This window comes from Etheostoma spectabile, chromosome 2 (genome assembly GCF_008692095.1).
Source record: "Etheostoma spectabile isolate EspeVRDwgs_2016 chromosome 2, UIUC_Espe_1.0, whole genome shotgun sequence".
In the NCBI taxonomy this organism is placed as follows: Eukaryota; Metazoa; Chordata; class Actinopteri; order Perciformes; family Percidae; genus Etheostoma; species Etheostoma spectabile.
In genome coordinates, this window is record NC_045734.1 from 392,622 (window position 1) to 461,393 (window position 68,772).

General features: G+C 43.3%; 2 protein-coding genes across 2 annotated transcripts in view; one reads left to right on the forward strand and one right to left on the reverse strand.

The window, feature by feature from the left end:
• LOC116694790 (DNA polymerase delta subunit 4) overlaps nt 1–3,407 on the reverse strand; it is a 6,815-nt gene extending 3,408 nt beyond the window's left edge. The window contains exons 1-3 of the mRNA XM_032524680.1: nt 3,267–3,407; nt 456–571; nt 1–31 (exon numbers count right to left, since the gene is read on the reverse strand). The exon at nt 1–31 is cut by the window's left edge and continues 53 nt beyond it. Of these exons, the coding sequence (XP_032380571.1) occupies nt 1–31; nt 456–561 (137 nt within the window). The 5' untranslated portion in view covers nt 562–571; nt 3,267–3,407. The remainder of the gene's footprint in view (nt 32–455; nt 572–3,266) is intronic.
• Nucleotides 3,408–21,360: 17,953 nt separating this feature from the next.
• Nucleotides 21,361–45,882, forward strand: p2rx3b (purinergic receptor P2X, ligand-gated ion channel, 3b). The gene is made up of 12 exons (XM_032524550.1): nt 21,361–21,885; nt 28,615–28,750; nt 28,840–28,911; nt 30,044–30,113; nt 30,280–30,373; nt 35,322–35,399; nt 35,519–35,660; nt 35,965–36,101; nt 38,489–38,582; nt 43,157–43,222; nt 43,560–43,637; nt 45,250–45,882. Exons 1-12 carry the CDS (start codon nt 21,764–21,766, stop codon nt 45,373–45,375), a joined length of 1,215 nt encoding a protein of 404 aa, XP_032380441.1. The 5' UTR covers nt 21,361–21,763; the 3' UTR covers nt 45,376–45,882.
• The last annotated feature ends 22,890 nt before the right edge of the window (nt 45,883–68,772 follow it).

The following is a 68,772-nucleotide window of genomic DNA, read 5'->3' on the forward strand; positions in this document are numbered from 1 at the left end:
TCCTCCTCTCGGACCGTTTCAGTTTCAACCTCTGATGAAGAGAATTCCAGTCACTATTGTATGTCACAGAACTCTAACGCTGCTCTAACATTAATAATATTCAGCTAAAAAAACCTACAAAATATCTAATGACCAATCATTTTCAACTTCAAGGAAAGTAAACACTGCTTTAGTAATAATATAAATTGGTGACATTGTAAATTTTACACAAACATAGTATGTTTATGTATCAGTAGAAAGATACCTTTTAAAAGCTATCTGGAACTGAATGTAACACAGTTAAAATATTAAAATCAAAAATGTGAAAATGAAAAATATATTTTTACAAACTGATGCCAGATGCCGATTAAAATCCTAATTTCATTGCTTGTGTTTCAAAGTGATATGTCACAGAGTAGAATGGATGTCTGTCTCACAGAGGGGAGATCAGAAACCAACACTGTGCAGCTCTTCACCGTGCTGTGGCGGAGGAGGAGAGGAAGGCCTCTTCTCTCGTTTCACCCTCCTTGCTTTCTTCACCACCTTGAATGAATCAGTTATCAGTCCGCGCTTGGTTGTCATGGTGACTGATCTAAAACAAATCCAATAATAATAATTTTATTCTGAGAAGATGTTAACAATTTTGAATAGGAAAATATGCACAGCCCAAAGACAGCCATACCACCCTTGTTTCTCTGGTAATAGCTGGCAATGTTCAGAGTTTGATTCACACGTAACAGTGCAAAGATAATTCAATTAATCAATTAGTTTAAATTATATATTATTATTATTTAATTATATATATTATATATAACTAATCGGTTTGAGTCAGGTTTTTATGAAAAAAAGAAAACTTTATCTAATGTCAGCTTGTTAATTGTGAATATTTCCTATTTACTTCACTCCTCTGTGACAGTAAACAGGATGTCTTTGAGTTTGACAAAACAAGACACTTGAGGACATCAACTTGGGCTTTGGGAAACGCTGGTCAAACTTTTTCACCTTTTTCTGATTTTATAGACCAAACAACTAATTCCTTCATCAAAAAATAATCTAGGATCAATCAACAATGAAAAGAATTGTTAGTTGCAGCCCCAGAGAGGACAATGTAATAAATTAGGATTATTTTCTTCCAAATTGTAAGAAGTAGCCTATTTGCAGCTCTAATGGGAGTAGTTTTGCTAAAGGCTTGATTTACAATGAACTACTGCACAGGGTAAACCAACCTACATCCTGGTAATGCATGAAGACTACCTGGAATTAGTCTTCAAAATAAACTAATTTCATTCTACATTTAGAAGCATATTGAGCAAGCTGTTGCTGCATCATTATGGTCACCAGACCTGTTCTATTTTAATTTGCATAGCAGTAGGTACTAGTCAGTTATTAAGTTTTAATAATAAGTAATTAGTAAGCAATAATTAAGTGAGAACATTTTGCCCATGCATTGCTTAATTAGCTGTCATTTGCTTGAAAACATTCACATTAACCTCTTATGTTGATCATGTTTGGGCCATGTACAGTATTTTGTCTGGGCAAATTCTATACTACTTCTGGTTTCAATCTAGAAAAAAAATCATTAATGTTACCTTTGTCAGTTTTTGGTTATTATACAATTACAGGTCTGGTAGCAGGTCGAGGTGCTATGGCTACTGTAAAAGTATCAAAACACTCAATCCACAGAGAAGAAATGTACGTGTTTTTTGAACATTGAAGTATGTAAACACGTTCTGTTAGAAACCCAAAATACAAGTATGAACCTGAAAACTAGCATAATATGGCACCTTTAAGTACACACACACACACACCTGGCCCCAAATCTGCACTCTCATAAGGTCCCACCAAATTCAACTCAGAAATCTGGTTAATTATTATGAATGTTTACAATGTATGAAATGCTCCTCGGCCTGCCGATCGGATAATTTACTATAATGTATACTGCCGTGTGAACCTTCCGATTGCCTCTACTGCCACACATTTACTTGGGTAAAGTTAGAAAGACATTCACAGATTCAAACTACCGGGATCAATTACTCTCTAGCAAAATGTTGTTAAATCACAAACCCATCTTTCCTACCGTAGTAAGGTTAACAACTCATTTTCATGGTTTGGAGAAATAACATTGGTCTGTACGAGCAACCGGTGGAGAGGTGAATTTTGTTTGCCAAAACCATTTAATAGTTGTTATAGACAATTAGAAGTATGGTTATTTTTGAAAAGAAACTGCTGTAGTACAACAAGCTGGGGGCCTTCTATGTTCTGTGGCTCTTTTAGAGACCTGAATCATCATTTCTATGACACCTTTTAAATGGTTTTGGCAAACAAAATACACCAAAATTAGAAATATGGTTATTTTTGATAAATAACTGCTGTAGTAGTCAACAACCAGCAGGGGCCTTCTATGTGTCTAGCTCTTTTAGAGCCCTGAATCATCATTTATATGACATTAAATGGTTTTGGCAAACAAAATTCACCAAATATAGAAATATGTTGTTGTTTTTTAAATAACTGCTGTAGTACAACCAGCAGGGGGCCTTCTATGTGTCTAGCTCTTTTAGAGCCCCGAATCATCATTTATATGACACCTATTAAATGGTTTTGGCAAACAAAATTCACCAAATATAGAAATATGTTGTTGTTGTTTTTTAAATAACTGCTGTAGTAGTCAACAACCAGCAGGGGGCCTTCTATGTGTCTAGCCCTTTTAGAGCCCTGAATCATCATTTATATGACACCTATTAAATGGTTTTGGCAAACAAAATTCACCAAAATTAGAACTTTTATGTTAATTAATGTCTCTTTTCGGTGTTTTAATCTGTAGACTCGTCTCGCTGCCGTCTCAGACCAGTCAGACCAGATTGAAGGACGGTTCGTTTGGATGGAAATGAGTTTGTAGCTCGTTGTTAACCTTACTACGGTAGGAAAGATGAGTCCTTTGTGATTTAACAACAATTCGCTATAGAGTAATTGATCCCGGAAGTTCGAATCTGTGAATATCTTTCTAAATTTCCTGAAGTCACGCACTTCTTCTTCCACAAAATCCTGCACGTCTTTGGTTGGAAGAACGCGTAGAGTTATTACAGCTTTACAATCATCCAACGTTACCAATAACGTGTAAAACAGACAAAGGAGCCACGGTTTGTCAAACGTTAGGTTACTTATCGATAATCCAAGCTGCAGGAAACAATCAGATGTCTCAATAAACTGACGTTACGTCAATAATAAAGGCGTGTTTCAGCGTGCGCAATTTCAAGGTTTCTGCGATTGTGCAGATCTATTGATCTTACCTGGTTATTCAAACTATAAAATCAGATGTAAAGCCCTGTTCAAAATGTAAGTTTTCTCTTCATTCAGTCTTCTGCAAAACCAGCCGACCAAAACAATGACGCGCCCTTCTTCTGTCTCGACGGTCCACTCGAGACCATTGGGGCCCTTTGCTGCCGCCTGTCGGTTCTTACCTAATTACACTCTCTGTTCAGCATATGGGATCCCTGGTACGCAGCAGATCACCAAAGTACATTTAAACAAAATCACTATTTCTTAACACAGAGGCACACTTGGTAGCACCTTAACTTCCTTAGAGGTGTTTCGTTCATTTGTAGATATGTGTTTGGTCAAAAGTACAATAAGACTAATAAATATACAATAACAATGGTAAAAATACTATTCAACAATAAATACTTTGCAGGATAAATAACACCATGGGAGAGATGCTTAACATACACAGTATAACCAGAATACATTCAGGTATAAGTGCTACAACTATACACAGTATAGCCAGAATACATACAGGTATAAGTGCTACAACTATACACAGTATAGCCAGAATACATACAGGTATAAGTGCTACAACTATGCACAGTATAGCCAGAATACATACAGGTATAAGTGCTACAACTATACACAGTATAGCCAGAATACATACAGGTATAAGTGCTACAACTATACACAGTATAGCCAGAATACATTCAGGTATATGTGCTACAACTATGCACAGTATAGCCAGAATACATACAGGTATAAGTGCTACAACTATACACAGTATAACCAGAATACATTCAGGTATAAGTGCTACAACTATACACAGTATAGCCAGAATACATACAGGTATAAGTGCTACAACTATACACAGTATAGCCAGAATACATACAGGTATAAGTGCTACAACTATGCACAGTATAGCCAGAATACATACAGGTATAAGTGCTACAACTATACACAGTATAGCCAGAATACATACAGGTATAAGTGCTACAACTATACACAGTATAGCCAGAATACATTCAGGTATATGTGCTACAACTATGCACAGTATAGCCAGAATACATACAGGTATAAGTGCTACAACTATACACAGTATAACCAGAATACATTCAGGTATATGTGCTACAACTATGCACAGTATAGCCAGAATACATTCAGGTATATGTGCTACAACTATACACAGTATAGCCAGAATACATACAGGTATAAGTACTACAACTATGCACAGTATAGCCAGAATACATACAGGTATAAGTGCTACAACTATACACAGTATAGCCAGAATACATACAGGTATAAGTACTACAACTATGCACAGTATAGCCAGAATACATACAGGTATAAGTACTACAACTATGCACAGTATAGCCAGAATACATACAGGTATAAGTACTACAACTATGCACAGTATAGCCAGAATACATGTAGGTATATGTGCTACAACTATACACAGTATAGCCAGAATACATACAGGTATAGAGTATTTCTTCATTTATATATTCATTTCTAAATACCTAGACGCATTCCCAGACCTATCTCCACAGCGCTATACACTAGATGTCTATCTGATAATGCTATAGCTAAATTTATGGAAGTAATTCCAATGGCATTACATTAAATACCATGCCTTAATATAACAGAGGACTTCTATGTTAACTTTAGTCCCTCCTAAGTTAATAATTTTGTGAACAGTGCTGCGGCCTCCTTACGGACGACAATAGACCCTGTTGCTCCTCTCAAAAAGAAAGATGATAAAACAAAGAAAATGAGCACCTTTGTATACAAATCTAGGTACCGTATGATCTGGACCTGGTCCAATGTGGTCTACATGGGAAAAAGAACATGGAAATCTTTCTTTATTGCATTTTCACAAATAGAATAAAGCTTTTACAAATGTGAAACTTTGTTTTTAAGACTCTTTAGCCTCTCTGGGATAATGGAGTCCTGATTTGACAAGTCTAGGTGTAGTGGTTTTGGATCTGGAACTGGTATACTATGGTCTACATATGAAAAAAAACAGTCAAATCTCAGTCGCACTAAATGCTTGCTCTTGGAATAATTACTGGAATTGTTGGTTCTTTGTAAATGATAGAGTGTGGTCTAGACCTACTCTATCTGTAGTGTCCTGGGATAACTTTTGTTATGATTTGATACTATAAATTAAATTGAATTGAACTGAATCCAAATGAGCCTACTCAAAGAAGCGTTACACTTTGTTACTAGATATGATCATATTGTCTTTATTAACAGGTTATGTACCACAGTCATTTAAAGTAGCTGAGATAAAACTTCTTCTTAAAAACCCCACCCTCGATCCAGAGGTCTTAGCCAACTATAACCTATATATAAGCTTCCCCTCGTCGCCAAGCTCTTTTAAAAGGTTGTCATCCATCAGTTATGTGATATTTTACATACCATTACTTTATTTGAGGATTTTCAGTAATAAGTTATAGAGCATCATAGCACAGACACGGCACTGGTGACCTTCTAGACCTTCTAGACAAAGGTCTACTAATACTTGTCTTATGAGATCTTAGTGCTGCATTTGTATCCATTAACCAAAACATCTTATTATACAGACTGGAACATTTAAATGGCATTAAAGGAACTGCACTAAGCTGATTTGAGTCTTGATTATTAGATCTATCCCAGTTTATTAAAGCGCCCATATTCTGCTCATTTTCAGGTTCATAATTGTATTTTGAGGTTGTACCAGAATAGGTTTACATGGTTTCATTTTCATAAAACACCATATATTTATTGTACTGCACATTGCTGCAGATCCTGTTTTCATCCTGTATGTTTAGGTCTCTGTTTTAGCTACAGAGTGAGACATCTCACTCTATACTATCTTTGTTGGGAGTTGCACATGCTCAGTAGCTAGGTAAGATCACATAAGCTAGATAACTCTTTCTGCAACTGTGGTCAGTACAAGGGCACACTTGTGGAATACCTACAGAACAGGGACATTTTTGGACAGTTTTGCCATTGATAAAGCTTGCATGCTAGTGCTAGCATGCTAGTGTTAGCCAGCTCATCTCGGCTAGTAACACATATCTCCACAAAGGTGGACATGGCCCTCTGGATATTAAAGCAACACTAACTATTCCCGCTTCGGTGCCCCTATAGATTGGAAGCGGATCCGCTACTCGATCTGGCAAACTTGCATAGTGCAAAAATAAATGCAAAAGAGCCGTTAACCCTGTTATAAGTTGATGAACCACTGAAACGGTTTTGGAAACATTATTTCTAAAATAAAAAGTTACATAGGGTTGCTTTAACCAATGTTTGTAATTCAATAATTAGTCTGTAATTAAATACAAATTCAGTCAATAAAGTAATTTTCAGAATCAGAATCAGAAATACTTTATTAATCCCCGAAGGGAAACTCTGTGTTGCAGTTGCACAAATAGTAGAAATATCAGAGTAGAAATATAAATAAAGAAGTATAAGGAGTGTGGATATGTACGGTATTTACAGTTAAAGGAATGGTATTATACATTATTTACATAAATAACATAATTAAGGAATTGCAATGGTGAAAAGTAAAATAATAATAATTATAATTATAATAATAACAATAATTGTAGTAGTTGAGAATTGCACACATGTCAGGCCAGTGTTATTGCACAAAAACAGATAATACAGATAATATTGTCCCGTATCAACCTCTCTGAGTGTCTGTGTGTCGGACACTTAGAGGGAGGAGTTATAAAGTTTGATGGCCACAGGCAGGAATGACTTTTTGTGGTGCCCTGTGGTGCATTTTGGGAGAATGAGTCTATCACTGAAAGTGCTCCTGTGATTTATCAGCAAGCCATGGAGTGAGTGCGAGACATTGTCCAAGATGGCATGTAGTTTGGACAGCGTCCTCCTCTCTGACACCACCAACAGAGAGTCCAGATCCCCCCCCACGACATCACTGGCCTTGCGGATCAGTTTGTTGAGTCTGTTGGCGTCCGCTACCCTCAGCCTGCTGCCCCAGCATGCAACAGCAAAGAGGATAGCACTGGCCACCACAGACTCAGAAAACATCCTCAGCATTGTCCTGCAGATGTTGAAGGACCTCAGCCTCCTCAGGCCAGTTTATTGTCCAAGTGCTCTCCCAGGTATTTGTAGTCCTCCACAATGTCCACACTGACCCCCTGGATGGAAACAGGGCTCACTGCTGCCTTGGCTCTCCTTTGATCCACCACCAGCTCCTTAGTCTTTGTCATGTTGAGCTGTAGATGGTTCAGCTCACTCCATGTGACAAAGTCCCCCACCACAGCTCTGTACTCAGCCTCGTCACCCTTGCTGATACATCCAACCACAACCACACGAGTGGTCCACAAGTGTGTCCTTGTACTGACCAAAGTTGGAGAAAGAGTTATCTAGCTTATGTGATCTTACCGAGCTACTGAGCATGTGCGACTCCCAACAAAGATAGTATAGAGTGAGATGTCTCACACGACCAACTATGCAGTCATACCACCATATTCTGTATATATATATATATATATATATATATATATATACTGTATATGTATATACTGTAAGTATTGCGCATAGGTCAACATAATAGGTCAACATAATAGCACCACCATATTCTGTATATATATATATATATACTGTATATGTATATACTGTATGTATTGCGCATAGGTCAACATAATAGCAAACAGATACCATTACTATTAATGATATTCGGATCATCATTGTCTGTTATTCAGTACATATCCAGCTGTAAATCTTGCTCACAATACTTCTCTATTATATTAATAGGACAAATCTATCTGTAAAATTCTGTTTATAATAGTATTCATTCCTATATTTATTCATTACATATCCATGTCCTGCACATACTGCTATTGCACTTCTGGTTAGACCTAAACTGCATTTCGTTGCCTTGTACCTGTACCTGTGGAATGACAATAAAGTTGAATCTAATCTAATCTAATTAGGATCTTTCGATTTGAATGTCAATCAAGGACAACATAAAATGACCCATTTCCTTCTGTACCATGACCTATTAAAGGAGAATTCCTTTAATAGGTCATGGTAGCTCTGTTGTTAGTGTAGTTTAATTTAGTTTTTAGTTTTTTTAAATGCTTAGTTTATGTTTAGTCTTTATTAGTTTTACTGTTAGTTTTAGTCTTTTTTTTAGTTTTTCCTTTTTTTCTCTAAAAGACATTGACAAAGACAAAAACTAAGGACCTTTAGTCTATAATTTTATTTTATTTTAGTTAATTTTTCAAACAGACATTACAGTTTTAGTTATCTTACTTTTGTAATGCCTTTTTTTAATTTGACAACAATGTTTTTTCCCACCTAGTTTTTGTTCATTTTCGTTAAGGATTGTAACCTTGAAATGGGCAGGAGTTTAAAAGATTTGTGGATGTATTCAAAGGAGAGTATAAACCAGCTGTATTGTGTATTAGAGAAACAGGGCTTAAACCTTATTAAGACTTTGTGGTGCCAGGGTACGAAACTATTAGACAGGATCAAACTGAAAAATCAGGAGGAGCGTGTGCAACATTTGTAAGTTCTGATGTGCTGAGGTGGGAATTAAGTCTTCTCTAGAGTGTGTGGTGGTGATGGTGTAATATAGTGAATAACTACTTGGTAATCATCAACTTGCTATATGGGTAGATGACTTTAATGCACATAATCCTCTTTGGGGAAGCAGAAGAAAAGACAATAATGGGAGCACAGTGGAGGATTTTATGGACAGGTATGGGTTTATATCTGTGAAGTACAGCGGGCCAACTAGGTTTAATATTAAGACAGGGGCATGTTCTTGCATAGATTTAGCAATAGCATCCAGTCAATTGGTATGAAAATAATGGGATTCTATGGATTGGTACACAATGGATAGTGATGACGTTCCAATACTTTTAAGATTTGGGAAAACATTATTGTTTGGCAGAGCCTTTGTTAATGTTATGCTTAAAGCTGGGCTTATCTTCATGATACACTTTAAAATGTCTGTTGTGAAAAGGGTGTACATATAGTGACAGCTCTTAAAGGGAGAGTATACAGCTTCACTTCCCTTTCGTTTTCTCAGTTCTTTTTCTCTGCCTCTGTTGCATCTCTTTAGAGGACATCATCACTGTAAACAACAGCAACAGCTTACTACGACCATTATAGAATGTATGCATGCTATGTATCAGTTTATTATATGGTGTATGGGCAGCTTAAAGGTTCCACAATGGAAGACAAGTTCAAAATAACTTTCTTGCTATAGAGAGCTGAAGTGAAACCAGAAATGTTTCCGTTCTAGAATTAAGAAAATTCAAATTCACTGACATTCAAATCACACAAGAACAAAAATTACAAAAAAATCCAGCCATGAATATGCTGCTTAACAGTATCTCAGGAGTTCCTGGTTCAGCTGAATGGCAGAGCTCTCTTTAGACATGTAGAGAGAGATGTCTAAAGAGAACTTTTAAAACATGCCAGAAGAAGAAAGTGTGGTTAATATCATGGACAAGAGCAAAATCAACAGTTAAGAATGACTGATTACACCGTGCTAAAGGGTCTGGGAAATTATAGGCACAACCCAGTGAGGTTGTGTGTGTTTTTTAGTAGTATATGTGAAGTCTGTGTGCGTTATTTATGGTGCTACCCCGAACTGGTTATGTATTCCGGTAAGAGAATCGCTGCAACTTCAGTCTTCAGTTTAACAGGTTTATTAATATCCAGATCCAGTTTTGTTGTTGGCATTACACGGTTGTGTAAGGTTGTGTGTAGTGTGTGTGTGTGTGGTTTTCTGAAAACAAAAGAGACAGAACATATCCCAGTAAATATAAAATGAAACATAACGAATGCACATTATACAAATAAAGAACAATGAGCAACTTATTCTGCAATATACCTAATTGCTAGGTAACTAGTTGCTGTGAAAAACAACCAGACAATGCCGGATAGTAAGGGTAATTAACACAATCAAAGTTAGTAAGGCATACAGGTTTCATCATGTAGTTTAAACTATTGGCCACTAGATGGCGCTCTAAGACATAAATAAAACATAATAGCGGCATGTGGAGACACGCTGAAATGCGCTTCGACAAGCAAATCAGCAACACCATCGCTAATGTAGCAACTGTTTTAAAAATCCTCAGCAGGATTGTAATTAAACATATAGAACACAGTAGTAATAACAGAGTGTAATATTGTGCACTTACGTTCTCACTAACGCACACGGCAACACAACATATGATTTACACCAGTAGCGTACAACTTCAGGGACACCGTGCTCGTGTCCGCAGAAACTATGAAAGAACAATAAAATGCGCATGCGCGCAAATACGTGAGTCAAGGGTGACGTCAGCTCGTCAGTCAGCAGGGAGTTTTCTACAGCCGCCCCCGGATTCATGGGATGAATGCGCAGTAACGGGAAGGTCACTGCTGGGCAAAGGAAACGCTGGTTTCCGTCGTCGGGCATCCTTGGGAGCTCTATTAGTTTGGCGACAGGGCGTGTGTTAGAGTTTCCCTTGATGTCGATCTCTGCGGTGCGTCCCCTTACCATCGTCGCTGGGGATGACCCGGGTGATACGTCACGTTATGGTGGATCGACCACCATAACGACAGCTCTCACAGGCAGAGATGTTGTTGAATTCCGCCATTTCTGACGTAGTTGGAGACTGGGGAGATACTTGCGGGTGAATTGACCCCAGAAGTGGTCAGCAAGTATCTGGCTGTGTCGCCAGCGGCGGCGTCCTAGTAGATCACTGGAGCCATACACAGCTTGAGGCAGTGAAGCATCTCGCCGCCCCATGAGCAGGAGATTAGGGGTCACAGGATCAGGATCCGCAAGATCTGATGAAGCATAGCCTAACGGCTTAGAATTGAGTATTCCCTCAATTTCAATCAGGACGGTTGACAAGACTCCTCAGGGATGACTTGGTCTTTCAGGAGGGTTTTTGGAGAGATGCCTTTAGGATTAATTTCCCTCTCCATGTTCCACAAAGTGTGGTGCAAAGGGGGTTAAATCTGAAGGTGATGCACTGTGTTGCTAACCTTTGCCTGAGCGATGGTTCGAGTGCCTCAAACGCCCCTGAAGCTCTTTATCCCCACCACGGAAGTTGGTGCCTCTGTCGCATAAGATCTCAAAGGGTTTCCCTCTTCGTGCAACAAAACGCCGGAGAGACAAGAGAAATGAGTCGGTGTCCATACTAGGCAGTAAGTCAAGGTGAACACACCGGGTAGTGAGACACTTGAACACGATGCCCCAACGTTTCTCCTGTCGCCGTCCTATCTTGACCATGTATGGGCCAAAACAGTCAACACAGGTTGACCAGAAAGGGGGCTTGGTAAGTCGGAGTCGAGCAGTTGGGAGGTCTGCCATTTTAGGGATCACCGGCTTACTGCGCCACTTGCGACACTCCACACACTGCCGCTGGTGTTTCTTAATGGCTTGGCGGCCTCTGAGGATCCAATAGGTCCTTCTCATTTCTGCGAAGATTCGCTCCGGGCCTGCATGGAGTAAACGAGCATCATAATCTTTCACTAACAGCTGTGTAATGTGGTGATCAGGCGCAAGAACAATAGGATGAACGGCATCCTCAGGTAGATCTTCAGCTTTACGGAGACGACCTCCAACTCGGATAAGGCCCAGGGTCTGGTCGTACTCTGGTGAAAGTGGACTGAGACGACTGGTAGGCCGTACAGGGTGAGAATGTTGCAGAGCGTTGATTTCCTCTGGGAAGCCTCGCTCTGTGTCGCCTGGAAGGACTACCCCAGTGCCAGTCGGTCTGAAGCAGACTGAGGGGGGCGGGCCCGCCCATGAAGGGACTGGTGGTAGCCCGTAGCAGGTCAGACCAGGTTTTTGTACTGTGTTGGGTCAGGAGTAGATGGTCAAAGGTAGTGAGCTGGCCACAAAAATTTACTTTCCTGAGCTCACCAGCGTCTTTGATTTTGCCGTGTGGATAGCTGGCCACTGAGGGAGGATGATCATACAGGAAGTTGGGTCCTTCTTCCCGCGGGGTAGGTTGACTCAGCTGATGTAGTGATTTTCCCCGTGTGATGTCATCCGCCGGGTTCTGCTCAGAGGGGACGTACCCCCAGCTAGTAGCATCTGTGAGCTCCTATTTCACCTATACGCGTCCCAACAACACCTTATACTGAGACGAGTCTGATTGGATCCAGCTGAGCACAGTGTAGAGTCTGACCACATGTTGTCCGTTCTGACAGGTATGGTGAGCTCGGTATGTAGCAGTTTGGCCCGTTGAGCTCCTGTCAGTGCAGCACGAGCTCCAAACGAGGCATGGAGAGCTTTCCGTGGGCGGGAAACGAGATCTGGACCCTAACGAAGACACAAAGACATGTCTCCTCACCCTTTAGCACGTAGATAGGCGACGGATCCGTACGCCTTCTCTGAAGCATCACAGAAAACATGCAAGTCCACAGGGAGATATCAGGATTGATGCTGTTGGCATGTAGCACGAGGCATGTTAATGTGATCGAGGTGAGATAGCCGTTCTCCCATGATTGCCATACAAGGGGAGAAGTTCGCAGGATAGGCTCATCCAGCCTTGCTCATTCCTCCAAAGAGCCTGGATCAAAACCTTAGCTTGCGTGGTGTAGGGGATAATATATCCAAGTGGGTCATATTGAGATGCCAGTACTCTGTATACATTCCTCAGTGTGGGCTCCGTGGCTACTGCTTGGCGGTGCTTGTAACCGAGGGTGTCAGATGGGCAGTGCCACCGGAGACCTAGTGTTGACTCCTGGGGGTCTGCTCTGTCCGCAGTCAACCACAGCTCGCAGCCCTCTGACCTTGCATCTGGGGGGAGATGAGCGATGACGTCTGGTTGATTACTTGCCCACTGTCTCATATCAAAGCCACCAGCAGCGAGCAGGGCTCTCATCTTGTCAAAAAGCTGTTTTGCCTGTGATGGAGACTGAAGAGACTGTAGGCAGTTATCTACATAAAAAGCGTTGACAACGGAGTCCAGTACCTCTTGGTAGTCAGAGCTGTTGTCCTTGGCATGCCGTTGTAGTGCGTATATAGCGCAGCATGGACTGCAGGCAGTGCCGAAGGGTAGAACACGCCATTCGTAGATATCAGGGCTACGGTCGCTCTCCATATCCCGCCATAGGAAGCGGAGAAGTGGTTGATCTTCAGGAAGGAGCCTGATTTGATGGAACATCCCGCGGATGTCCCCACTTATGGCGACTGGATGCTCCCTAAACCTGAGGAGTACACCCAGTAGTAGTGGACCAAGGTTAGGTCCGGGAAGCAGGATATCATTGATGGCAGTTGCTGGTATTTGAACGAACAGTTGAATACTACTCGGGCCTTTCCGTTGTGGTGAACAATGTGGTGAGGAATGTACCATGATTCCTCAGATTGACTTGCCTCGTCACTACTGATCCTCACAACGTACCCAGCCTTCACCAGCTTGTGTATCTCCTCCTTGTAGACTCTGGCTAATTCTGGGCTGCGTGCCAAGCGCCGCTCAGTAGCCCTCAGAAGTGGCATCACTGCAGCTGGGGGAGCGTGTAACTTGGGTGCTGCTTCTTTGCGTAGAAGGGGTGTAGCGTAGCGGGCGACTCCATCTACTGTGACCCGAATGGTTTGCTTTTCCAGCGTGTTGATAGCTGCCTGGTCTTGCTTGGAACGTGCAGCTTCCTTTCCGGATCTGTATGGAAGTGTGTCGATCTGCCAAAGCCTTTCAACATGTTGATGCAGGTCTTGAGCAGGAGACAGGAATGCTGTGTGCAAGCAGGAGACTTCTCTGGTGGGGTTCTGTAGGAAGTTAGTAGGTCCCTGAATAGCCCAGCCTAACAATGTGGATATGGCCACCGGGCCACCTGGAGGTCCCATCTGCACAGGGCATACTGGAGTGATTAGATGGGGATAGTCAGAACCAATGAGGAGCATGGGCTGTACACTATTGAATCCATGTATCGGTACTCCACTCAGATGGTCATACCTCTTCTTGAGGGACTCCGCTGGACATGACTGAGCAGCGAGACTCAGCTCATCTGCAGTAAAGGCATGGTGGATGTGGTATCTCACCTGTGTGTTGGCCTGGGATGACACCTCGAATGATACAGAAGCACCTTTAAGCTTCACGACATCCTGTCGAATGGTTCTAAGAGGCAACACTTCTTCCTTCTTGGAGAGACCAAGATGTTTGGCAGCTGCTGGAAGAATAATGGTTCGTTCAGAGCCGTCATCCAGTACGGCGTGTGTATTTAGGGTCTTGTCTCCATTGTGAAGCTGAACAGGTACTACTTTCAGCAGGACACGACTAGAGTGGCTAGCCTGGCCCACATATACCATACTGGAGGTGGTGCTAACTGTGAGGATGCTCTGATTGGCTTGGAGTGCAACCTCGTGCAGGACAATGAGATGTTGCTCATTGCAGGTGGAGCATGGTTTCTTTAAGGTACATGTCTCCGGTTTGTGTCCGCGTCCACATCTCCAGCATTTGTCCTTCTCCTTTATCCAGTTAGCCTTCTCAGCTGTGTTGAGCTTAGTGAATTCAGAACAGGCACTGAGGTAGTGTTCCTGATTGGAACAGTAGGGGCAGTATGGCTTAAAACGCTCTCGCTTCTTAGAGGGGGACAGACCTGGCTTTGGATTGGCTCTGGATGTGTCATGGCTATAAGGGGGCTCAGAAGTCTCTGATCGGTTGGTGATGTAGACGTTAGCGGTCTTAGACTTCTGGGGCCTTGTTACCTTGTCCTTACGCTCTATGTGTGCAGGTTCCATCCTGGATGCTTCAGTAACTCTCCTTGATACCTGTACGGCTTGTGCTTTCTCTCCAACCACACAGCAAAGTCAGGGAGTGTGTATGTACTATCGGTGCCACTGCGGATGATCCCCTGAGATATGCAGTACTCAGCGAAGCGGTCTCTGTAGCTGACAGGCAGCTTACTAAGCAGAGTGTCTACGTGAGAACCACATCTCAGTTCGGCACTGGAGGGACCCTCCATAGTGCCTAGCAGCCCCACCAAGGTACTAACAGCTGATGAGAAGTCCTCAAAGGCCTGTGCATCACCTGGCTTGATAGGAGGGGAGTTGAGAATGGCTTTCAGCTCTCCTTGGACAAGTTGGCGTGGCTGGCCGTATCGCTGTTCTAAGGCTTGCATGGCGCTAGTGTATGGGGTTAGATCGTTCACATACCTCTTCGCCACCTGGTAAGCGTTTGGTAGTTTAAGGAGGTCCAGGAGCACCTGATACTTATAATCCTCTGATAGATGGTTGTGTGGGCCGAGCACACTGTCCAATCCTTTCTTCAGCATTATGAAGTCACTCTCCTTGCCAGTACTGAATGGGGTTAATTTCAGCTTTGGAATGCCATATGAAGAAGCGATGGCCATTTCCAGGATGTCTGGAATCGTAGGGCCTGCTGGTGCATGAGGTACAGCGGTCTGCGTCAGCAGTGGTTGCACTGATGGATGTTGCGCATATGGCGGGTAACACAACCCAGCTGGATAAGGAGGATAAGCAGGGTAGGATTGGTACTGTAGCAACGGCGGAGGAGGTTGCTGTGGATACTGAGGAGGAGCATTAGGAGGCTGGAGCGGAGGCCGGAGCATGTCGGGCTGGGCAAGCGGAGCCTGATGTAGAACAGACTGTGGCACAGACCGTTGATGCAGAACAGGATCCTGAACAGGAAGAAGCGAAGGCAGAGAGGTGTGGTGAGCAGGTGCAGCATAATCCATAGCTACCTGTGACCTGGACGTATGAGCTGGCAGGGTATAAGTGGATTGGCCTTGTCCATGTGGTCCTCCCGTCTGGGCTGGCGTGAGGTTCGGCTGCTGTGCCAAGGAACCCAACAGGGTTGCTGACTGCTGCAGAGGCTCTTTGACACCTAAGGTTGTATTCCCCAGGGGACTGTGAACTGAAGCCGACCAGTGACCAACAGGGCTGCCTAACTCTAGCCGAGGCAGGCTGGAGTACTGTTGAGGATACTGAGGGTAATGAAGTGGATAAGCTGGGCAGCTTTGCGGGTAAGGCATGTGTTTCGCACTGTCCATTGTAATCTGAAGCTTCTCCAACTGTTTACTCATGTCCTTATAACGTGATTCGAGGCGCTGAAATCGTTCCTCCTCACGGATCTGGAGGTCTTGGTCAGGCGTGGCGAGGTCAAGCTGAGCTCGTTCACTACACAGTACACTCTCCGTACCCTGAAGTTGGGATCCCTTGAATGGCGGAAGCTGTTTAGCTGGATAGCCAAGCTCGTAGTCCGCAAGGTACCCTGGGAGCTGTCTGACTCTGCTGGGATGAGATCGGACATCTGTCTCTCTGCCGTAATCCTTGGAAGTTGCCATAACGCAGCGGGGGGGTACATCCGGCTCGAAGGACCACTTGTGAAGTCTGTGTGCGTTATTTATGGTGCTACCCCGAACTGGTTATGTATTCCGGTAAGAGAATCGCGCAACTTCAGTCTTCAGTTTAAAGGGGTTTTTTTTAAAACCAGATCCAGTCTTGTTGTTGGCAAATTTCAGGTTGTGTAAGGTGTGTGTATGTGTGGTGTGTGTGTGGTTTCTGTAACATAAAGAGACAGAACATATACAGTAAATTAAAATGTACATAACGAAGCACCTATATACAAAAAAAGAACAATGACAACTTATTTTGCAATATACCTAATTGCTAGGTAAATAGTTGCTGTGCAAACAACCAGACAATGCCGGATGTAATGGTAATTAACACAATCGAAGTATAGTAAGGCATACAGTTTCATCATGTAGTTATAAACAGGCCACTAGATGGCGCTCTAAGAACATAATGAACATAATAGCGGCATGTGGATGACACGCTGAAATGCGCTTCGACAAGCAAATCAGCAACACCATCGCTAATGTAGCAAAATGTATTAATCCTCAGCAGGATTTTAATTAAAATAGAGAACACAGTAACTAACAGAGTGTAATATTTTGCCTTTCGTTCTCACAACGCACACGGCAACACAAAATATGATTTACACCAGTAGCGTACAACTTCAGGAGCAACCGTGCCGGGGTCCCCAGCAAACATGAAAAGAAAATGAACTGCGCATGCGCGCAAATACGTGAGTCCCAAGGCGTGACGTCAGCTCGTCAGTCCAGCAGGGAGTTTTCTACAGGATATTTAGGACATAAGGTGACAAGCATTTACAAACAATAGTCCCTGTAGCACTAAAAGTGTCTATGACAAGAGCAGCAGCACTGCCTGTTGTTGCTGCTTATGTTTTAAAGCAATGGCAGTTTAAGTTATTAAGACAATAATTGCAGTTGTGGATAATTGGAATAGTAATTATTCTACAAGGCTCTACCAGGACAGCTGAACTTAGCTTGCAGCTATGGCTAAACTCTTCACCACTTCAAACTATCTGGCTGTGAAAAGAAGTTACTGCATTCCTTATGTGGTTTCCCAATACATGTAAATTCCACAAAGTGGACACAGGGTCCAGATTAAAGTGCACTGGCTTGATCTTTGTGGCTAATGATTGAATAATGGGGATGTGTAGGATGAAATCTTTACAATGAATATGATGGTGATGGAAGTTAACCCAATGATGATGATGGGTGACAGGAAGACAGAGGACAATCTCTCTCTCTCATCAAAATCAATACAAATCTTCTTGACTAGTTCTGCAGACATTTTCCTTGGTATATTTCCCTTTCAACGTCTCCCTTATCCCTCGGTCCAGATAGATCCCTTACTACATAATCTAATCTGAGTGTGTGAGTGTGTGTGTGTTAACTGCTGGTAAGAAAATGCCACCTTGTCTTAGTCTTTCCTTTAAAATCAAGGGAATGATAATGAGAGACTTTTGGAAATAACAGCCACATGCCATGGTTTGATTATTTTTGTTATTTACATGGCAGTTTGATTTAATAATGAGCTTTCGATCATAAAATGCAACAGTGACAAAAAAAGGTTTCACACTGAAAAGACAAGCTGCAGATAGGAGAACAATTTAAAAGTTTGACAGCAATTATATGATTTTCAAAATCTGGTTGTTTTAACTGAAAGCGTGAATACATTATTATGAATATGTAAAACACATTCATGAACTGATTTAATGCATTAAACATGATTTAATGTTTCCCATTTTCCACAACACACAATAAATTGCCCTATCAGTCAGGTTGGTCTTAATTGATGATTTTGTTATGAACAAACAAATGAAGCGAGCAAGGAGATCAAGAGAAATGTATTTAAAGACCACAAACTTATCTCCGGTATTCAGCATTGGGTAAATAAATTGAAAGAATAATTATGCAAACTGGCAAATGCTGAGCACAAAAACAACAAAACCTTTGTAAATTAGTGAGCTTTTATTAAAAGGTGCTGAGTTAGGCTGGCTGTTGCCCCTGTTTGAAGTCGTTGTGCTAAACTAAGCTAACAATTAAGGTTTACCGCACAGGCATGAGATTACTATTAAGCTTGTCTGTCATTACCCGATGTAAGTCAAGTGCAGATGTGAGTTGCGCACAGATTTAAACGGTTCACGGCATAACGTGTCATACTAAAATTTGTGAAATGATAAAATAAACGTTCTCATTACAAACAACATAAGATGGAGAACATTTCAAAAACATTTGAGCTATTAGTGATTGTTTGATTGCTAACGTTGGTTCAAAACGCCATTCAACGAACAACCTTTGTTGTGTTTGATGCTAACTTGTAGCCAGCAGTGAACCAACTACATTAAGTAGGTCCATTTTTGCTGTGTTGACATTGCAGAAGTCGTTCGTTAATATCTTATATGCTACTTGTCGCAAAGTGACACGACTCAAATCTAACATGTCAATCTATTCTTTCAACAAAAAAATAAGGGCTACAGAATGTTGGACAGCATACAGTTAAAAGCAGTAATAATTACTATGGCTGGCATATTTTTGAGAAATAGAGACTACGTCTTGCGGTGCTATGCCATGAACTACTACAATTTCTTTTTCTAGTCACTGTTCCATTATATTTTACTGTGACTGCCATTTATCATTACACCCCTATCGCCGCCTATCAAGAGCCTGGGTCTGTCTGATGTTTCTCCTTAAAAGGGAGTTTTTCCTTGCCACTGTCACACTAAATGCTTGCTCTTGGGGGAATTACTAGAATTGTTGGGTCCTTGTAAATTATAGTGTGGTCTAGAACGACTATCTGTATCTTAAATCACAGTGAGTCACGTCAATGCCAATAAAACAGTTGCAAATATGGTTACATTTTTCAAAACTTCACGCAGAAAGTTGCCAAGGTTCAGTTTTCTATGCCCTGGTGACAGACTGAGGTCATAAGGCCACTTCCTTTCCATAGCACATTTCAGCAAAAAGGCCATTCAAAGAAAATAAAAAGGCTAAAATAGAATAAGACACAAATACAAGAATCAAAAGGTACTGGTACCAGTTAAATAGTGAGTTAACCATGATGGACCTACGCTGTTTGCACTGTTGCCATTAGCGCTGTTAGCGATCCCGTTTCCTCCACTCTCTCCCTTCCTTTGGGATCCGCTGATCAGCGGTATGAGCTCCATATGTGCACAAATATTTTAAAACTTTTTTTTTGGTATAAAAATGATCTGCCAGAGTCTATGATCAGGACTTTATCCATGGCAACAGCCTCTTAGCAACAACCTAATATCTGTTATGGTGAGGATAAAATGAGGACCCAAACGCAGAGAAGAGGGAGGCAGGCGGGAGCAGGGGCCTGTTGCACAAAAGTAGAATAAAGATATCCAGGATAAGTGAAAAAGTGCAGCTTGACTTGTGTGATCTGCTAACAGAAATAGCAGACCACAGACTGACGTGATTAACTAATAAGAATTAGTATTTAACAAAGTTGTGTACTGTAATCCATGTTTATAAATTGTGCTATTAATACATTTAAAATACTGTAGGACAACAGAGTTCCAGCTCTCACTGTCTGGGTGCTTTAAATGACAATGTTTTATTTTTATACACACTTAGTGTGTGTGCATGCGTGCGTGCGTGCGTGCAAATGTGCTGGCTTCCTGTTTATGTGTGAGTAAACCCATCTCTGTGCTCTGTTATGCCCCCCTCATTTCTTTGTCCTTCATTTTCCCCTCCTCTTTCCTATCCCTGGTAAAGGAAGAAAACAATTTTTTTTTGACCACTTCCTGGTTCTCATCCAATTGCAGTCCATTATCGACTCATCATAAGTGACTTGTGTTTAATGGAGGTATTCAGAGAGTCTAAGGTGGCATTAGATTGAAGACAGTTTTGATTGAATTAGTGTGAAATGTTATCTCCTGGATGTGGTTTGTGGTGTGTATTCGGATGTGGACACTGACACATGAAGTCTGCTTCTAGCTTTAACATAATGGATATAATGCACTTTGAATCATGAAATATGTATCACAAAATTGAGCTGCATCTGCAATGATAGCAATGGAATAATGGCTCATGTTGATTGTAATGTAACAATACATCCAGCTAACAGCTGGATTCAGCTGGGTTCACCAAAATTGGGTCAAAAAAATAAAGGTGCCTTGGGGCACAGTTATCAACCACGGGGCACAGTGTTTTCACAGGTGGGCACTACTTTGAACATTAGGCAAACTAATTAATTTAATTTAATTCAATTTTATGCTTACACTCCTGTCTTATTGTTATCTAAAGTCGATATAGTGAAACACATTATGTACTGAAAAATGTATATTTGTGATTATTATTTTGGTGGATTTTTTCATCAACCAATCTCCTTTGTAGTCAAACAATTAAATTCGGTTACTGAAAATTAATGCCCATCCTTTGACCAATCAGAATTGGTTATTTACCCAGGCCGTTGTAATTAAGTCTGTCTATTACTACCCCCCTTCCACACACACACACACACACACATGCACACAAGCACACACACCCACACACATGGTAACGTAGGCTATCACACAACCAGTAAACAAAATGAATCATTTAATCACAATTAAATGGACTTTCAATCTCTACCTGCTGAGTGTCCAGCCTTAGACTTAGAGCATGTTTTTTTTTTTTTTTATTGTTCCCAATGAGTAACACTTGCGTGTTTCACTGTTTTTTTCCCCCTTGACTGTGAACCCAGAATACTTAACCACAAACGCACTTGGTGCAATGAACAGAAAGAGGGAGGGCTATATATAATCGAGGGGTGAAACACAGAGTCAGAGATAAACAAGAAAGAGGAAAGAAGAAAGAGATAGGCAGAGTGGGTAAAGAGAGCGATACAGACAGACAAGAAAGATAAAGCTGTTTACTTGTTGGCCAGTTGGTCAACATAATACACAAAGTTACAGGAAGACAGCGTGGACTAAAGACTGGTGTCACTGAGCAACAGGGATTTCTTTACAGCTCTACCTTTTCCGTCAAGAAGAGATACAGCTCTTGGCTATCTGGATACTTCTCGTGTTAGACTCAAAACATCGATTTCTTTCTTTTTCCAACACTAAATAATAATGAAGACGTCATTTGTGGACCAAAATCTGTAATTGGAGTTCAGTTTCAGCCTTTATATTCACAATCCATACAGTTTCTTTATATTCCTATAAATTGTACCACATACACACATACATATTGTTTCATAATTACACATACTGCTAGGATGTGGTCTTGTATAAAAGACTTCTTGACCTATGAAACCACCAAGTCAGTGGTAGTGAAGAGCTGGACCATCGGCATCATCAACCGTGTCGTCCAACTCCTCATCATTACTTACTTCATTGGGTGAGTACATCCCTTCATTCTGGTGTATTTTAGGATTATGCAGTATTTACTTTGGTCTGGTTGAATGACAGAACAGCAGCTGCCAGTTACAGAAATTTTATTTTTGTATTTTTCATCTTTTATGTAACGTATAAGGCATTGATTAATGGATTAGGCATTTATTATTATATCACACTTGCCCTGATTAATTGTCATGTGTTACTATTTATGAGAAACTAATGTTAAGAACGATGATTAATTAAAAAAGAAAAAAATGTTACCCAGTCATTTGTGGGGTTTTAGGTTGTATTACAATGTCATTAAAATGATAAATTGTTGAGTTCAGGTTAGCATATATACTGTACATGCAAATTCTCCTTTTCTATAGATGTGCAAACATGTATAAATCTTCCCATCTGTCAAATATGCAATCTCTGACTATACATGTTACATTTAAGCACAAAGTATAATTTTTTTAATTGCATCTTTGTACACAACATGTGTGTTTTCTTTTGTTTTCTTTTAGCTATTTGTACTTTTTTGATATTAGTTGTGATAGTTTGGTACCAGCATTACACACGCACACAGACACAAAGAGTAAACAATGATTAGCTTTCACTTATGGTTTTATATTAATTAACATTTAATTACAAATACATTTCAAAAGCCAGCAGCTGTAATTGTACTGATTTAATAAATCCTATGGTTAGTTAGGTCAGATTTTGTGGAATGAAAAAAAAAGTTTCTACCACACAATAACAATAAAAATCTGGTTCATAAACGTGAAAACAAAACTTTATGATTCTAAATTAACCCGGAAAAACACACACACACGTACACACATGTACTTATAGTTTAATGGGATTTGTATGTATGTGTGTGAAACAACTAAACATAGACTTAGGTCTTATTCTGATCTTGTCTTTTGTCTGTTACAGTTAGGACATTTTTTTTAAACAATGTCTGAATTTAAAATTTCAGCTTAAAGTATTGTAACAGCACATCAGGAGCAAGCAGCCTTGTTATTTATCTCCCTTCCAACCATACCCCACCGATCACCTCCTCATGTAGTTCATGCTTACATGAGTTCTTGATATCAAGGTATAGCCTGCAGACCAATTCACATATGCAAGTTAGTCTGGAACCTCTCAGTTCATTTTGAATTTCCAAAGGGGTTTATCAACGGGTGTAGCCCAAACTGCCTCTAGACGTGAGTGGATAGATCTACAACCAATCAGAGCAACAAGTTTTTGCCATCAGAATCTGAAGCTAAAAGTTGCTTTTACTTATCATCACTAGACCAAATCGCAAACATGCCAAAGCTTCAATGGTGCTCCTTTTTAAAGTTATCTTCTCAAACACACCCCATGTTTGATTAACGGTTTTGTTATGTTGGTGAGTGAAGCACAACAGACAAGAGAACTGTTAATCACAGCTAGGGCTACAAATTAATTGTTAAATAGATTTATATTTTATTAGACCAGAACTGTAATCTAAAGTGAGATCCATTGTTATTTTTCACTGTATGATCTTATTACACTTTATTAGAAGTTAATTTGAAACAAATTACAACAAAACCATACAGTTATCTAAAGTGGGATCCATCATTGTTTCCCTTTGTCAGATCTTGTTAGATTTTCTTAAAAAGTAATTAGTGACACATTACAAAAAAAATGGCTAATTGGTGTACAGATTTCCATACATTAGTACACAGGTAAAATAACCACACGTGGTTGTGATGTTCTCGTTTTGAGTTTGAAATGGCCAGACGTTGGTTGAGTGATTGGTATCCTTTACTGTGATAATATGTTCAGTCAGGTCTTAAAAGCCATAGGCTACTGATAACTGACCAGTGGCAGTCTCAACATAGAGGAATAGGTGGGCGGCTGCTTGGGGCCCCCTACCAGCAGTTATAGTAGGGGCCCCCCAACCAACCTCAAAAAAAAAGCAAAGGAAAAAAAACACCTTATTATTATGAGCGCCTCAAAAATCATGGTAAATTGTATTATTATTATTCTTAACAAATATGTTGAAACGTTGAAGTAGTAATTACAATTTTCATGGTTATTTGTACTTACACATACACCCCTTACATTCACAATGAAATGGACCAGTCCGTAATACACCCCCTTCTATCACAATGAAATGGACTAGTCGTAACGTACGGCGTGAAAGTGTGACAGGACGTGTAGCTCCTATGGCGCCAATATGATGCTAACAAGCCGTCACCTGCCGTTAGCATTCCATTGACTGCCATTCATTTTGACGTCACGTTGACAGTGAATAACTTGACATCGGAAGTGTTTAAAGACTCTATTTGTCCATTGTTTATTTCTAAAGAAAAAAAAGGCTCCATTACCTTGTATCTCACGTTATGGCTCCGTAGTAGACATTTTTGTAAAAATAGGCTAACGATTGTGTCGTAACCACAATTGTTAGCCTAATAGAGGAATTACTGAACAGTACAGGAGAAGCTCGCAGGCAGTTTCAACTTACATGAGCTTTTTAGATTTAATTACTAATGTTAACTAGCATTTTAGTTAGCAGTAATTAGCCTGTGCCTATGTTATATGTTGACATAAACCGACCTCTCTGTCTCTGCTGATTGGGAATGATTGAGATTTCTCTTGGCACAGCTACCAGAAGACTTACCACTTTCAGACAGGTTGCTCACATCACATCTACGTCTTCAGCTCAGTTGGAGGCTGCTATCACCGGAAAAGTGCTTCTAATAGCCTTCACTGGTCCCCGCCCAGAGCAACGGGATCTGTTGGTCCATTTCTTTAACTAATTTCTTGTCATTTCTTTAACTCATCAGAACCTGTGGGCGCATCTTCAGTCCTCTGAGTGATGTGGCATTCATGTTGAATGGCATGTTGGCCTGTCTCATGTCGACACATACTCTTGTCCGGATCCTTCGGCTTGGGGGACTGTCTCAATGACGTCATCATCCTCAAGCCGTTTCACGATCTGCACACTACTGTTTAGCTACCTTTTCCTGCTACAAGTGAATTCCCAGGAGACAGTGCCAGCTAGCCTTCAGTGACGTTATTAGCTGTTAGCTGCCAGTGATAAGTGTGTTCAGTATGGCTTCTGTGAAAATCAGTTCCCTTAGCAGGCTTTATCCAACGTAACGTAGCTTTACGTGCATTAGAGCAGAATAGTATGGTATTGCTCCTAATAAAACCTTTTATTGTGTCCCACAATTATGGTCTTCTACAGAGCCAACATTAATTTCTGCAAATATTTGGAATTCTGCAATAAACTGAGTGATGTACTTCAGGTAAAGAAGTAATGAAATGCTATCGAACTGCACATTGAGATAATTGGCCAAGTATGGCACCAAATTATGTTGTGGAAATCACAATCATGGCTGTATCATCTGACCAAGAGGACAACACTTTAAGTGGGAGATTCCTTTTGACAACAATGGCCATGCCTTTTGTTTTTGAGCTTGCTGAGGAGGATGCAATCGAATCTATTGGCTAATCGGCTGTTATCCACCTTCAGCAGACGTGTCTCCTGTAATAATGCAATGTGAGCATTTTTCTTTCTTAGTAAGCCCAGAGTGCTGGCTCATTTATGAGGAGCATTCAGTGCGCCACAAATCCAAACTAAAAGTTAAAGATCTTCCATTACCATTAAAGCTGCGTTCTAAATGAAAGTACATGGGGATATTGCTACTGCCTTTCATTTAGTTAAATCCTAACAATACTGCATCCAAAGTTAAGTCCCTTAATACAAAATACATGTAAAACACAGAACGGGAACATATGAGATAGGCGAGAGAAAGAGATAATGGAACACTAGGCCACAAATACCTAGTTGCAACAGCGATTGGTTCCATACTAAATTAACATCAAAATAAACACATTTTTCGTCAACAGAAACAAGAAACAAAAAGCACAAAACAGCACCTTGGAAAGGCAACTCTAGCCTAGCAGTGGCCCAGTTAGGAAAGTAGGCCATATTAAGCCAGGTCGATATAGCATTCAGAAACACAGTCTCTGTAATCATATCAGACAACAGTGCGACAGAACCAGGACACATTAATGGCGGTTTTCCACTGCGTGGTATCTACTCGACTCGCCACGGCTCTACTCGCTTTTTTTGGTTTTCCATTACAAAAAAAAGTCCCTGGGACCTGCTACAGGTACTTTTTTTAGTACTACCTCAGTCGAGGTTCCAAGCGAGCCGAGGCGATACCAAAAGGTGACGTGGTTACCTGCAGACTGCTGGTTGGTCGGAGAGAATCGTCACTTATGACCGCGTTGTTAGCAAACAAGAGTGCGGAGTGTGTGAACAAACGGGACATTTCAAACAAATCTAGCCGGACACACACAGATCATCCACTCTCTGCACTATTCTCACTTTTCAACTGTTCGGGCTACTAGCTGCTTCATGTCGTTTCCAATATTGCACACTGTTACTTTAAAAAACAAGACAATATATATAACAAAAGTTTTTATTTAGCTTTTCAAAGTAGCGCATCAAACCCTCCCGTACTTCCCGGTCTTCTTTCTCTGCCCCCTGTGACAGTGTCCCCCCTGGCTCTGCTGTCCCAGATGCATCCCAGTCGTTGTCATAAGACTGTCCGTGACTTTCATACAGATTATACGAAGCCCAGTAGTCAGAACCAGAGGTTTCACCGGTCGGACATCGCCCACCAGACGTTCTGCGGCGGCGATTTTACAAAGCGTGAATGCTCTAAAACACAAACAGTCCGCATCAGTCATGTTGGTGTGTAATCATGGTTGCTAAAGTTCATGTACTTTATAGCGTATAGTAAATACTGACTGCGACGCTGAACACATGCAAATGTTAGCTAACGTTACCAGGAAACTTAACTTACCCTGTTGTGTCGGCGAACAACCGTCATGTCGACGTCTGAACTCCGTCAGAATTCCCAAACTCCCGTTTTTTTAGCGGTGATTTTGTTGCTTCCTTCAGCTTCTTTTGAAACAAAACATTTCTTCTGGCTGTGGCGAGTAGCCGACGTGCTGTTGTGAGTCGCGCTGAAAATTACATCATCACGCGTTGCTATAGTGACCAGCCACGCTCAGGCTTTACGCAATCTGCAATGGAAAACGAACATAGAATGGGCCGAGGCGAGCCGAGCCGTGCCGAGCCAAGCCGAGGCGAGCCGTTACCAGCAGTGGAAAAACGCCATAAGAGAAGAAGACTGAGCGCTTTCCGTGATCTTCAGTGTTGCCGGATAAAGCAGGAAAAAATCCAGACCCTTGACTCAAACTGGATCCATGGTTTGATAGAAGGCTTGCCGCCGCTTGACCGTGAATTTGCTTTGATCCAGGGAAAAGCAAATTTTCCGGGCAGCCCCCCCCCCCCCTCTCCAGTGATGTGATTCAATAACTGCCTTCTTGGGGTTAAAATGCCAGTTTGTGCCTTTCCTTGAGTAGCCATTTTGTGCATTGTGCTAAAAAAACAAAGAGCCTCAAATCTCGTGGTTTTTCATCTTGGATCTCACATGGCTTAGCTACCCATGTGATCTCATCGTCATCTTCCCCTCTCTCTCTCCCTCGCACTCTTCCTCACACACACCCACGCATGCACGCACACACGCACGCACGCATGCACACTTATAAATAATAAATAAAGATTTACTAATAAATGTATCTGTATTTTTAAGAGAACACCAATTTTGAGACTGTATTCACAGTTCAGTTTATTGGCCACTGATTCCAAGGTGGTGCCCCATTTGATTATTTGTCAATTTAATAAAGTTATAAACACACATATTCATAACTTTATTTGTGTTGATCAGATATCTTTGATAATTGCTAATAATTGAATTTGTACGTCTTAATTTCAAATAGGAGCTCTGCTATCTTGAATGGGGAATAAATTATTTAATTGTGGGGCTCTTCTAGTTTTTCCAAATTATATCGGACCAAATGGATCCAATTGAATTTGTACTGTCCTAATTCCCAATAGGCCTATTGTAGTACGTCTGTGGGTGGTGTTTCACAGTGGGACACTGGGCTGGTTGTCGTTTGCCTGTGAAGAGAGCACAGAGAGTAACAAGAGAGAGTAACGAGTTATTTTGCAAGGGGTTGTGACACCATTCAAAAAAAAATGAAAAAGATGATTTACGCATTTGTCTTTCGCCACGTAAGTCTATGGCATAAATGCATTTTTGGACTAGATGGCATTTGAGATTCCACTGTTTGGCCGTTGTGTTCAATTTGCTTCAAAGCCCGTCACATTTCCTGGGGGCCTGGAATAGATGCATCTGCCAGAGCAAGCAAAACATTACCTCCCAGCCAGCTGGTAGCTGCCATACAAAAATGAACATAAAAATCTTTAAACCACCAGAGCTCCTTTAAGGTCACTGCTTGTTAAGTAAAGAGCAGGCAACAGCGGTGAGCAGTTAGACAGCAGCTACAGCTTATAGCCTTCTAGCTACTTCACAGTGAATAACTCCACTAGCTCCACTGTGTTTTAGAATGAGGTCTGAGAGAGGCGACCTCACCCAGTAGAGTCTGCCCCCTGGCTGAGTCTTGGGCAGTGGCCCGGTTTGAATCTGATCTGTGGCCCTTTGCTGCATATCCCCCCCCCCCCCCCCCCCCCCCCCCCCCTCGAGTGAAGCAATGAACTACACCATTCTGTTCTTGGTCAGGAAAATGTTTAATGTTTCAGCTTGGACCTAACCTTTCAGTTTTAGCTCAATGTCACATGTTTTGTGTGTGTGTGTGTTGTGTGTGTGTGTGTGTGTGTGTGTGTGCGCTTTAGGTGGGTGTTTGTCAATGAGAAAGCCTACCAGGTGAGAGACACGGCTATTGAATCCTCAGTGATGACCAAGGTCAAAGGTTTTGGAATCTACAATGACAAGGTGATGGATGTTGCAGACTACGTCACTCCTACACAGGTATGGACGGATAGTTGGATGAATGGACAGATGGATGGATGAGTGATAGTAGGATACAATGATGGTGATGTGCCATGTGTTTTCCACAGGGAGCTTCAGTCTTCTGCATAATCACCAAAATGATCACTACAGAGAACCAAGTCCAAGGATACTGTCCTGAGGTCAGCAACTGTCACTACCATTATTGCAATACTACCGTTATAAGTGCCTCGCCATTATTAATATTTCTACCATCATTACAACTGGTTTATCAGCATTAAGGTGCATTCTGAAAAAAATATAGCCGCAAGCGGCGATTCACGGGTTCAAACCGTTTTCGGGCCGACAAAAGGTTGTAGATGTACTAGTTTCTGGTCTTAAAGACTACTCCAAGTGCTTTTACATATTACAGGCACCATTCACACACATACAATGTGGCCTCGGCTGCCACATTAGGTGCCACCTGCTTATCACACACTAATGGCGCAGCATCGGGAGCAATTAGGTGGCCCAAGGACACTTTGAGATTGGACTGCCGGGCCCAAACCAGCAATCTTCCAATTGGTAGGCGATTACTTTACCACCTGAGCCAGGAAGGCGCCCAATCACCAAAATTCAAAGCAGCAAGCAGCATTAAACAGATGCCCAATCGCAAAAGCCGCAAGCAGCGTTGAGCGGGGTTTTTCCTCCAAAATATATTCACTGGATTTTTCTCTTTAAAGTGCAGAACAAAAGACAATTTAATCCCCCTTCAAACACTGTAATACAACATTCTCGGCCTGATTACTAAATCAAATTACAAAAAAACCCCAGAAAAAAACACTAGTGTACATAAATATATACAGCCCATATACTTATACCAAGATTTATCCACTTGATGCCCATACTTTATTATGTTTTTGCTCATTTTTGCCACTAGCTCCGTGTCCGAGCAAAGAGTTTAGAGTCAGAAAAGATAGTAATCCTCCAAGTCAAACTAGTCTGTGATCAAAGATATTATAGCGGACAAGATAGCAACATTTGCAAAAACTAGCACATATCACATATCAAACAAAGCCAGAGACTCTATCATATTAAGTTTCTGTGAGCTGTAAATTTAGACACTGAGCAACATTGGCATTTAATGTGAGTAATTTTCTGCAGGCCTAATGGATGCAAATTTACTCTCTGTGAGCTCTGCTTTTGGTCTCTGATGATTCTCAACGTGTTTGTTCTTACAACGCCCCGTTTAACATTACGCATGTGTGTGTGTGTGTGTGTGTGTGTGTGTGTGTGTGTGTGTGTGTGTGTGTGTGGTGTGTGTGTATTATCCAGAGTGAGAAGAAGTATATTTGTACCCACGACAATAACTGCACAAGGCACCTTAACAAGCCAGGAAGTTATGGTGAGATATTCTCTGTTTCTTTTTCTTTTCTTATCAGATCAGTATTTGAGGAACATGTTTATATGATTATTACTATTATTATATGTATTGAATATTTGTTGAATCACCATGTTGGAACCTATATTTTTGGGTGGTTTTGCATATAAGCTTTTCTTTTCCTGCTCAGGAATTCTGACAGGGAAATGTGTTCCATTCAACTCCACTGTCAAGCTGTGTGAGATAAGAGGATGGTGTCCTGCCGAGATCGACACCATCAAGACGTAAGATGATACTGTGCATGTGATAGAGAGCTTTTTACAAGGCTTCACTGTCAGTGTTCTCTATCATATCAAGACAATTTCTCCACCCCATAAAATATTCCATATGTGTGGATGATCCCCCTGAGGTCAGGTACGTGTATACTTCTTTAAGACACACCAGCTTGCCCAGGCACGCCCAATTTCCTATAAAGCAACTGTGCTGGCGTGGAATCACTGATTGATCTCTGCCTGAGGAGTATGGTTACATGTGTGCAGACAATCTCATAGAGAAAAACAGAAAGTGTGGGTTGCAACAGTGAATCTGCTTACCTGTTGAGTTAGGAGCCTGTCTCTGAGCAGCCTCCGTGGATCATTTTTCCCTTATAAAATTAAATAAAGTAGCCTTGACAACAGTTTTGACTGTCTCTGGGAGTCCGAGGGTTCCGTTGCAGCGGCTACTTGTCCTGCGTGTCTCCCTTTACCATTGTATTGTTTGCGTCTTTATGAGCTGCTACGCCATGTATGTCAGCTATCAGACAGAAAAAGACGCTTTCGTGTTGAGCCTGTGTGTCTCTGCCTCGGCATAAAGCCCGGGATGGTCAGGTGCTGGAGGTCTTCGGCTGGAAAAAATAAGTCTGGTGAAGCTGGCCGTTGTCCCCAACATGAAAGTGAAATTAAACAAAGTTGAGAAGTTGAGACACATGCTGCAAAGCTCCCATCACTGTTCAAGATAACAGGCATAAAGTTCCACTAGTCAGAGCTGAGTGAGATTTGGGGGGCCAACCCATATTTTGCTGCGTACAAAGCAATTTCTTTGGCTCTTTTAGCATCATTACCCTTTAGGGTTTAAATTGGGATTTGTTATATGTGGGGGGATGGGGGGGCTCTCCCTAGGGGGGTCTGGGGGTATGCCCCCCCAGGAAACTTTTTTGAAAAATAAACCATTAAATGGCACTTTCTGGAGAGTTTTGTGCAAAATAAAGAAGAAATCAAATCTTACATGATGTGTGCAAAGGTTAAGGGCCTTTGCATTGTTGTAGTATCACAGGTATTAGGGCATTCAGCATTTACATTATTTACATTATTAACTTCTTATGATATATGAACTGACCCAGACAATGCGCCAAACCTAATGATTCACATGAAGAGACAGTAGCATATGTCAGCAACAGCTGAGAAGATTTGGGTCTGTGGTGAACAGTTCAAGGGGGCACGTGGTGTAGGGACCAGGGACCCAAAGTTAAATTAATGTTGAGGGATCAACTAAGACCACTGAAATTCTAAAGAATGAGAACCACTGATTTACATAAATTCTAATTCTTTAACCCTTGTGCCAAGGCTCAGTAATGTTTGGCCCTCATCCTCCGTGCCCCACTTACTGTATTTACTTTTTGGGAAAATAAAGACTATTTGTTCATTTTATGAAACATTGAATTAATTATTTACAGTTACATTTAGAGATGCACCGAGGTTAGAGAAGCACAATAGTGGCCCAATGTTGCAGTATCGTACGTATAGTATAGTATAGCTCAGATGTGTTTCATCAGATTTCTGCTCATGTCTACAACTTTGTGCACATTCAAAATATAACTCCTCCCATCTCTGTTGTCCGAGATTTGGAGAGTTGTAATATAGTCTGCTGTGCATGTCATTGCTCCGCTGATAAGGTGGATCTCACTCAGACCGTCTGACAGACACAGAGGCCCATTTGGGTCTCTGGTCTCTGACAAAGTTTAGAGGTGGCCGTACGCTGCTCATTATCGGAGGACTACACGGATGCAGCGCGTCTCTGTCCACAACAGAGCGAGTCCGCTAAAATGAACTGAAGTTGCTACACTACCAGCCTCACTGCTCACCTCTATTATTACAGAGAGAGTGGTCACGAAGCGACGGACGGGTCTGTGATACTCAGAGCTCATACCTGAAGCTGGGGAAATGCACCTGGGATGGATCGTGAAAAATTAATGTTTTCCAGTTTACGACATTTTGAAAATTCCACAGACAGGGAGCGCTCTTGAACTCCCTCACAGTCTCTGAAAGCACAACTAGTCAATCATAAGTGGCTCAACAGGTAGATCTATAGATAAACTCATCTATCAGAAATTTGACCGACCGGGTTGACACTTCAGCGTGAGAAATCGGGGGTGTGGCGTGTGAGCGTGTGAAACCAGTCCAATGCGTGAGAGTTGGCAGCCCTGCACTAGTTGTGTGAACAAGAAGCTATCCGTCACTCTCCTTACATTCTAACTGTGAGTGACCGGCAACAACAACAAAGTCTGTGTTGGCACTGGATTGACGGTGTACAGTGTTTCCCTCCCTTCCATTTAGAGCATCGGGTAGAATTACGTTGACAGAAAGGCAGAAGGGGTTAGTTGGTTTAGCACACAGCTTAGCTTTTCCGGGCAACACTCAAAATTGCCTAGGGAAATCCTGTATGTTAAAATACAGTATGATTTAAAAATGGCACCTACTAGAGAGGGCTGTTGCTTTATCTTTGAAAGAAAACAAGCAGATCCTACTCTTTCTGAGGGGCCCCTGTCGAAAATGTGTCACAAGCTTGAAACTGGGTCAGTGGGGGCAGTGTTTGGGGTCCTGGCAGGTTCCCTTCCTCCCTCTATCTTTAGGCTTCAAAAAGCAGCCTCCCAGTTGCAGCGGCTGTGTCCCTCTTCAGCGTATTGCAGGCGTAACCTGACGCGCCTGATGGGGCTCCTGCTGAGCACAGACATCATGTTGCCTAACAGGCGGAAGAGACACCTCTGGCAAGCTGGATTATTGCCCCTGCTCTCCTCACTTTGGTATGGAGAAAGTGGTGGATTCAGATGTAGAAGTCACATCTATGCTCTACTCTGAGGGCGGTGTTGTGTCCTGCGGACAGGACATGGCCAAAGACAGTGATTCCATTGTCAATGATTTTAACAGCTTCTCAGCAGAGTGGCCATATGTCTGGACATTAACCTTCCTGTAAACCAACGTTCCTCTCTCAATTAAAACAAAGAAAATACAAGGTTTTTTTTTGATTCTGTAAACCTTATGTGTCTCACTGCAGGCCACTCACAAATGGTATAGATCCTAGTGAGCAGCTTGCCTGTGGGCCTCTCCCTCTAATGCATGCAGTCCGCCTCTCTTTCTCCCTCAGCTCAGTGAGACCTATTGTGAAGAGGGGGTGAGCAGGGACGGAGCTCTTGTCCTGCCAGCAGCCTCTGCTTATGCCTGCTGCTGTGTACAGGAGATTTTTGGACAGTGGCCTTTCCAGGCTGTAAAGAGGTGTGGATCACTGAACCTCGGCCAACACTGTGGCATGAGACCAAGAGGCCTCAGGCCCTGACTTAAAGCTGTGCAAGGGCGTAGTAAGCTGCACAGTAAGCCGCGTGATGACCAGCATATTAGGCGCCAGCGGATTAGTCCTATTCTGGATCTCAAGGGGCTCAAGCAAGTACCTTATCCCCCTGGGACGCAAGATTGGTGTACCTCAGAAACCTGCACTCCCAGATACCTCTTTTCCAGTTCCAGACACACTCTCAGGTTGACTTATGACTTTGCCTTCACCTCATGAGATTGAGGACATCCAGATTGTTACGCTCACCCTCCTCTACTTGAGAACTGTTCACCGTACTATTGTTGGTCTTGTTGAGGCACAGAGCCTTCTGCTGGTGGCTGACGGAGTGTGGCCTCCCGTCATTTCTGCTGACCCAGCTGGAGGCGGGAAAGTCGGTTCCAATACTGCAAGGAATTGGCAGTGGTCTAGGCAGTGTGTGTTTGTGCTTCGACACTGCGTGAGCATGACTTCTCCCTGATTTCCTGGTTTCTCAGAGGCTCCCTAAGACTGGGAGTCATAAGTCCAGTCTTTTAGTCTCTTTGGGTTTGACCATGATCCTTGGAGCACTTCTGCATCCTTCATGATCAGAAGTTGCTCTCCAATCACATTGGGTTACTCTGGCATACCTTTGCCTGAAGAGTAGACAAGGTCCTGCCTTTTCAAAAATAGCAGTTAAGGCTACAGGTTCTTGCAGGATGGGGCCGGTTTATCCTTTACCCCAATCCAGCATTCCTGAAAAAGGTTTTCCACTCAAAGGCTTCCACTCACTCTCCTCTCCTGAAGAGGCTTGGATGGTAGAGTGGCCCTCGGAAAGACTGTCCAGTGGTTCATTCTGCTTCCAGTCATCTGGGCATATATTTGCCAAAGCCATGGCTGTCCCACTGGGTTGTTGGCGCTATTGAACAGGCATATACATATTTGGATGTCCCATCCTGCATCCTGTCTTGCACCTTCCCATACATACATATCCCTTACATATGGAATATGTAACGGTGGAGATATAGTCTTGATACGACAGAGAAAGCTTGGTTACGTTGTAACCTTGGTTTTCTGAGTGAAAAAACTTTCTCTCCAGCTGTAGGCAACTCAGAGACGGTTCCGCTCAAACTATCAGTGATAGTACACCAGCACAGAAAATAGCATAGGGTGTGGCCAGGCAAGCCGGTGTGTCTTAAAGAAGTGTCCACGTAACTGACCTCAGTGGGATCATCCCTGTACACATGGAATATTTAATGTTGGAGAAATAGTCTCTGTACACAGATAACCAAGGTTACAACGTAACCGAGCGTTCTGTCCTGCTATGCTTATAAACATGAAGAGAGAACGGGGTTATCCTGATAGCAAAGTCATGATGTGCCGTTACATTCAGACATTCACTAGGTTGGGGTAGTGCACTCTTTAAAGGTAGTCTAACATCTAGTCATATATACTGTACTGTATCTATGCAGTTAGTTTGGGTTTAGTTTGTCCAGCTATTGAGATATCTGGTTTCTGCCTCCACCCCAGTACAGTGGATGTGAACAAAAGTGTGTCCCTTAGTAGACACTGAGCCTTGTTTCACATTTTCTCTTTTCAAAGAGAAAACGTTGTTTGTGAAGCTTGAGAAAATAATGTTTACAGTTTAAACTTTTTTTTCTTTCACCTCTCTTTCAGTATACCAATGAGGGAAGTGGAGAATTTCACAATTTTCATTAAGAATAGCATCCGCTTTCCAACCTTCAACTACACCAAGTATGACAATAATGATTTATGATTAAATAGGATGATGTTCATGATGACAATGACGACAATGACGACAATGACACTGATGTATGACATGTTCAAATGATGACATGTCTTTATGTGTGCAGAGGGAACTTCCCTACTACCATCTCTGAAGATTACATAAAAAAATGTAATTTTGACATGGTCAACAACACCTACTGCCCTATCTTTAGAGTGGGAGATGTGGTCCGCTACGCACAGCAGAACTTCACTAAACTGGCAGACAAGGTAGAGTTAAGAGATGTTTTTACAGTTAAGTCAGAGTCAAGGCAGATGATTTTCTGGTCTCTTAGTGCTGATCATTACAATTACATCATTTTCATTGATTTTCCCTTCAAACAGTGTTTTTTTTACATAATTAAAATCTAGGATTCCTGTCCATGGGCTAGACAAAGCATTGAACCAGGCAGCGCATTATTTCTTCCATATTAGGCAGTGCAGATTAGTTGTAAATAAATGTAATTACTAGGAGACAGTGCTGAGCACAAACACACTCATCCGTATCTCTCTCTTATTTTAAAAATTCTGTCAGGGAGGAGTGATCGGAATAAAGATCGGCTGGATATGTGATCTGGACAAATCAGATGACCAGTGCAACCCCTCGTACTCATTCACCCGACTCGATGCAATGTCACAGAAGAGCGATGTCTCACCGGGCTACAATTTCAGGTACTAAGCGACCTGTTGTTGTTTTTTTACATCTAGAAAACTTTGCTTTTGCTTCAATGTAAAGTGCATTACAAATAAAATCAATCCTTAGATATATTTACAATCCAGAGGGGATGATTCTAAATATTATTATATTATTATTATTTTAGTGCCAACATGCCTTTTCCTCTAGCAACAAAATGAGACAAGAACTTCCACTTTTACACCAGAAAAATAAAAACCTAAAGGCAGATTACCATGGATTTTACTTTTGAGGATGTACCCTGACCATGTTGAACACTCTTTGATATCAACAACACATGCATTAGTTTGTTGTGGATATTTATGGCTCACTTAAGTATCTAAGCTGCCTATTTGTAGAGTTCCTACTGTAAGAACAGATTTTTTATTTTCAAGTTACCACAGGGAACTTTTATTTTGTGTTGATTTTAGCAATCCCTCAGGACAAAAGAGGTAGTGTTTCCATCTTGATCAGCGGCTGTCACTCCCTGATGTAAATTGAGTGCAGATTTGCAACAAGGGAAGATATGAGTTGCGCATGCGTCACTTTGCGACATGTAGCATACAAGATGCTTCTGTAATGTCAATACAGTAAAGATGGACCTACTTAACAAAGTTCGTTCACTGCTAACGACAAGTTAGCATCAAACAACAAAGGTTGTCAGTTGAATGGCGTTTTGAGCTAACGTTAGCAACCAAACAATCATAGGTAAAATGTTTTGAAATGACTGCCAGCTTAGCTACAAGCTAGCAATCAAACACAACAAAGGCTGTCACATAAATGGCGTTTTGAGTTAGCAATCAAACAATCATAGATAGCTACAACGTTTTTGAAATAATTTCCATCTTCTGTTATTGTTTGTAATGAGAAAAGTTTATTATTTTATGGATTATTTCATTGATTTCACAAATTCCGTTTTCAATGATAAACTGAGCTTGTGCAACCCTACATCTGCACTCGACAAGAGCCGGTCTGACTCGACTCTCATCGGGTATGACATGTCAGATTACATTAGATTAGATTCAACTTTATTGTCATTACACAGGTACAGGTACAATGCAACAAAATGCAGTTTAGATCTAACCAGAAGTTCAATAGCAGTAAGTGCAGGACTTACAATGGTTCCATAATTGCAAGACATAGATAAGTACTGAATAAATATAGAAATGAATACTATTAGGTTAGGCCGTAAACCGTTGAAATCAGAGCATGCACAACTCACATCTGCACTCAACTCACATGTGGGAGTGACAGCGGGGACCAGCAGAGCGGAGAGGTGAAGCTAAGCTCCTGGCCGGAGAGGGAGCTGCTCTGGCGCAGAGCTCTCAACCTCCAGCCAGAGCTCCGACTGCAATTTGATCCATAGTTTCAAGTGAAGGACCCCTAGCTGCAGAAAATTACATACAGTGGTGTGAAAAAGTGTTTGCCCCCTTCCTCATTTCCTGTTCCTTTGCATGTTTGTCACACTTAAGTGTTTCGGAACATCAAACCAATTTAAACAATAGTCAAGGACAACACAAAATGCAATTTGTAAATGAAGGTGTTTATTATTAAAGGTGAAAAAAAATCCAAACCATCATGGCCCTGTGTGAAAAAGTGATTGCCCCCTAAACCTAATAACTGGTTGTCCACCCTTAGCAGCAACAACTGCAACCAAGCGTTTGCGATAACGTGCAATGAGGCTTTTACAGCGTCCTGGAGAAATTTTGGCCCACTCATCTTTGCAGAATTGTCCTAATTCAGTTACATTAGAGGGTTTTCGAGCATGAACGGCCTTTTAAAGGTCATACCACAACATCTCAATAGGATTCAGGTCAGGACTTTGGCTAGGCCACTCCAAAGTCTTCATTTTGTTTTTCTTCAGCCATTCGGTGGTGGACTTGCTGGTGTGTTTAGGATCATTGTCCTGCGGCACAACCCAAGTTCGTTTCAGCTTGAGAACATGAACAGATGGTCGGACATTCTCCTTCAGGATCTCTTGGTAGACAGCAGAATTCATAGTTCCTTTTATCACGGCAAGTCTTCCAGGTCCTGAAGCAGCAAAACAGCCCCAGACCATCACACTACCACCACCATATTTTACTGTTGGTATAATGTTCTTTTTATGAAATGCAGTGTTCCTTCTACGCCAGATATACTTGGACACACACCTTCCAAAGAGTTCCACTTTTGTCTCATCGGTCCACAGAATGTTGTCCCAAAAGTCTTGGGGATCATCAAGATGTGTTGTGGAGAAATTGAGACGAGCTTTGATGTTCTTTTTGCTCAGCAGTGGTTTTCTCCTTGGAACTCTGCCATGCAGGCCATTTTTGCCCAGGCCATTTTTTTTCTGTTATACCAAGAAAATGTGTCTCAGTTACACACTACAAACTATTTTCTTTAACAGGTTTGCCAAATACTATAAGATGGAGAATGGGACGGACTACCGCACTCTGGTCAAAGCCTATGCTATTAGGTTTGATGTTCTGGTCAATGGAAATGTGAGTATATCTTAGTGTGTGTCAACCTTTGTATACTATCACTGAACACTATCCATTATGAATAATGACAAAGACATATGGATCTGTATGTAGTCGTTTTGATCAACATGGAAGCATCTTGTTCCTCTTTATAGACTACTATATATATATATATATATATATATATATATATATATATATATATTATGGCACCAGTTGCTTAGGTATCTATGCATAATACTTCTACTGTGTTTCCATAGTGTTTGGGACATGAGACACTAAAAGGGTTATTATATTCAACATAATTTCAGGTTAGATGAAGTAGTTATGATCAATGAAAGTTGATTATCAGTCGTCAACATTTTTTCAAGGGAATTAAATGATCAGAAAAAGTCATTTCTTGTACAACTACATGTATAAAGGCAAGTAAGTTTATATGTTTAACACTTATTGAAACAAGAATTACAAAGTACTTTACAATGAACACAAAAAACATTACAATACACAATGTTTAATTATTAAAGTTTAAATAACTAGTTAAGGATTAGGAAAAAAGTGGAACAAACTTAAAACCAATTGTAACCCATTCTGAACGTCAAGAATAAAGCACAGTGAAACACAATAGCTAAGAATAAAAATAAATCTAATGATTAAATAAAGAATAAGCCTTTCGACAAAGATAGGTCTTTAAAAGTGATTTAAAAGAAGATGCTGATGTAGCAAGCAGGACTTCCCCAGGGAGGTCGTTCCAAAGCCCAGGAGCCGAGTAATACTTCCTGATTTCTTACAGTGCAGATGCCTTTGCTGCTTGCTCTTGCATCTGCTTGCATTTTTCTACTGACATTCCAGCTTGTCCTATGTATGAAACTATAGGCATCAGCTCCTGGATACTTATAAACCACTAGACTATACATCTTTGATATCGCCATATTTCAACATTTTTAGGATCTCCTCAGTACTGCATGGCCTACCAATAGGACAAGCCTGTACTGCAGTAACTGGAAATGTGGTACTTAGTTAAAGCTAATTGGCCGCAAGACTCTTTCCTTCTCCACAAATGAGATTGTAGTTCTGTAAACCAAAATTCCCCATTAGATGTCAACATGGAAGTAAATGGACCATGTGGGAATGACACCACTTTACCATGGAGCCAAAACAGTGGGAAAAAGCATGCTAACACACGGGCATTTAGCACCAACATGACTGCAAAGAAACAGGAGGGCTGTGAAATATGTCATAATACAAGTGGGAATCTAAGTGGTAGTCCTTCCTGGAGCCCAGCACACTGAGATTGTTGATATGGCCAGCTGGCCTGCATTAACATCCAGGCATAGTGCTTCTTTAACCCTTGTACTTAGAAGGACACAGTCGTATGGAAAAAGGGAGAACCAGCAACAGTACAGATAATGCTTGCAAGTTGCTAGCATGGCTAACATTACTGGCAGTGATAAGTCTAAAGCTTGATTCATGGGTGACTGCCAATTTCTCCAACGCTCCATTGTTCCAACCTCTCGACCTGAAAAATTCCCTTTGGTCCTACAGCCCACTAGTAAGCTGTCCCTTTGTTTAAAAAATAAAATAAACCCTTTGCTCTGACATCCCACTGTTCCGACCATATGTGGTTTTTATATAGGTTAGGATAGCCAATTGGTTGGGGTTAGACATTTGACCTCGAGTGGTTAAGGTAAGGATGGCCAATTAGTAATGTGATTGGACCTGTACAGATGGAGTACGTTACGGGGCATTTGGGACTCTAAACTGCACGCAAACCGGTGCCGAGATTGTGTGGATTAGCCTAGATAAAAATTTAAATGTGTTATTAAGCTTGTGAGGGACCAAGCAGTTAAGCATGAGGAGTCACAAGAGAAATTCCAAAAAGCAAGAGTTTTATTTCCCCAAAAAGATAGTTACAACAAAATAAAGATAAAGTTCTGGGCCCTTAAAAGAGGTCAAATAAGCAGACAGTAACTAAGGCTCAAAACATAAGGGACTCAAAAATACAACTGACCTACTAACAAAGAAACAAAGGAGACTTATATATTGGCTGATCAGACCAATTTAAACACACAGGGGGAAACACAATAACTGCAAACTAACTTCAGAAACAAATAATGACAAACCTACCTAAAAATGCATTCCAAAGAACACACTTTTACTTATCTTAACTCTACAAAAATTACTTTATATAAACTCTAAAGCCCAGAATACCTACAACGAGAATAAAGCTACGCCCCCTAGACATATCAAGCAGTGGTAGTGTCCAATTAGGCCACCTCCCCTATAAAGCTGCTCTTTCTCCAAGCGCCACTTCTTCTAAGCCATCAGACCTGAATCCCTTCCAGGTGTGGACTCCAACTGGTAAACTCAAAAGAAAAACGGTTATATAACAGTATGACCATCCAAAAGTAAGTAATAGTGCGCACTTGCTAAAAGATACTTTCTTCTAAATCAAATAAAGTATGATGCATGTGAAATGAAACAAGTGTCCTGTAAGTTATTTGTAACTGAATAAATGGTTGCAACAAATGAAGATGTATACACAAAATCGTATCAACTAAACCTAAGGAAAAATATAAGTGCTTGAGGTTACCGCTCTTAAGATGGCTGTGTGGCCATGACTGTGGCCATCACAAAGCTAAAGAAAAGTAATTTTGCTTGTTATTGTTGATTCAGATTTAAGATTATGGGAGGTGAGCCACAAAAGCCTAGCTATATGGTCGGAACAATGGGATGTGGGAGCAGAGGTTGTTTTTTTTTTTTTAAACAAAAGAACATCGGACTAGTGGGCTGTAGGACCATGGGAATTTTCCAGGTTATTGAGAGGTCAGAGCAATGGAGCGTCAGAGAAATGTCAAGGTACCTATTCATGGTTCTGTAAGAATCTACAACTTGGGAACGTACAGAGATCTACGCACAGATGTGGTCCCTACATTGAGTACCTCCCCAGAAATGTAACTACACGTGGCAACGCAGACTGCAACAACTTTGATTGGTCTGCTTAGCTTGGCTTAGTAGTGTTGCACTTCCTTCTACTCTTTTCTGGAAAATGAAGGAGAGTAAATCAAGGAGAGGGTTTACTTTTCCTGATACAGCTCTCCAACCATGGTCAGAAAGCACAGTACTTTGAGGTCCATTTTTATTGGTACTGGAGCACCTACTCTGTCACACTGTGTAGTATGTTAAAAAGTACTATCTTACAACTCTATGGAACTTTCATTGTTGCACAGACATTTAAAATAACAAAACATGCTTATTTGAAAACAAAATCACAGGAGTTTTTTAAAGTTGACTTTTGACTAATTAGACTTAAGGCTCACACACACCAACCCGATTATCGGCCGTCGGACAGTCTCATATAGCGCTTTTCTAGTCTTAACGACTACTCAAAGCGCTTTTACGTAGTACGGGAGCCATTCACCATTCACACGCTGTGGCTGAGGCTACCGCACAAGGTGCCACCTGTTCATCAGATAAACACTCTATACTCCAATGGAGCAGCATCGGGGGCAACTCACGGCTCAGTGTCTTGCCCTTCCACATGGGACTGCAGGGCCAGGGATCAAACCACCAACTTTCCGATTGGCAGGCAACCACTCTACCACTGAGCCAAAGTGACTCAAGCCTGTTTGGTGAGTTCCATGCCATTGTCGGTCGGAAGAGCGGTCGGCAACCATTTTGGCCTATTTGACTTGTTGAATCAGCCAATGTGTAGTCAGACTCAATGACCAATCTGATTGGTGGAGTGCTGGCACTTGACTGGCACAAATCAGAACACGAGAAAACCAGAGCTGACAACGCCAGTATCTTCTTATTACTAGCCATCGTATTTTCTTCCGTTCAGCAAGTAATGACAACAACAATTCTTCTTGACTATCAACACTATCTGATGAAAACAATGACTGGTTGTCATTTCTGGTTTTCATTTTTTGGCCTAAGATACAGATTAGCGCCAAGCTGTTCCATTTAGCGCTCCCCGAGAGGCCTGGAGAACTTCCGTTGTGTAATCTGGATGCAGCGTTTTTTCATTGCTTTTGTTTTCGGGGTTTGTGTGCTTTTCTTTTTGCATTGTTTCTGGTTTGTCTACTGTTCTTTTTGCATTGTTTCTATATTTGCAGCACATTTATTTATTTGGTTGTCTTTGCATTGTGTTTGCTGAATGCTGCACTTGTTGTCAAATTAGGGAAGACGTTTGCCTATTTGTCTCTGTTATGTAATTGGAGAGCATTTGCGTGCCAGTTCTGTTTAAGTAGAGCCTGCCCGCTCCCAAAAATTCCTCTGATCCCAAAAGACATTCAAATTGTCTATAAAGCCCATGCTGTGGTAGTCACAGACAGAGGACAGGTAGGTGTTGAGGCCTAGCAGTCTGCAACAGGTGTAGGTTGGCCCAACAATGAAAACACTGCGGTGGGAATGTTTACAGTGTTAAAAAAGTTAGAAATGCGTGTTCTCGGACTCCTGTTTTGGAATGTCACTGTTACCTACATGCATGATTCTATCAGCTTCTGGGTGGGATTTTATTATGCAAGGACATTTCTGCATAATGATACACAGGCGACTTAAACATGCTGAGATAAATTGCTATTCTTCCATCATAGGCAGGGAAGTTCAACATGATCCCTACACTCATCAATATGGTGGCAGCCTTCACGTCAGTGGGAGTGGTGAGTTTTACTGATATGCTTGAAACAATCAGTGTAAAAGCTCATTATACACCAGGCGTTTTTTTCTCAGAGCTGATAAATGGAGCCAAACCTTCCCCTTTAATTTCTGATACAAGTATTATTTCAAGTACAATTTGACCTTTCAACTTACTTGAATACATTACAAAAATGGATACATTTTCTCTTATCATTGAAGCATAACTGTGAACTCTGTTGGGTTTTAAAACACGAATAGTGAGCTTTGAAGGAATTGTGTGGCTGCTGTCCTTAAATTAACATCTGTCATACTCTTGCTTTATAAATAAAGGTTATTAATATTATTATTATTAATATGTAGGGCACAGTGTTGTGTGACATCATTCTGCTGAACTTCCTGAAAGGAGCGGAGCAGTACAAGGCCAAGAAATTTGAAGAGGTAAAATACTCTGTTTTTAATAAAAATATTGTCATAATGTGATGTGCACTTCATTAGATTTGAGCTCATTAATCACAGTGTTGGTTATCACAAATTAGTGGTTTGCCAACCCCTAAAGCTGCATGAATTGGTTTTAGCAATTTGGGGGCACTGGAATAAGCTGTAACAACACGTAAAATATGGACGCTTGGTCAGCTGCCTTGGCCTTGCACCACAAATTAGTTGGTTCTTAGATTTAGAAGTGTTGCATAATTCATCTTGTTTTATGAGTGGATTTCTTATTTTAAGTGTTCAACTTACACTATAATCTTAAATCAAGCAAGCTTGTCAAGTGAAATTGTCTTGCTGCATGGACAGATCATTTCACTTGTTTTGATTACGTTTCCCCTAAGATTTAGTGTTTTTATCTTGTTTTAAGACACCCCTTGTTGCAGTGTGTAATTTATGCTAAAAGTCTCCTTTAGCTTCATATCTAAACACGCTTTGTCTAAACGTGCTGGAAAATTGGCAGCATTTTGACACAGTTAAGTTAAAGACATGCAGGACAAGAACGGGTCTAGTCTTTAACTGAATCTGTGCCAAAAGAGGGTTCCATAGAGCAGTGGGGAGTAGCAGAGTTGTATGATTATTCTCTGCAGCTTTTTTAACACTTTTCATGTTACATTTAATTATTTATGAATAGTGATAAATGCATTTTTAACTTCCAAAGTGGCAACAGTTTATTAACTGAAATAAGCATGGGTTTAAAGTGGACATGAAACTGTGTTGAACAGAATAAAGTGTGTTGAAGCATATTATTTAAAAAATAATGACATAAAATAATTACATGTTAAATTTTAATAGATTTTTGGTTGGTACTAAAGTTTGCTTTTGCTCTGGTTTGCAGCCATATTGCTGACGCTTAACTCACTACGTCATACAGTTGGTTGGTTGGTTGAGTTGGCACAGTCAGCAGCCACAGCTTCTATATAGAGAAAAAATTTAGATAATATAGAAGATATGGCAGAAGATGAAGCAGATAGGTATTTTGGAGGTGTTTCCAGAAACCCTATGGCTTACTCATTTGAGCATTCTCTTGTTTCGTGCCAAAAAAACTCCAGCCGTTTAAGAGGCAAAGCATGAAAGTGGAGTTTTTTTCCTTTATTTTTCACTCTATAAAATGAATTGCTGCATCCAGGGACAATACTGAAGTGTCCTCTTTTGCATCACTTCTTAGTTTGAGGTCCTTTCTTCTCCATAAAAGAGCTGTCACTAGTTAGCTGGTTAGCTCATGAAAACCAACCAACCGTATGATGTAACTAAACTAGAACAAAATGGCGCTACAGCTGTTTCAAATATGTAATGTTGATTAATTATTATTTTAATCCAGTATCACTGACAGTGTTAAACCTATAATAGTTTGATAGAGGGGGAATCCATCTTGTAAATTATGCTAACTATACCCGGTGTTTCGTTTCCACTTTAAGCTTCTGGATAAGGTGAAGGGTGGTAAAGGCATATGTATAGTCAAGACATGACAATCAACAAAACTGAAGAATTTGATGGATGACTATATGTGTGGTAATATACTAAAGAGAATCATGTCTCCCTCTCTCTCTCTCAAATACCGTAGGTGTCAGACAGCCCGCTGGATTCCCAGAACAATGGGTTGTACCGCTCCCAGCTGTCACTCAGACATAGCGAGGCCGTCATGAGGTCCAGTGACTCAGGGGCATTCTCTATTGAATATTACAGCTAAATGGACAGTAGCAACAGCCAATGATCAGGGAGCAGTGGCTTGAGAAAGACAAATGTGGGTTGGGTTTCTCTAAAAATGTTTTATCAATTATAGGCATTCAGGGCAGACTATATATAATATAGTTGATGTTACCAATATGTCTAAAGAACCTTGAATTGTTGCCATATTCTGAAGCGTTTCAAAACCGCTAGATATGTCAAACAATATGTTCTTATAATTCAAGTCTTTGCATGGTGACTCTTCTGGCATGTGAAATTGGCTCAGGATTTTCTGAGCAAAAAGGAAAAGGATTTAATGTTTAAGCTCTATTTGCTTGTTTTGCAATTTGTGTAGAAACTGCTGTAATGCACCACAACTACATTATTAAAGCTTTGTGACATAAAACAAGAATAAACAAGGCAGCTGACATTAATTGGTTCACTTGCTTGGCCTTCTTTAATTGCTCTATTGTTCTTTATATTCTGAAATATTTTATCAGGGTAATGGAGCTGGATTGTGGAGTGGTTTGACAAAAGCACCCATTTTGTCTACAATGATACCTAGGCTGCGTTTCTGCTCTTTCACTTCCCCTAAGCACTTGCCCTCGGGGGAATCCCTGCCGCCATCTTAAGTCTCTGTACAATTGTCTGAAAAACTGGAGAGAACTTGGTGACATCAACCCTTGGAGGGCTGAGTCATGGTCACTCCAGAGGTGGACCCACAATCACCCACAATGTCTTGCAGTTATGCATTTGGTGAATGAAAATACATCCATGGTTTGGTGACAGTAATGTACAACTGCTTAAACTCCTGTTGGTGACCACCAAAGAAGAAGATGAACAAATGCATTTGAACCTTTTAGTTTTCTCATTGTTAGCTTTATATTTTACTGAAACATGTAACATAGCTGATGTTTATTTACTTTGTACGGTTTATTTACTAGATAGTTGTATATGTGGTTTCTTTCTTAACATTAATATTATTTGTAAATGCATGGAAGAAATTCCTTGTTTGTGAGATGTAAGCATTTATCATGATACAGATCACAAATTTCTAAATCTGAAACTCAAGCAGCTGATTACCAAACCTCATTGAAATGAGTCTGCAGGTATTTATGTGTAAAAAGAAGTAACAATACTTACATAAATAATATTATTTGCAACACAAATATTTGTTTTGCGCCTTTCATAAAAGAAATACGCTTACTGTACAAATAAGATGGATAATAAAACACACTTGAAGCAGTATTGCTAAGCCTACAATTGGCGGTCGATCCGTAGAGTTTGGGCGGAAAGTGAACAAGGGCATGTGTGTTCCACTTCACTCCCCCGCTCTTGCTCCTCCCAATTACCTTTTGCTCTCCAAGTGGCCTCTCTGCCCCGTATTCTATGACGTCATACCATAGGGCTGAGGTGAAGTGAAGGAAGGAATGTTAAAAAAACTAATAACAATTTTATTCAATTTTATTTATATAGCGCTAAATTACAACAATAGTTATCTCATTGTGCTTTTCATAAAAGAGAAGGTCTAAACCTTACTCTGTGATGTTATTTACAGAAACTCAACAATTCCCACCAAGAGCAAGCACTAGGCCACAGAGGCAAAGAAAAACTTCCTCTTAAGAAGCAGTGTTACGTGTGGAAACAGGTTGAACCCAAGTGCAGACAAAACGCAGACCAGAATGATAGTAAAACAGGTTTATTTCCAATGTCGGGATGCAATGGTGAAAACCCAAGTCCAATATGATTCCAATTATACTCCAGGGTGCAGAGCGCGTTTGGTACCGTGTCCAATAATCCAGTGAGCAGGGCGGAGAGCAGGAGACAGAGCTGCCAACTTTCCCCCAAACCTTGGAGTGAGGTTTGGGGGGGGGGGGGCAGCAACCCATATTTTGGGTTGGCTCTCCCTTGGGGGGTCTGGAGGTATGCCCCCCCCAGGATTTTTTTTTTTTTTAATAAACCATGAACTCCTTTGAGACCGAGACACTTGCCCACGAGTAAAAAAGCACCTCTGATTCATAGTTTAATAACTTTTGAACCATACAAGCGATTTACTCACCTCCGGTTGCGTTTAAATCCTGACGAGTTTGCGTTTACCGCGGTCTTTTCCGGGTCTTTCTAGCCTCTACAAGGGATTTTCTATCCAGCCTGGAACTTCAGCCTTTTTGGGCTTTAAATCCACACTGTTATTTCCAAGATTGATCCACTTTATGTCCATAATTCATTGCGTTTTGGCTCATTTCTGCTGCTGGCTCGCTCCTCCGTCTCTCTCTGTCTCTCCTGTCTAGTATTTCCGGAAATACATGCCCATATATGGGAGATAAAGTCACCCCTCTTGTATGGAAGGCCAGAGGGGACAAAAAGGCCTATAGGCTCTATGGAAGGCCAAATGATGCACTATTTAGACACATATTTGCTTGTATAGCATTGCTGTGGGTGTAATATCAATAAATATGACATTATTATGTTATTATTGGCATAAGTAAATGTCATAAGAGCAAAAGCGCCTTGACTTTCTTTGAAAAAATGCATGTATTTTGTCAACTGTATAAGTTATAATGATTATTTCTTCGCAGAAGGTTAGTGCCAAGCAGAGCTCGGCCTGCAAAACAGATAACAGGTCTCAGACTGCCACTGGAGAGGACCTTCACCCAAACACAGGACGTGTCCCAAACCACCCTTGGCCCTGATTTTCAGAATTAAACACACTCTGCAGAGCTATGGTTGGACACATTGTACCAAAACAACCTATTATAAGGTCACAGTAAACTTTATGAACTATCACACTGAAACCAAGCAGACTATGTGTAATGCTTTTGCTCTTTAGCTCAAAATATAATGAATTTAACACTTTAAATAATATAATGCACTACGTGAATATAATGTTTATGAGCAAACATGAAATGAATACATTTTATTCCAACACTACCGTCTGTCATGATGGGGAACGTTAGATCTCTCTACAACAAGATGGAAGAGCTGACGGCGCTGACCCGACTGCAGAGGGAGTACCGGGAATGCAGCCTCATGTGTTTCACCGAGACGTGGCTGTGTGAACTTTCTCCCGGCACACACGTCACCCTGGATGGTTTTAAACTCTTGCGAGCGGACAGGAAAGCAACGGAGAACAGTAAGAAGAAGGGAGGGGGGATCGCTGTGTTTGTGAACGATAGGTGGTGCCACCACATCAGTGTGAAGGAGCTACTCTGTACCAGAGACTTGGAGCTTTTAGCTGTTAGCATGCGTCCATACTACCTCCCGAGGGAGTTCTCACAGGTTGTCGCTGTGACGGTGTACATCCCCCCCTTGGCGGTCGCTGCTGCAGCTACAGACCAGATTCACACTATCATGTCTCAACTTCAAAACCAGCACCCCCATTCCCTTCTCCTCATCTCTGGGGACTTCAATCATGCTTCCCTGTCCTCAGCTCTCCCCACCTTCACCCAGTATGTTAATTGCCACACCAGGGGCGTCCAAACTCTGGACTTATTGTATGCTAACATCATAGATGCATACACCTCATCCCCCCTCCCCCCCCCCTTGGCCACTCTGATCACAATCTAGTCCATCTGGTCACAGACTACTCCCCTGTGGTGACCAAACAACAACCTGTGAAGAGGCTTGTGAAGCAGTGGTCTGAGGAGGCAAGTGATAGGCTCAGAGACTGCTTTGAAATTACAGACTGGGAAGCACTCTCCACCCCCCATGGCACTGACATTGACAGCATGACACAATGCATTACAGACTATATCAACTTCTGTGTGGAGAACACTGGGCCCTCCAAGTTGGTGCAGCATTTTCCCAACAACAAACCCTGGGTAACCTCTGAGATTAAAGCTCTGCTAAATGAGAAGAAGAAGGTCTTTGCATCAGGGGACAGAGCGGAGCTGCGCAGAGTCCAGAAGGAACTCAGGATCAGGATCAGGAGGGGGAAGGTCATCTATGGGAGAAAATTAGAAAAGACTCTGGAACAGAACAACGCCAGGGACATCTGGAGAGGGCTGCAGAACATCTCCGCCACGGCAAAGGTGTGGGGAGAAACCAAGCCGGAGGAGACAAGGACTGGGCAGATTTGACTCTGCCTCCTCGCCTCCCTCTTCACACCCCCCAGCCCCCTCTTTCACACCTTTCACACCTCCCCTGGCCTACTCCCCCCCTCCCCTCCTCAGCTTGCCACCTTCAACGACCCTCAACAATAAGACCACCAGCCCGCTCATCCCCCCTCGCCCCACTCATCAGTTCATCCCAGCCCCTTCTCCCCCTCCTGAAACTCTCACCTTCCACCATCCCCACACCCCAGTCATCCTCCACCCCTTCTCCATGACAGATGATCAGGTGAGAAGTCAACGTAAGAAAATCAAGGCAAGGAAGGCCCTGGGCCCGGACGGCATCAGCCCAAGTCTCCTCAGGGACTGTGAGGACCAGCTCTGTGGTGTGCTCAGGCACTTTTTCAACCTGAGCCTGAGCCTGGAGAAGGTCCCAGCCCTGTGGAAGACCTCTGTGTGGTTCGGTACCGAAGTTGCCGCGCCCCAGAGAACCAAAACCACTTCAGGCCAGTTGCCTTGACTTCTCACCTGATGAGGACCATGGAGAGGATCATCTGCGTCACGCGACCCCTGGGGGCACACAGGACCCCGGTTTGTTTACACCCTGGGTGGAGTGGATGAGCGTGATTACCCGCTGAAAGCGTTGCTCCACCGGAGGCAGCGGGAGCACTGGGAGTCTGTTTTTCGGGATCTCCGTTTCTTTAACACCCCTACGCCCTTGTTGGTTGTGTCATGAGGGAACGATTGGGGTACAGGTTTTGGGTTTTCAAGCTTTTCGTGGGGGAGCTTAACCCGTAAGCTTAAACCACAAGACAAAAGGGGATTTTCGCTTTAGGAGGAAAAAATCCCTTTCCACCCGGGAGCAAGGGTCGGACTTGTGTAGTGGGGAGACAGGGTTTCCCGGGTTTCACCTAAAAATAACTAACTGGCTGTAACCCCCCCGGGCCCTTCAAGAAGGGCCCGGCGCCCCCTTGCTGGGGACTGGTCCCTTTGGGGTTGCAGGCTTTCAAAACTTTTTATGACCTTTGGGGGGCCTCTGCACCTTTGCGGGTTTGCTGGGGGGGGGCAGTCGGACCCGGCAGGAGCAACTCAAAAGACGATCAGGTAGCGAGCTCTGTTTGGGACGTCCCCCGGACCCCCTAGAAAATAGGAAGAGAAGGATTAGCCAAGCTGACATCCCCATGGAAAAACCCCCCCCCACACGCCGTGGGGCCCTGACAGTCCCAGAGCAGAGACACACCCCCCGGGTAAAAGGGGAGGTATCGCAGGTCCTTTCTCCGGCCGCGGTCAGACTTACAACCCTGCACACCTGATTTGTTGTTCCTGTTCCCGGTTTTTTTTTCCCATCTACCCCACACTTTCTTTCTGTTTCTTTAAATCGGTATTTTATTAGTTTTTGCAATATTTCTTTCAATATTTTTGGTCCGGTTAAAATAATTTAAATTTGCTACAGACCTTTCATTACTTAATACCATTCAATTTAATTTTTAGTCACTTACACGCAATATGTTTTTTGTAGGCAACCGCCTTTTTAAAAACCCTTTTTTTTGACGCCATTTTTTTACTCAGTTTTATATTTTCATTGTCTATGTTTGCCTGTATTTCTTTTTTGCTTTCATGTTTGTGTGTTTTTGTTTTTTGCTGTATTGAAAAAATACTGCTGCTGTAACAACAAAATTTCCCCGTTGTGGATGAATAAAGTATAATCTAATCTACTCCAATGGTGAGTCAGCAGCGAGACTAACGTTGTCGTCTAAACTATGGGCGTTTCTCAATACCAAGTAAGCAAAGAACGGACTTGTGTTCTTGGGGAAACCGTACTTGCTAGCTGTACCTGGAAGACTGAACTCGCAAGTTCAGAAGAACACAAAACGCTGTTGACAGTTTTGAGACGAAGCGTTCTTCTTGTTATTGCGCAACACCCCCAGCAAGAGGGCGCTTGCCACTTTATAGTTAGCTTTGATGTGTGTATTCATAATAAAGCAAGGACGGTCACCCTTCACACCGCCTTGTTGTTTTGTTGTTTAGTCTTCCAGGTTTTCATTAAGTGCTATTAGTATCACGGGCCAATAACTATATAAATACCGACACAACGGCGGGGAAAAAATCCTTGTAACTTTGTTCGGGATTCAATTTTAATTGAAAGCAGAAAGAACGTTAAAATAGGCATTCAAATTATAGATGGACTGGGTAAAGTTAGTCACTGCCGTCTGTATACGTTACAGAGAGGCAGAAGAGGATCCTGCGAGGGAGGAGAGCCAGGATGAGGAGGACAGATATATATATGACAGCGGAAAAAATTGTTTAAAATATCTTACAATTGTGGACCTGGCTTTGCTGCAGTGGTCTGTCTAAATGTGGGGCCAGAGGGGTCTGTCTAGACGTGGGGCCAGAGGGGTCTGTGAGCTGACTGACTGACCGGCTCGCGAGAGTCATTCGCGGCTGGCGAGCTTGCTACGCCCGCCGGGGTTTGCGGAGCTTTCCAACTCCGAAGGCTTTTTTAATTCACCATCAATTTTCGTTGAACTGCCTATATTCAAAATCTACACCGCTGATTTCTCGCCTTAAGACATCTTAAAAATGAATTATTGATTTAATAATAGACGTAAATTGTGAAAATATGTGTACCGGAAACCATAAGCGCTTTACACCCGAATTGAATGCTGGGATACCTGCCCGGCCAAGTTCACACAAGTTACCATCCGATGTATCCTCGGTAAAATGGGCGTGTCGAGATCACATCCGGGGATTTTAACTGTTCTTGGCGAAATGCTAACTTGTGTATTGGGTCAGTACTTTGGCCACCAAACATGACGTTTCACAAGGACACAAGGACACAAGTCCATAGAAGAACACATATTGAGAAACGCCATATGATCTGACAAGGAGTGGTAGGTTGACCAGGCATTTGAAGCAGAGGTGATTGGGTCTGATGAGCTGCAGCTGGAACCCTGACTCCCGCACACCAGGCTTCACTCATGCAATCAAGGACAGACAGAGGGGAGGGATGCAGAAACAGGGTGCAACTAGCAGCAGACCTAACAGGCCGAAACCCCAAGCAGAACCAAGGCTCAAGGTGGGCGGTTCTCTGCCTCGACTGGTTGGGGGTGAAGGAAAGAGAGAGAGAGAGAGAGAGAGAGAGAGAGAGAGAGAGAGAGAGAGAGAGAGACAGAGACGAGACAGAGAGAGACATGGAGAATTGTAACAGAGGGTGGCAAGCAGGAAAATGGGGGCAGTAGGTGACTCCAACCACAGATCCAGACGCCACAGCTCCAGAGCCAGAAACACCTGCAGGAAGTGATAGGAGGAGAGAGGAGAGGGACAAGAGAGCACAAGACTACAGTGGCGAGAGAGCGAAAGACTCGGGGAAAAGGAAGAAGTCGAGTTAGTAACATGCATTTATGGGATGAGGTTGCATACAGATGGAGAGAAGGAGGAGGAGAGAGGTGCTCAGTGCATCATAGGAAGCCCCCCGGCAGTCTAGGCCTATAGCAGAGTAGCTAAGGGATAGTTCAGGACTCTCCCGAGCCAGCCCTAACTATAAGCTTTATAAAAGAGGAAAGTCTTAAGCCTACTCTTAAATGTGGAGACGGTGTCTGCCTCCAAACTGGAACCTGGTTCCACAGGAAAGGAGCCTGATAGCTGAACGCTCTGGCTCCCATTCTACTTTTGGAGACTCTAGGAACCACAAGTAACCCGGCATTCTGGGAGCTCGGTGCTCTGCTAGGGTAGTAAGGTATGAGCTCTTTAAGATAAGATGGTGCCTGACCATGAAGAGCTTTGTAGGTGAAAAAAAGGATTTTAAATTCTATTCTGTATTGTACGTAAGCCAATGCAGAGAAGTTAAACAGGAGAGATGTGATCTCTTTTCCTGGTTCCTGTCAGAACACGTGCTGCAGCATTCTGGATCAGCTGAAGAGTTTTTATGGACTTTTTCGAGCAGCCTGATAATAAAGAATTGCAGTAATCCAGTCTATATATTACATAGGTGAAAAAAGGCGGTCCTTCAAATTTGCTGTATGTGGGAATTAAAGGACATGTCCTGATCAAAGATAACTCCAAGATTCCTCACAATGGTGCTGGAGGCCAGGGTGATGCCATCCAGAGTGACTATTGTGATATCATGAGAGGCTACACGGCTCTCGGCGGGACAGTTCAGCAGTGCAAGGACACAAAGTTAGAGTGTAACAAAGGTTTTTAATATGTTTTTGGGGAATTAACACAAAATGATAAGCCAAGTTCAAAAAGGTAACTCAGGATAATGGTTGCTCTTGCAACAGTCCAAACTTAAACAATGTCTCTTCAAACCAAAAATCATAAACCTGATTCCCTCAGGTAAATCTCTTCTTGAAAAACAGGTCTTCAGCCTTACTTTTAGACAGCGTCGCAGCCCGTGGCCTATCTGTCGGTAAGAACTCTCTCAGTCTTCAGGTAAGTATTCCAGTCTTCAGGTAAGTATTCCAGTCTTTCAATCCTTCCCATGGAAAGTGCCGCTTCGATCCTCTGTAGATCCTCTGAGAGCACAACTTGAGCTTGTCTCCCAAACAACACTCCTCACCAACTGTGTCTCTGGGCTTTAAGCTGCCCTTCAGCTCATCAGGCCCTGATTGGTCTCAGGTGTGTTGGGATGCCGGGTGCTTGAGGGGTGGAGTTCCCAACTCCACCAGCAGATGGTGCCAAAGCTGCCCGTGACTGCAGCCATCTCAGGGGTACGTAGCGGCCCTCCAGAACGCAGCCTCTCGTGACATCACACATCCCCCCCCTCGAGACCGACGTCCTCGTCGGGGTGAAGGAGGCGAAGAAGGCGTCGCGCCGGGAAAGGGCATCCGCATTGCCGTGGCTCTTGCCCGCCCTGTGCACAACAGAGAAGTTAAACGCCTGTAGGCTCAAGAACCATCTGGTAACCCTACTGTTAGTCTCCCTGTTCCTGGCCATCCACTGTAGAGGGGCATGGTCGGACACCACCGTAAACCGTCGTCCCAGGAGGTAGAACCGCAGGGATTCCAGGGCCCAGGTAACCGCGAGGCACTCCTTCTCCACAGTGGATAGTTCTTCTCCCTTGGCAGTAGCTTCCTGCTGAGGTAGAGAACGGGATGTTCCTCACCGTTATGCGCCTGGGCACGAACAGCCCCCAGACCCACCTCCGAAGCATCCGCCTGGACAATGAAGTCCTTCTCGAAGTCCGGCGCCACCAGGATTGGACCGGAACACAGAACTTGTTTCAGGTCGATGAAGGCCGCTTCCGCCTCGGGATTCCACCTCACCATCCAGAGTGGCGGTTCGTCGTCAACTCTGTTAGAGGTGCAGCAATGGTAGCAAAGTCCGTTATAAACCGTCTAATAGCCGGCTAAGCCCAAAAATGACCTCACCTGCTTCTTGGTGATGGGCCGGGGCCAGTCCTGTATGGCCCTCAACTTGGCTTCCTGAGGCTTGACCAACCCCCGCCCGATGGTGTACCCCAGGTAGTTTGTCTCACTGAAGGCCAGCCTGCACTTCTCTGGGTTTGCCGTGAGCCCTGCTTCCCTGAGCGAATCCACCACTGGCCTGTACTCGGGGTAAGTGACTGGCCCAGTCGGACTTTGTATGACCACATCGTCCAAATATGCTGCTGCGTACTTTTTGTGGGGAGCGAGGACTCGATCCATCAGCCGCTGGAACGTAGCCGGCGCTCCGTGGAGACCAAACGGGAGCCGGGTGTACTGGTAAAGCCCCCTGGCGTGGCAAAGGCCGTCTTCTCCTTTGACGCCGGGTCAGGGGCACCTGCCAGTATCCTTTGGTGAGGCAAGGGTGGTTAGGAAGCGTGCATGTCCCAATGAATCTATTAAGTCATCCACCCTAGGCATGGGATAGGCATCAACTCAGACACCTCATTTACTTTCCGAAAGTCATTGCAAAACCGTGCCGAGCCGTCCGGCTTGGGAACCAGTACGATGGGGCTTGCCCAGGCACTATTGGACTCTTCGATCACCCCTAGTTTCAGCATCTTCCTTACCTCCTCTTGTATAACCGCCTTGCGAGCCTCCGGCACGCGGTAAGGGCGCTGGTTCACCGTTTTGCCAGGCATGGTGCGGATTCATGTTGAACCACCTCCGTGTGCCCAGGTAGGGAGGAGAAGACATCTCTGTTGCGTTCCACCAACTCCAGGGCCATCTGCCGTTGATGCGGGGACAGGCTTGGACCAACCTGAACCTCTTCTCTCCCTGGTTCCTTGTCTCTGTGGGGGGTAGACAACTGAACAACGCCTCCCTGGCGTGCCACTGTTTTAAAAGGTTGACATGATATATCTGCTCCGGCTTTCTTTTATCTGGTTGCCTCACCTTGTAGTTTACGTCTCCCACCCGTTCATGACCTCGTAGGGCCCCTGCCAGGTGGCCAGGAATTTGCACTCCACGGTGGGCACCAGGACCAGCACTCGTCCCCGGGCTTAAACTCTCTGGGTTGAGCAATCTGTTGTAGGAGGCTTGCTGTTGCCGTTGAGCGCCTCCATGTGTTCACGCATCATGGGATAGATAGCCTTCATTCTCTCTCTCATAGCCCCAACATGCTCGATCAGGGTCCGCTGGCGGCACGTGTTGCTCCTCCCGGCCTCCTTGGCAATGTCCACAGTCCTCGGGCCTGTAAGATAGCAAGAGCTCAAAGGGTGAAAAACCAGTAGACGACTGAGGCACCTCTCTCACCGCAAACAGGAGGTACGGTAGCAGCTGATCCCAGTTGCGCCCTCTTCCCCGATCGCCTTCCGCAGCATGGATTTTAGGGTTTTGTTAAAACGTTCGACGAGCCCGTCTGTCTGGGGTGGTAGACCGACGTTCTCAGCTGCTTGATTTTCAGCAGAGTACAGAGTTCTTTCATAACCTTGGACATGAATGGACTCCCTTGGTCTGTCAATATCTCCTTCGGGAGCCCCAGACTCGTTGACAGAAGGAATGCTCCTTGGCAATCTGTTTGGACGTAGCCTTCCTCAGCGGGATGGCCTCAGATATCGGGTTGCATAGTCCAGGATGACCAGAATGTACTGATGTCCCCTGGCACTCTTCGGTAAGGGTCCAACGATGTCCAGTCCTATCCTCTCGAACGGGTCTCGATAATGGGTAAGGGAATGAGCGGGTTTCTATATGTGGCTTTGGTGCACCCTCTGGCACTCAGGGCAACTCCGACAGTAGTTCTCTATCTCTTTGTGCACCCCTGGCCAAAAGAAGCGTCGCAAGATCCTTTCCTTCGTCTTCTCCACCCCTAGGTGGGCCCCTAGCGGGTGGGTGTGGGCTAGGTTGAGCACGGTGGTCCGGTGGGGCTGTGGTACGAGGAGCTGTTCCTGCACCTCGCCATCTTTCTGTACCACCTGATACACCAACCCCCGGTTTACTGCAAAATGGGGGTAGGTAGGGCTTGTCCTATCCCCTAGTACCACTCCCTCTATCACCTGCACATTCTTCAAGGCATTTGCAAGAGTGGGATCTTGTAACTGGGCGGTACCATACTGGCCTGTGAGAGGGGAAGCTCTTGGGTGCCTGGGGCGTCTTCCTCACTGGAGCTTGGAGCGCTTCCTGGACCATGTTCTCTTCCTCCGTGTCTGGACCAGACTCCGAATCAGCCTGGGCACCTGCCATCCCTGCAAGAACACAGGCTGGTGTGAGGGTTCTGAGGGTTGTGTTTGCGTTCTCTCTCCGAGTACGTCCTGCCTCTCCGCTTCCGGGGTACTCGGCCGATCTCTCCTGTGTCTCCCTCCACAGCGGGAGAAAGGCGGGGCAGTCTCGTCCAATTAGGACCGGAACGGGTAGGGAATCAACCACTCCCGCTGTCGTGTGGACGGTTCCCCTGGTGGTGGTCATTGTGAGTTCAGTGGTGGGGTAGTCTCTGGTGTCTCCATGGACACAGGTAACCGGGAGGACTTTCCCTGAAGTCCGACCCGATGGGCCCACCAGATCCTTGTGTACCAGGGTGGTCCGCTACCGGAATCTAGCAGAGCTTCTACATCATGGTGATTCACCGTCACCCGGCAGGTGGGGGGTCGGTCCTGGGCGTCATCCATGACTCCCACGAGCGAAGCAAAAAGGTGGGTGGGTGGTGCGCTGGAGGTCCCAGCCGTGGGCATGGTTCATCCACCGGTTCCCCACACTGCCAGGATAGGTGTCCCATCTCCCCACACCGGTAACACTGGCGCGTTTTGCTCTCCCGGAGTCCTCTTCCTGGGGCCGCGGGGGTCGGGCTCTCCCTGGAGCCTGGACAGCTCCTAAAGTGGCTGGGTTGGGTCCCTTGGGTTCGTTGGACAGCCTCCTCCCATCTGTGGCGTGGACGCACTCTGTTGCCCTTCCGGGAAGCCTGAAGCATCTCTGTCGTGGCTTTGGTATCTTTCCACGGCTTCCAAGTCAGGTCCGCTGTAGTCAAGGCCTGTTGGCTGATGAGTCGTTTCGCCTCATAAGGCAGGGCCCGTAAGTATTTGTCCACCACAACGGCCTCCACTACTGCAGCTGCCGTACTCTTCTCCGGTACCAGCCATCTCCGCGTGATCCGGACAAGTTCGTGCATCTGGGCACGAGGAGGCTGGTTGGGTTGAAAGATCCAGCTGTGAACCGCTGGGCCATGCCGAACTTGGTGAGTCCACTTCTGCTGAGGATCTCCGCCTTTAGTGCATCGTAGTCAGTCGCCCGGTCGGAGGCCAGGTCCCGGACAGCATTCGCGACTCCCCCGACAGAAAGGGGGCTAGCAGTCCAACCCCTGTACCTTGGGCCACGCTTCCCTAGTGGCTGTGGCTTCAAAGGCGTACAGATACGCCTCAACGTCATCTGAGGCCCCATCTTAGATATAAGTCACTCGCTCTTATTGGGCGGTCCTTACAAACAGCCAACTGTCTCTGCAATTGTAGTTCCTCCGCCTTCAGGAGGTTGGCTCTCCTTTGCTCCTCCAGGAGAGCCATGTTCGCTTGCGTCTGGGCTTGCTGGCCGGCCACCAGGGCTTCCAACACGGCCTCCATCTTTTTTCTCTGGGAGGGTTTATGGCCAATTCGGAAAACGGGATATCAAACGGTCGTTGTCCTTCTCTGACATGCACTGTTAGCGTCTGAACGTGCCTGCATTCTCCACCATATGTGATATCATGAGAGGCTACACGGCTCTCGGCGGGACAGTTCAGCAGTGCAGGACACAAAGTTAGAGTGTAACAAAGGTTTTTAATATTGTTCTTGGGATTAACACAAATGATAAGCCAAGTTCAAAAAGGTAACTCAGGATAATGGTTGCTCCCTTTCAACAGTCCAAACTTAAACAATGTCTCTTCAAACCAAAAATCATAAACCTGATTCCCTCAGGTAAATCTCTTCTTGAAAAACAGGTCTTCAGCCTTACTTTAGACAGCGTCGCAGCCCGTGGCCTATCTGTCGGTAAGAACTCTCTCAGTCTTCAGGTAAGTATTCCAGTCTTCAGTAAGTATTCCAGTCTTTCATCCTTCCCATGGAAAGTGCCGCTTCGATCCTCTGTAGATCCTCTGAGAGCACAACTTGAGCTTGTCTCCCAAACAACACTCCTCACCAACTGTGTCTCTGGCTTTAAGCTGCCCTTCAGCTCATCAGGCCCTGATTGGTCTCAGGTGTGTTGGGATGCCGGGTGCTTGAGGGGTGGAGTTCCCAACTCCACCAGCAGATGGTGCCAAAGCTGCCCGTGACTGCAGCCATCTCAGGGGTACGTAGCGGCCCTCCAGAACGCAGCCTCTCGTGACATCACACTATCTCTTTGGATAATGCGTCACGGAGGTGCTTGGGCCCCAGAGCAATAACTTCAGTTTTATCTGAGTTTAACAATAGAAAATTACAGGTCACCCAGGTTTTAACATCCTGAAGGCACATTTGAAGTTTAGCTAACTGATTAGTTTCATCCGGCTTGATCGATAGATATAATAGAGTATCATCTGCATAACAATGAAAGAAAGTTTATGTAGTGTTTCCTGATGATATTGCCTAAAGGAAGCATATATAAAGTGAACAGGATTGGACCGGGCACAGATCCTTGTGGGACTCCATGACTAACTTTGGCATGCATTCATCGTTACAAACTGAGATCAATCTGATAAATAAGATTTAAACCAGTTTAGAGAAGTTCCTTTAATGCCAATTAAATGTTCCAGTCTCTGTAACAGGATGGTCAATGGTATCAAATGCAGCACTAAGATCTAATAACATCAGTACAGAGATAAGTCCTTTGTCTGATGCAATTAGGAGGTCATTAGCAATTTTCACAAGCATATACTCGCATACACAGACAGACAAATACTCTCATAATGAAACTCAAAGGAACAGGCTCATATATTGAAGCAGTTTAATCAGGTTTAAGTGTTAAATCATTGCGTAATGTTTCATTATGTTCTGTCTCTATCTGACCATACATAATGGACGATCAAAGCAGTCGGGCTTATGTGAACTTTATTGCATGTGTGCAGTCATCATCTCTCAACTCTCTGCCTAGGTAACGCCATCTGAAATTTTCCGTGTGCACAGTGTAACGTCTAAATCAGTCCCCCGTACAACGGTACTTAAATCCTATTGTCACATGTTATATCACACAAAGCTTAGCTTTATAGTTTCATGACATCTTGCACAAGGTAAGTGTAAACAAAAAAGCTAACTGTTTTTTAAATGCTAGTGCAACAAACAAATCCGGTTGTACGTTACTAAATAGCAGATAATTAAGTCAACCACATTAGCTAGCTTAGAAAAGACATGAGGATAAGGATGGCTCTAGAATGTAGCCATCGGAAACATGTGGCTGTCTCAGGCAAGATCCTCTCTTAAAGTGACACTTTAAAAACAACAACAACAAAAAAGTGTCCCAAAAGCAATACAAACATATCTGGCTCCATAACACTCCCCACCTGACACCTTTAGGTTGCCAAACCAAAAACACTATACTATACTATACTTACGATACTGCAACATTGGCCCACTATTGTGCTTCTCTAACCTCGGTGCATCTCTAAATGTAACTGTAAATAATTCATTCAATGTTTCATAAAATGAACAAATAATCTATATTTTCCCAAAAAAATAAATACAGTAAGTGGGGCACGGAGGATGAGGGCCAAACATTACTGAGCCTTGGCACAAGGGTTAAAGGATTGGAATTTATGTAAATCAGTGGTTCTTATTAGTTAGAATTGCAGTGGTCTTAGCTGACCCATCAACATTTAACTTTGGGTCCCTGGACCTGTTCACCACAGACCCAAATCTTCTCAGCTGTTGCTACTGACATATGCTACTGTCTCTTCATGTGGCTCATTATGTTTGGCACATTGTCTGGGTGACTTCTTATATAATAAGAAGGTAATAAAACGTGTAATCAAGTGATGATTGATTAACATTAATGTAAATGCTAAATGCCCGAATACATGTTGATACTACATCAATGCAAAGGCTCTTAACCCTACAGTTTTGCACATATAATGTGAGACTTGATTTCTACATTTTTTTGCACAAAACTCTCCAGAAAGTGCCATTTAATGTTTGTTTTTTCAAAACAAATTCCTGCTAATTGTGTGTGTATGTGTCCCGTTTTTGTTCCCATTTTAATTGCTGAGAGCCAAATGTTGTGGTGTTGGTGTCCAGGTGGTGGGATCCCCTTCCTGTGTGCTGTGTGTCTTCCCAATTTAATTTTCAGTGTTCACTGTTGTGTGTTTTTGTGTGTTCACGGGTGACTTTTCCCTAACTGCCCTCATACTCTCTCCCCCTCCACTGGGGTTGAGTTCCCTTGCTTGGTGGACAATGGTTTCCACGGTCACCAAGAGCTTCTTCCTCCAGCAGTTCAAGCCATGGATTCTGGAGAGGCTCCAGTCTTGTCACTGGCTGCAGCTCAGAGCAGCCAAGGGGCTGGCTATTCCTAACATTGGCTACTTGGAACTTGAAATTGAGATTTGAGGTAAAGTAATGCAGAGGTGTGGCTTGCTGGTAGTCAAGGATCCCCCTGGAAGTGTGGCTTCTCAGGTCCCTGGTGTTTTAGGGATGAATGTGATTCACAGATGTTACAGAGAGCTTTTCAGTTGGCATGGCTTGGCCATGTTTGACTTACCTGTAGTTGCCAACAGTTCAGAATCTGTTGTGAAGGCGTTCCAAAAATGCCAGCAGACCAGCCCTCGTTGCTCTGATGATGTATCAGGTAAGGTAAGGGTGTGAGGCGGGGAGGCTTGTGGGATTCCTGGTGCTGCAATGAAACTTGTCACCGCCACGGTTCCAGCGCAGTACTCTGATGCTACTGTGCTGTTTGAGCCTCCAAGCATGGGCCTTCCAGCTGGACTTCTTGCATCTCCTGCTCTGGTGCGTGTAGTAAGGGGTACTGCCTACATCCCCATTGTGAATGTAGGTACCCTAGATGAGGTTCATGTCGTTAGCCTGCCCCCAGGAGTCACAGAGGTGCCCACAGGTCTTGCCACAGTGGCTTCTCAGACTGTTGCTCCCACGGTGCAGGATCAGATCAAGGCCATGGACCTACCATCATTGTCTGCCGAGGAACAAGGTCCGGTGAAGTCTCTTCTTAGGCGATACAGTTCTATCTTTTCTGCCTACGACGGAGATCTTGGTTGCACCAACCTGATTACCTACAACATCCCTCTTGTTGCCGTCTGAGTACGAGGTGGCTGCGCTGTTATTGGCCAGGCATGTCCTTGGACGTGATTTGGTGGTGTCAGAACTGTGAGAGGTGCCAAGTTGTCAAGGACTCTGAACCTGCTAAGTCTGGTTTCATGGGGCACCTGTTGGCCTCGCGGCCTAACGAGATTGTGACTGGTGCCTACACTGTGCTCGAACCCACCTAGAGTGGGTTGGAGAATGTCGTGGTCCTGACTGATTTTTTCAGTAAGTACACACTTGCTGTTCCCACCTGTGACCAACTAGCCCACACTGTGGTTCAAGCTTTAGTGGTGAAGTGGTTTCTCCAAGTTTGGTGTCCCGGCTCCATCCACTCTGATCAGGGCCGCAACTTTGAGAGCTCCCTTATCTAACAGCTTTGTTGCCTTTACGGCATTGAAAAGTCTTGCACCACGCCATACAATAACGGCCAATGCAAACGGTTTAACAGGATACTCCATAACTTGTTACGCACTCTGCCAGTATTACACTATTCTCCAACAGGCTACTGGTACTGGTACATTTTTCTTAATGTTTGGGCAAGAACCCAGATTACCAGTGGACTTCCTGTTGGGCCGAGTTGAAGATCCTGTGGGTGGACCTGTCCAAGAGTGGATTCAGGACCACAATACCCGCTTACAGCTGGCCTTTAAAGGCGCAACGCCTTGGGATCCCCCAGTTGGAGCTAGTTGATGAAGCTCGGAAAGGGAAGTTTAGGGTCCCCTGCTGGAGCTGCTGCCACCGCAACCCGATACTGGATAAGCGGATGAAGATAGATGGATGAAATAAAATGTGTTCTTCTAAAAGTTGAACCTTGTCTCTGGCTGTGTTGTATACTTGTGTGACCTTAAATATATCACTAACTCTGTAATTGGGATTAAAATCTGTTACGGGACAGCATGAAGAAGGACCCAGACAAGCAGACAAAAGGTACAGATGTTTAATAAGTGCCACAGTTCAACAAAACACAGGAGCAACGGAAGGAGTCCAAAAAACAATCCAAACGAGGGCTAGGGGAACAGGCAAAATCCAAACGGAAAAACAGGTCACAAGGAAAAACTCACAGAGGGTGGCTGGAGCTCCGACAGGTAGGCCAGGGACGACAGGGAAACAAGTAGGCTGGAAGACACACAGGGCGACGGCATATAAGCAAACAAACTGGAAGGATCCAACAACAGGAAAAGGAAACACTGGGGTAAAATACAGGAGGTAATGAGGTAACAGGGAACAGGTGAGACATCAGGTGAACAACATTAGGGCGGGGCAGGACAATCAGACAAACAAAGTAAAGCCAGACAAGACAAGACAAGACCAGACAGGAAGCTGACTACCAAATAAAACAGGAAACAGAACATACAGACGCTTACCGGGAACAGGAGACAGATCAGACACACGGGACCGGGGAAAACACAGACATTCACAGGGAGGCAAAAACAGGAAAACAAACCCAACAAAAACCCCAAACCACAACAAAAATCATTCATTAGTATTTAAAATCATCTCAGGGCGAAATTCCCAGGGTGGCGTTGTCAGTATCCACATTCAGTCTCTGTCCAAAACAAATAATCATGTGGTACATGTTTTTCCTTTGATAAGAAACAATATAATTTACAGATAATGCCATGTATAAATTGTGAAGGTGAGGATGGCACTAGATTGTAGCCATAGCTGCTGGAGATTACTCGGCTCCAATAGGCACGCTATGTGTTAATCATAAAGTCTTTTAGTCTCTCTGGCGGGCAAATAAGTCCCCCCTGTAAAAACACACAAGCCTGAGCAGGGAGCTGCACCACAGGCCCTGGTGGAAAAGTTTGTTTGCGAAGGTGGAAGTGAGGACTGGGAAGGTGAGGAATATTCAGCCACTTGCATGTCTTCTGTTGTGCCCGGCTCTTGTGTAGGAAGTAAAGTTGGGCATAATTTCTGCAGTGTCCTATGGTCTGTTTGGATCAGGTAGGTCCTCGGAGTTGGGTGTGGCATTTGGACTGTCCCAGTTGTCATCTAAACTGACTCACCATCAAGTTTTACTACCACACTGTCCCCTGGATTGAGGGATGGAAGTGGTCTGACGCCGTGGGGTTTGTTGTAGGCACGCCTGTAGCTTCCTTTGGCCTTGGCATCAGCATCAGCTTTGTGCACTAAAGTCATAAGTCACCTGGCAAATAGGTTTTTTAGCCATGCACAGGTAGTCTCACATGTCAGGCAGATGGGCTATTTCACAAGGCAAGAGAAATAATAACGTTATTGTGTATTCACAGATGTCCTCCATCTTTTGCCAGGGCTTTTGTGGTAGCGGTGTCGTTATCAGAGGCTCTTTCCTCTGTGTTGGTCTGACTTCAATACATTCTGGGCATGTTGTCACAGGCCCTGAATCTCGCTCTCCAGCTCAGTCCACCACACGCTCATGTGCACCCATCACATTTAGTGATGCCCTGGTGCGTATCGTGCAGACATATGTCTCTTCTTATGCTGTGCGGGATGACAATGCGGTTGACAGGACCTTTTGACACCGACAGTCTATTTGGTGGTAAGCTCTGGCTTAAATTGGAATAATACTCACGTTTCAGCTTCAGCAAGGTAAACACAGTAATACAATGTTTTCCTCTGAAGTAGAAGTACACATGTATGCACTTGGAGGTTTTTTTAAGTGTGCTAAGCATGTGTTGAATGGGTACTGCACTAGTAGAGACTTGTGGAAGACCACAAAATTGCAGTTCCAAAAGTGTCAGATTTAGAAGTTCAACAGCAGACAGCATTGTCCAAACAGCCTGACATGTATGGTAGATGGTTTATCTGAACTTAATGCAAACCAAGCATGGAACAGCCCTTTTGGGGTTATCTGGAAATAGGTTTCATCATAGTGAGTTTTGACATACAGGACATTTTTTCATTTCAGCTAATAGAAAAAGCTAAATTCACAATCATTCCTGTTACATTTTGAAGTTACAAACAAAGAAATGTAATAAAAAATACATATCTTGCAAGAAAACACATGCGATAATGTGGGGAAGAGGAGGTAAATTTAATGGGAGAATGGATGACACACGGGAAAACATCAAAAAGAGATAAAGAGAAGCTAATTCAATAAGGATAGCAACACCATGTGATGTCTTCTCATGTTTCTGATGGAGCCTCTTTCGAAGCCAAGCACAGTGATGTGTATACTGTGTGTGTTGAGTTTCATTCCGAGATAAAAATAAGGATGGTATAATGCACTGCCAGATAGAGGATGAAACAGACTGTGACAGGGCGCATGGCGTCCGTCAAAGTAGCGTGGCGCTACTTGCCTTTTTTTTGGCTGAACCTTGACTTTCTAAGACTCTTCTTGTGCTATGCTAGTGTCTGTGACACGTGATGGTTTAGTTATCTTTTGTTGTATTTAAATTTACCCGCTGCTCCATTCATTTACAATATCTTGCAACAGTCACGTAGTTTACGAGTGCGCACATTTTAACATCTGAAAGCTACGGTGATATACATGTTTAGGCCAAATACATTACTCTGTCTTTCTGTGTAAAACCTTATATGTCATTAACGTTCCTTAGTCCTTAGTCCTCAGACACAATCCGTTCTTGGTTATTCTGACATCTGTTTATTTAACTTAAGTTACAGTCATTAACCAGCATATGCGTCTTCTTACCAGCGTCTTCGGATGCATTTTTGTAAAGGGAGTTTGTGGTATACACCAGGGCTTTTAAAGGTGGGCGGACTTCCGGGGTTAGCCGGAAGCGCCCCAGAATTAAGTGATGCAATATAAATCTTGTAATCCTCTGTAAAGGACCCAAGGAGCCAAACCACTTCAGGCCTGTTGCCCTGACTTCTCACCTGATGAAGACCATGGAGAGGATCATCCTGCGTCACCTGCGACCCCTGGTGGGCACACAGCTGGACCCCCTGCAGTTTGCTTACCAGCCTGGGATTGGAGTGGACGACGCAGTGATCTACCTGCTGCACAGATCGCTGCTCCACCTGGAGGACAGCGGGAGCACTGTGAGAGTCATGTTCTTCGACTTCTCCAGTGCTTTTAACACCATCCAGCCTTTGCTCCTCAGAGTGAAGATGGAGAGTGCCGGAGTGGACCAACATCTGGCTGCATGGACTACGGACTACCTCACCAACAGACCACAGTATGTAAGGCTCCATCACTGTGTGTCTGACGTGGTGCACTGCAGCACAGGTGCCCCTCAGGGTACGGTGCTCTCCCCCTTCCTTTTCACCCTCTACACCTCGGACTTCACACACAACACCACCCACTGCCACATCCAGAAGTTCTCTGATGACACAGCCGTTGTTGGTTGTGTCTCTGAGGGGAACGATCTGGAATACAGGTCGGTTATCAAGGACTTTGTCAGCTGGTGTGAGCTCAACCAGCTTTAGCTTAACACCAGCAAGACAAAGGAGATGATAGTCGACTTCAGGAGGAAAACATCCCCTTTCTCACCGGTGAGCATCCAGGGATTGGACATTGATGTAGTGGAGAGCTACAAATTCCTGGGTGTTCACCTAAACAATAAACTGAACTGGACTGATAACACCCAAGCACTCTAGAGTCGCCTCCATCTGCTGAGGAGACTCAGGTCCTTTGGAGTGTGTAGGACTCTCCTCAGGACCTTCTATGACTCTGTGGTGGCCTCTGCCATCCTCTACGCTGTGGTCTGCTGGAGGGGGGCAGCTCGGACCGGGACAGGAGCAGACTCAATAGACTGATCAGGAGAGCGGCTCTGTCCTGGACTGTCCTCTGGACCCCATAGAGAAAGTAGGGGAGAGGAGGATGTTAGTCAAGCTGACATCCATCATGGACAACACCTCTCACCCCCTACATGACACTGTGGGGTCCCTGAGCAGCTCCTTCAACAGCAGACTGACACACCCACGGTGTAAGAAGGAGAGGTACCGCAGGTCCTTCATCCCGGCCGCTGTCAGACTCTACAACGCCTGCACTACCTGATATTGTTGTAGTTTCTGTTCCTGTTTTTCTCCCATCTACATCACACACTTTCTGTTTATCTTTAATATTGGTATTTATATTATTTTATTACAAGTACTTACTTTTCAATATTTATGGTCTCAGGTTAAAATAATTTAAATAATGCTACCGACTCTTGCTTCTTTGCTCTAATTACACATTCAACTTAATTTTTAACGTCACTTACACCGCAATATTGTTTCTCTTATCATGGCAACCGCACTTTAAAATACCTTTTGTTTGACGGCATTTTACTTACTCAGTCTACCATATTTTCATTGTCTATTTCTTGCCTGTATTTCTTGCCTTGTATTTCTTGCCTTGTATTTCTTTCGTGCTTACTTGTTTGTGTGTTATTGTTTTGTTTTTTTGTTTTTTGCTGTTGCTGCTATGCTGCTACTTGTAACGACAGAATTTCCCCGTCGTGGGATAAATAAAGTATAATCTAATCTAATCTAATCTAATCTAAAACTGTAGTGGGGTTAAGAGGGTTTTGTGCCCTTTATATTCTTGAATGTCTAAATACGTAGATGAATATATTGGCTGTGTTTAAAGCCGTTTAGATAGTTCCCGCCTGATCCACCCCTGCAGAACGTGAATACTTGGTTTGATCCATTTCCGGGGTAGCGCTATTTAATGGTGTGATTTCAGTCACTCGAGAGTGCTCCAGGATGTAAGACGTAAGTCGGAAGTGAGCCCGTCTTATTTAGATGCAGCTGTATTTTTGTCTACAGTTTGTTATGTTACTTTTGTGACACTTAAGTTTATTTCTTTTCTATTTTGAAAGTCTTTGATTTTTTATTAGTCTTTTTGATATTTTGTATTTTGCCGCGAGGCCTTGCTTTGGGATGAATAAACACTTCCCATCGTCAAACTATTCCACGTTCCCGACTCCTTCATTTTGGTATTCACCTTACTACGGCTGCTGACTACATCTACCCACGACACAGAATTATCAACGTTATCATGTTAAATTAACATCAGCTTTATAGAGGAGTGGAGGAGTATATGCTAAGCCCCTTTCAGACACGCACCCCTTAACCACTGCAGGGGCTGGTTTATCAGAAAGCGTAATGAGGTAAAATCTCAATTAAACATTAAACTCAAGATTAGAGAATGCTGGATCCATCTACCTTATATCTAAGAAACTCACTCCTCACCTTTAGGGCAGACTTGCAGAGGATAATACAGTACATGAGACAGCTTTTGTTGTCTACTGTTGCAAAAATTGTAATTTGAAACTGGAGACATAGCAGGGAATACAAGATGGCAGTGGCAGATGGTAACCCACCAAGAGCCAGGATCTGCCTGACGTTTCTGCCTGTTTAAAGGAAGTTTTTCCTCGCCATTGTTCCACCAAATGCTTGCTCTTGGGGGGGAACTGTTGGGTCTCTGTATAAGTGGATAACAGCCTCGGAATCGAATTCTGTGAGTGCTTTGAAAAGCAGCTTATTCCATATTTACTGTTGTTTAATGCCCCCTTCTATGTGTAGAGCCAGGGGTGGCTGGCCAATAGATTTGTTTGTAATTGCCTGTGCACAAGTTGAGCAAGGGCGCTGTTCGAAACGTCCATTTTGGGGAAATAAATTATATCAAATTTGAGTGCTGTCCTAGTAGGAAAATATATGCTTTTAACCTCTCCTTCACCTGTTCGCAGTTCAGCTATGGTACAATAGAGAAAGTATGAGTCTTTGTAGCAGTTTAATCAATTGGTGATTAAAATTTCTAATGGATGACATAGAATTTTGTCAATCAGCGTCCTCAAATGTAATCCGACATGAGCAAGTATTTGATTGCCCCAAGCGAGCC

Excerpts from the sequence above, each read along its gene's own strand:
- p2rx3b (XM_032524550.1), top strand. The coding sequence starts at position 21,764 with ATGTGGTCTTGTATAAAAGACTTCTTGACCTATGAAACCACCAAGTCA. Across the intron at positions 30,374-35,321 it reads GAGATCGACACCATCAAGAC|TATACCAATGAGGGAAGTGG; the intron begins GTAAGATGATAC and ends CCTCTCTTTCAG. Across the intron at positions 35,400-35,518 it reads CCAACCTTCAACTACACCAA|AGGGAACTTCCCTACTACCA; the intron begins GTATGACAATAA and ends TTATGTGTGCAG.